The sequence below is a fragment of the Erythrolamprus reginae genome, chromosome 6 (genome assembly GCF_031021105.1).
Source record: "Erythrolamprus reginae isolate rEryReg1 chromosome 6, rEryReg1.hap1, whole genome shotgun sequence".
NCBI lineage: Eukaryota > Metazoa > Chordata > Lepidosauria > Squamata > Dipsadidae > Erythrolamprus > Erythrolamprus reginae.
In genome coordinates, this window is record NC_091955.1 from 22,862,934 (window position 1) to 22,935,022 (window position 72,089).

The window sequence follows — 72,089 nt, forward strand, 5'->3', positions numbered from 1 at the left end:
GTGCATTGTCTTGCAGTCTTATGTGCCCTGTTGATCAAATAGTCTACTTGCACCAGTCACAAATAGAGACTTCATCAAATAATTATGATTTTCTTCATAATTGGTGGACAACCCCCAAATCAATCTCTTTGCACTTCAGGACAACCATCAATGCCTAAGCTCTTGTTCTGGCATTAGAATATATCCTTAATCTTAAAACAATGTCTTCATCTCTTTTATTATTTCCAAGCAATTCCCATGTTAACTAGAGTTCTTTCAACGCTTTATGTGTACATTTATAGATGGAGTCTCAAAGTTTGAGGAAAACAATTATTTTGGAATGTATGATACTTTCTAGATATTTATGATTATTAAATCAATTTTGGCTAGTAAAACAAATATTTCATATGTTGCCTTTAGTTATTAGTAGCATTTCCACCATACTAGATTTAACTATGGTGACTAAAACAATATTTCTCCAATTCTGGTTATTTTATTTATTATTTTATTTTGTTAATCTACAGGTGCAGTTAAATAGAAGAAGTTCCACCAGCTCAATTTTCCAGACCATGACTTTATTTCCATTTAAAAAAAATATACAGAGGTTTATTTTCTTGGTTATTAAAAAGTATATATTATTTAAAAAAAGGCTTATTGTGTTATAATTATGATTTCATTGTTGTTATATTTTTATGCTGTTAAATTTAATAAATGTTAAGGCATTTTGCATGTATCCTTTTTCTTGTAGCTAATAAGAATGAACAATAAAGTAGTCGATCTTATTCCTCATGGCAACTAGCTTTAGCCTGTTCTGAGTTTCGTCAACTTCATAAAAATATTGTTGGCAGAGCTACTGTATATCTCAACAATGGTTTCTCAGCTAAATAAAAGTGTACTGTATGGCCAACTTGGGCTGATCTAAAAAAAACTAATGAAGCAGAGATGGACTACTTGACTTGATTATTTTTATATCAGATTTATATTGGGTTTCGTACATTTTGTATTGATTTTACTGGGTAAGCTGCCCTGAGTCCACTGGAAAAGGGCAGCTTAGAAATCCAAACAAACAAACAAATAAATAGATAAATAAATAAATAAATGCTTGAAAAGAAGGAAAGGAAATACACAGTGCTGTGGTCTAAAGCATCACACTAACTTTGCCACTTTGAAAAAGAATGCAATAAGATTTGTCTAGTATTATCTGTTTTTGACAAACCTATGTTGGCTTTTGATTATGACTGTCAGGCCGAAGTCTTCATGTGGAGTTAGAGAGTTCAGCCTAACACAACACAACGGGGGATGGGAGGGGTAGTGAGTAGTCAGAGGGGAAGGTTACTAGACACAACCAAAGATTTATTTATTTATTTATTTATTTATTTATTAGATTTGTATGCCGCCCCTCTCCGAAGACTCGGGGCGGCTAACAACAATGAAGACAATGCAAACAAATCTAATATTAAAAAGAAACCCCAATTTAAGAGACCAATCATACAAACAAGCGTACCATGTATAAATTCTATAAGCCTAGGGGGAAGGGAAAAAATTCAACTCCCCCGTGCCTGACGATAGAGGTGGGTTTTAAGGAGCTTGCGAAAGGCAAGGAGGGTGGGGGCAACTCTGATATCTGGGGGGAGCTGGTTCCAGAGGGTCGGGGCCACCACAGAGAAGGCTCTTCTCCTGGGTCCCGCCAAATGACATTGTTTAGTCGACGGGACCCGAAGAAGGCCAACTCTGTGGGACCTAATTGGTCGCTGGGATTCGTGCGGCAGAAGGCGGTCCAGGAGATATTCTGTCCGATGCCATGAAGGGCTTTATAGGTCATAACCAACACTTTGAATTGTGACCGGAAATTGATCGGCAACCAATGCAGACTGCGGAGTGTTGGTGTAACATGGGCATGCTTTGGGAAGCCCATGATTGCTCTCGCAGCTGCATTCTGCACGATCTGAAGTTTCCGAACACTTTTCAAAGGTAGCCCCATGTAGAGAGCATTACAGTAGTCGAACCTCGAGGTGATGAGGGCATGAGTGACTGTGAGCAAATTCCTTGGCTTGGAGAAAGATTCCTTTCTCCAAGCCAAGGCCACCGCTTGTTCTGCCTCAACTGAAGAGAAGAGGAAATTGATAAGCCCCTGCACACAGACTGGCTCTCGTGATGAACTTGTGGGTGTGGGGGATGTAAGATGAACCTTAACCTAGGTGGGATTCTGGGAAATGACACAAGTCCCAAAATCTTCATGTGGAGTTAGAGAGTTCAGCCTGACAATGACTTTGTCTGCCTCTAGGTCAGTGGTTCTCAACCTTTCTAATGCCGCGACCCCTTAATACAGCTCCTCACGTTGTGGTGACTCGCAACTATAAATCTAGCACCAATTCTCCCAACAGAGCGTTAGGCCAATTGGCAGGAAGGTCAGAGGGACACCCCCCACTGTAAACCTGATTGGTTGGATTGTAAAAATATGTTCCCAGGCGCCAGAATAGAAACTTTAGTTCCTAATACTGTACCATGGGAAATTTGTCTTTTCTCCTGGTCTTAGGCGATCCCTGTGAAACGGTCATTTGACCCCCAAAGGGGTCCTGACCCCCAAATTGAGAACGGTAGGTTCTCAGGAACAGATACACTTTTTGTTTAGCTGGACGGTGAGTGAAATAATATTTTTGCATTTTGGGACGAAGGAGCACTTTCTCTTTTGTGTTTAATTATCAGTACATTTAATAATTTAAAAAGGATTCCCAACCATCTTAAAATGTATGCAGCATTTGTTTCACAAACAAACTATTCTCCCAGGGATTCTACTGCAGTATCTTGACACCTTCATTGCCACCTTTAGATAATATAAAACTTCAGGTATTGACTTCTTGAGATATCATGAAGACAAATAGGAATCTTGTTACCTTTATTTAATAGAATGGGTTGTGTTTGGAATCATAATTAACAGTGATTTGCCCTATGTAAAAATAAAGCTTCTGAAAGCAGATTTTCATTTATATCAACCTCCAGGAAAAGAAAGGCTACATTGCAAGATTATGATGTATAATATAATATGCATGAAAGGTTTTACTATTATAGAAAAGGATTATTAAATACATTTAGGAGATTTCACCACGTACGTATTATCAGTCCTGTACCACTTGATGATTTTTCTCTATAACAGGCTTTTTGTCCTTTTACCATCTATTTCCAAATATGAAAGTGAAATAATTTTCCTTAAATTATTTATGTCTTCCCTCTGTGAGCCTGCCTTTGTACATAATATATTCGGAGCACAGCCATGAAAGACCTCCAGCTGAAGAGACTTAGAATCTAAATATACACTCAATAAACTAACAAAGGGGGTTCCCACAGCATCCAACAGATGTCTACAGGAAACCCACAGCAGGGTAGGAATGCAACAGCTCTTTCCATTCCAGGTTCCCTAGCAACTGGTATTCAGATCTGGCAAGGAATATAGAGGTATTATGATCAGTAATCATTGTCTTACCTGCAATGATTATTTTTTCTAAGCACTGGGGTGGATTAGCAATCACTATTATAGGCAAGGCAGTCAGGCATGCAAAACTATCTCGTTAACCTTGCTGTTCTGCTCAGGTCAATATGACCCGAAATGAAATTTGAAACTTGTAGGTTATTTGTCATGCGAATGTCAAACTTGTGATTAATTGACTTTTCCTCATTTGAGGGGTTCTTACTATGAGTGTGGTGGGGGGTTCATTTTGTTTTGTTTTTGCTTCTCGCTGATTGTTACAGTTCGTTACACCTGAAACAGTACAAGTGTATAGTAAATGTGAACACAAAAGCAAGGTTAAGACAATAATTGTCCTAAAATAATTCAAGGTAATTAGGCTTTAAAATGCCTGGAATTAGCAACCCCGTATAGAATACTGAGCCGTATTATGGGAAGAAGTGAATGGAGCCAATAACTGCCTTTCTGATTCTTCCAAAAAATTATGGAGTAAATAAAGCAACACCAAAATCAAGATTTAGATTTACCCATGCAAAACACTTTCCCAACATTGATTGGCTATAGTTAGTGAAACCACACCCACTCAAAGGTAGGCTGCTGCTGGTTCAGACCGGTTCAGGCGAACCAGTAGTTCCGATCATCAATGTCTGGGCCCACCCACTTGCCCCAGCGCTATGCCATAATCGCCATTTGATTCTGTATGCATGTGCAGAAGGTGTGAGCGAAGTGAACACGTGGACTCACATTTTCAGTTCGAGGTGAACCAGTTGATACATTACATGGAAACTTTTGCATCTCATTTGGAATCCAAGGACCCAGAGTATGGAGGAAGAATGGAGAGGCACGCACAGCAAGATTATTATTATTTATTAGATTTGTATGCCGCCTCTCTCCGAAGACTCGGGGCGGCTCACAAAGATGCTTGAAGTCCAGTGTGAAGTTTCCACAGTCTGTTGATTTGGGGTTCCATGTCATCTGCTGGTGTAGGTCCACTGCACATTTCATAAAGCCCAGAATCAGCGCAGCCGTCTACTGAGATTTTGGAGCACTTCATGTTTCCTTCTGCAGACAAGCTTTATGGGGATGATAATTTCAATTTTTCAGCAAGACCTGGCACCTGCCCACACTGCCAAAAGCACTAAAATCTGGTTGAGTTACCGTGGGATTAATGTGCTTGATTGGCCAGCAAACTCACCTGACCTGAACTTCATAGAGAATCTATGGGGCATTGCCAAGAGAAAGATGAAAGACATGAGATTGAACAATGCAGAAGAGCTGAAGGCTGCTATTGAAGCATCCTGGTCTTCCATAACACCTCAGCAGTGCGACAGGCCGATAGCTTCCATGCCAAGTCAAATTGAGGCAGTAATTGAACACAAAAACAAGGGGGCACAATCTGAGGTTAGTTGAGGGAAAGATCAGAAGCAACAAAATATTATTTTACTGAAAGAGTTGTAGATGCTTGGGAGAAACTTCCAGCAGACATGGTTGGTAAATCCACAGTAACTATATTTAAACATGCCTGGGAATTTTTTTACTGCCACATTGTGGGTGTGGCTTATTAGCCATGTGACCAGGTGGGAGTGGCTTGACAATCTTGTGACCGGGGGCCGCTTAAAGGTCATGTGACGCTTAAATGTGTCCAACTTGATGGGCATGGGTATGGCTAGCTGATGAGGCCAAAATAAGGCCGAAATAGATCTATCCTAGTCTCCCTTAATTTTCAAATTCAGCAAAAAAAAAAACAATGTGACACATACAGATAGAATTGTCAGCTATCAATAAAATTAATTGCCTTGGAAATGGCCCTGGGTTGGGCCGAGAAGCAAATAAGGAGCTGTGATGTTCCTTCAATACACCAGGGTGATTCAACACAAAAATATGTAACTCTTCCCTGGTGCAAAGCTGAAGGGATTGGATACTGTAGCCTAGAGGATAATTCTCTGCCTTACAAGGCAAAGGTTGCAGGTTCAAGTCCCAGTGGGTATGGCTAGCTGATGAGGCCAAAATAAGGCCGAAATAGATCTATCCTAGTCTCCCTTAATTTTCAAATTCAGCAAAAAAAAACCATGTGACATATACATATATTCCGGACCCACACATAACATTCAGAGGCAAAGATATGCAAAGCTTCATATTTAACTCAAAAAGAATAAATTATTTATTCCTGAACTATTTTGTTTTAGACCAGGCATGTCCAATCTGCAGTCCACAAGATCATACATTTTTAACATTTTATCTTATAAAACTATGTTATGTAATTTATATGTGGCCCAAGATAATTCCCGTTCACTCAATGCAGGCAAGTCAAAATGTTAAAGACATCCTTGTTTTAGAGTAAAGCTTATAACCACTTACAATATGTCATGGCAAATAAGAGTCTAATAAGCAATTTAAGCATTGATTTGGTTCCCTAAGCTCCTGCTTGGTTTGTTTGTTTGTTTGTTTGTTTGTTTGTTTGTTTAGTCAAGTATGTATTAGTAGTATACAAAGATATAACAATGTTTATATACATGATACTAGTGAGAGAGAAACATTAGGATGGGACAGAAGGCACTGGTGCACTTATGCACGCCCCTTACTGACCCCTTAGGAATCTGGAGAGGTCAAGAGTGGATAGTTTAAGGGTAAAGTTTGGGGAGTTAGGTGATGATACTACAGAATCAGGTAGTGACTCATGCATTAACTACTCAGTTACTCAAGTTGTATTTCCTCCAGTCGAGTTTGGAGTGGTTTACTTTAGGTTTGTATCTGTTCGGTGCTTGTGTGTTGTTGTGGTTGAAGCTGAAGTAGTCATTGACAGGAAGGATGTTGTAGCAGATGATTTTATGGGCTATGCTTAGGTTGTCTTTAAGGCGAGGTAATTCTAAAATAGTGCCTGGATTTACACTAACCCATATCCAACCCTAACTAATGGATGGACAAATCCATTCCAGAGATAATAAAGAGATTAAAACCATTTTTGGTTGTATTGTAACGTAATCCTGCCCATTTCTTGGATTCTGCCCTAAGGTTCAAAGCAAGTTACGTAGGAGGAGGAAAGAAGGAAGGAGGAAGGGTGTGTGTGCAAGAAAGGGTAATTAAAGAGGCAGACTGTTGTTGTTTAAGTTTTTAAAATTAAACAGGATTCTATGAATAAAGGGTAAAAATGTATAATTATGAACTCTGTATGACGTATGCAATATTGGAAGGTATGTATGTTGAATCTCTACATGTATAATTGAAGGTGGAGAAAAATAAAAAAATATTTTAAAAAAAGTTTCAAGGCAACGTTTGCCAGAGTATAATATCCAGCAATGCTTCGGAACCAGAAATTCCAATCTATTCCAAGAAAGCACGGCATACTGAGACAACTAGACCCAATAACAGTTTTTTCCCAAACGCCATCACAAATAATACTCTCCACACTGTCAATTTTTTACTAAATCTGCACTTCTATTTCTACTAGCTTTTTTCTCATCATTCCTATCACCCTTTTCCTCCCACTTAGGACGGTATGACTGTAACTTGTTGCTTGTACCCTTAAGATTTATATTAATATTGATTGTTTCTTCACTGCTTATTTGACCCCCTATGACAATCATTAAGTGTTGTACCACATGATTCTTGACAAATGTATATATTTTCTTTTATGGACACCGGGAGCCTATGCACCAAAGACAAAATCCTTGTGTGTCCAATCACACTTGGCCAATAAAGAATTCTATTCTAAAAATAATAATAATAATTAAGTCCTAGCCTCAAAGCTTCGATCCGCCGATTTGGCGCATGCGCCTGAATGCCACCGAACGCTGGCATTGATTTTTTTTTTTAGGTGAAGATGCAAAGGAACCGAAGCGGCGAGCTATTTAATGAGAGGAACTCGGGGAGAAACCGGGCAACCTGAGGAAGAAAAAAAAGAAGATATTAAAAAAAAAAGTCACTAGCTGCGTTTTGCAATAGCGATGTTTTTCCCCACCACCGCTCGCTTCATTTTCCTTCCTTGCCCCCCGCCTTTCCCCCCTCTCCCCCAGCTTCCAAAATCCGGGGGGGGGGCAGGTCGTGTGAATGGCAATGAGCGCTTTTGAGGAAGGAGCAGTGGGCCCGAGCTTCCCTCGCCGTCCCGCCAGCCGCAGCGGGGATGCGCGCCGAGTGACTCGGCAGCTTGTGCGATGCCGTCGACCGCTGCCGCCCCCTCCCGGCCCGGTGCGAAGCCCGCCAGCTCCTCCTCTCGCCGCTGCCAGGCGATGCGAAATTCCAGATGTGGACGCGAAGACCTTAAAGGACCTTTCTCTCACACACATACCCGCCCCCCTCAGCAGTCTGCCGGGGCTTCCGTGCCGCGGCGGCTGCGGCAAAACAAACCTTCCCTTCTCCCCTGCCTTGGTCTGAGCTTCTCGCGCTGCCTCTGCTGAGGAGAAATCCCACGGTCTCCTGCCGAGCCCCCCGCCCCCCACAAAGGAAACGGCCGTCCTTGCAGGGTTGTTGTTTGCTTGCGAGCTTGTTTAATCTGAGGAAGGGGGAAAGCGACTCCGCGCTGGGTGGCGGGACAAGGCTCCCTTTTTTGGACCGACGGAGAGGAAATTCCAGGCCCGGCGTCCCTTTCTCATCCTGCGGCAGCAGTCAGGAAATTTTCATGCCTGCCTTGGCTTTCGCGCGCCAGGCTTTCGCTCCCTCCGCGGACCGGGAGAGCCTCCCCGCCTTCCTCCCAAACTTCGCAAGGTAACTGAGGGCGACTCGGCAGCCAGGCTTTCTTCTCTTCCCCTCCCCCGTCCTCCCCCTCCACTCCACCTCCACCTTTCTTACCGCTCGCGCCCCGTTTTTCTTTTTACCACACGGCAAAATAGTCGCTTGTGCTTTGCTTTCAGACCCTTGCTTGAAAAATCTCTTTCCCCTCGGTCGTAAGGAGAGAGGGAGAGGGAGGGTGACGTTTCGCTCCGTCAGTTCGTCTGCTCGTTGGTCGTGGCAGACCCTTGTGTGCAGCCTCGGCTTTATTTATTTATTTATTGTCTGTCTGTCCGTCCGTCCGTCCTTCCTTCCTTCCATCCATCCATCCATCCCTCTTCCTATCTATCCATCCTTCCTTCTTTCTATCCTTCCATCCATCCATCCCTACCCACCTATCTATCTATCTATCTATCTATCTATCTATCTATCTATCTATCCATCCTATCTATCTATCTATCTATCTATCTATCTATCTATCTATCTATCTATCTATCTATCTATCTATCTATATCTTTCTATCTTTCTATCTTTCTATCTATCTATCTATCTATCCATCCATCCATCCATCCATCCATCCACCCATCTATGTATCTATCTATCTATCTATCTATCTATCTATCTTTCTATCTATATCTTTCTATCTATCTATCCATCCATCCTTGGGTCTGTTAGATAGATAAATAGATAGATAGATAGATAGATAGATAGATAGATAGATAGATAGATAGATAGATAGATAGATAGATAGATAGATAGATAGATAGATAATCTATCTATCTATCTATCTATCTATCTTTCTTTCTACTGTATCTATATCTATCTTTCTATCTTTTTATGTACCCATCCATCCTTCTATCTATCTTTCTATCTATTTATCTATCCATCCCTCCATCCAATTTCTATGCCGCCCTTCTCCTGGGACTCAGGGCGGCTCACAGCATGTAGAAATCTAACATTACATATTAAAATCCCCCTAATTTAAAAGCTAGTTACACATTCATACATCATACAGCACACATTCATTCACTGGGTGGGGCAAGGTGTTTAGATTTCAATGGCCTGGCGGCAGAGGAGGGTCTTTAAATGTTTGCAGCCAGTCGCCTCCGGTCAGGGTTACCAAAGGGGAAGAGGGGGAAAGGAAGGCGGTGTGTGTGTAGTAGCCTTCCCGCGCTCCCTCGCTCTCGCGCGCGGGCGGGCAGGCAGCCTTGGTACCGCAGTCTCGGTAGGAGACCGCGCTGCTGTCTCGCAATGATTGCGGTGCCTCCTCGGCCCGCGCCTTCCCTGCCCGGCTGCATTCATTGGTCTCCTCCCCGCAGGCTGAGCCCATCGCGGGCTCCGGATCTTCTCCGGCGAGGCGACGCCGCCGACGCCGTTGCTCCGGCTACTGGAGCCCGGTGAGTGTCCTCCGACTCCCCGCCTCCGCCGCTTATGCAACACATCATCGAAAACCACCCGGACATGGCAACGGCCCTGCTGGCTGGGGAGAAACTGAAGGAGTTGATCCTGCCCGGGCAGCAGGACGACAAGGCGGGCTCGTTGGCCACGTTCCTCGTGCAGCTAAAGCTCGAGCTGCCCTTCGACCGTGTGGTCACCATCGGCACCGTCCTCATCCCGATTGTCCTGGTCACGCTGGTCTTCACCAAGAACTTTGCCGGTAAGGGCAGCCTGGGGAAGGAGCTGGTTTCAAAGCGGGGTGGGGAGGAGAAATCCAACAGGCGTTGGGATCTAAGGACGGGAATCATCTTCACCTGTTGAAATTCTGCCTGGCAGACAGCTATTTAAAGCAGAAGGAGACCCAGAAAGAGCCTGGTGCACATACATAACCCTTCCCATCCAGTGCCAGTGGTGAGCTGGCACTGCAGCAAGAGCACTGCAAATAAAACAAGGTCCGGTTGGCTTTTCAGTAACAAGGGGTCAAGCCTTGTAGAGCAGCAGTCCGCAACCTTTCTGGTTCTATGGACTGGCAGGGGGAAAGGGAGGGTTTTGCATGCGTGGACTAGATCCTGTGCATGAGCAAATGGAACTTTGCACGCTGCTTCCAAAGTCTGGTTCCCAATAGGCCATGAACAGGTACAGGGTTGAGGACCTCTGCTGCATAACAAATAATACAGGTAGTCCTCGACTTACAACCACTACTGAGTTCAAACCTGTTGCTAAGGCAGACAGTTTTAAGTGAGTTTTTGCCCCATATTTTTAAAAATATTTTAATTTTAATTTTCTTACTTTTCACCCTTAACTCTCCCCCTCCCTTCCCTCAATTCTTTCTTATTCATAATCCCAGCCAGGTCAGAGTTCTAGACAATTTCTTCTTTATGTCTTCATCGGCCTTTCCACCCATGCAAAATAAAGTTTCCATTTTTTTCTTACCCTTTCATCTTTTTCATCCCATGAACAGTTCAGTGAGAAAATATGAGTTATTTCCATTTGTACTTGTTCAAATATATAATCATTCCATCGTTTTAGAGTCCATTTACTTCTATCCTTCCATCCATATACTATAGTCTTCGGAGAGGGACGGCATACAAATCTAATAAATTATTATTATTATTATTATTATTATTGTTGTTGTTGTTGTTGTTGTTGTTGCATGAGCAGCTTTTATCATAGTCCTTAATACTTCTTGTTCTTCTGTCTTCATTCCTTGAGTTTCTTTAATACCTCCTTCTATTATGTCCCATCCTACCCGCAATTCATTTTTAACTATTCCCCATATTACGACCTTTCTCGCTGCGTTTGTTAAATGAATGGCTGCAGTTGTTAGTAATCCGGTTGTTAAACGAATCTGGCTTTCCCATTGGTTTTGCTTGTCAGGTCACAAAAGGTAGTCACATGACCCTGGGATACTGCAACCCCGTGATAACCCTGTGATAAAGATGAAAGAATTATCAGGCATCTGAATTTTGATCAGATGACATGGGAATGCTGCATTGGTCATAAGTGTGTGGTAAATGACCATAAGTCACTTTTTTCATTTGCCTTTGAAACTTTGAAGGGTCATTATTGAGTGGTTGTAAGTCGAGCACCAACTGTATATCCAAGGGATTGAAGAGTGTTGGGGGGAAAAGAAGGCTCAAGTCCAAAGAAAGGGGTGCCTTCAGACAGGCAAATCCTGGCCCTATAGAAGAAAAGCTGTTGTGTGTTGATGGGGCCAGTTCCTTCCTTAATGCTCTTTCCCCCTTGTATGTCAGTCAGAGGGAAGAAAAGGTGGCAAAAGACAGAAGGGACACAGGTGAATGATGTTCTATTTTCTGGATGCCCTGTAAATCAGTGAGTGAGGAAAGATAGGTTCATACAACATTATATTTATCTGTTTATTTGTTTGTTTGTTTGATTGGTTGGTTGGTTGGTTTGATTTCTATCCTGCCCTTCTCCGCACATTCTGCAGATTCTATAGACCCACGATGGTGATCCTATGACACATGTGAAGGAGGTGGCATTATTTATTTATTCATTTTTTTATGCCGCCCCTCTCATTAGACTCAGGGCGGCTTACAACATGTTAGCAATAGCACTTTTTAACAGAGCCAGCCTATTGCCCCCACAATCCCGGTCCTCATTTTACCCACCTCTGAAGGATGGAAGGCTGAGTCAACCTTGAGCTGGTGATGAGATTTGAACTGCTGATCTGCAGATCTAGCAGTCAGCTTTAGTGGCCTGCAGTGCTGCACTCTACCCACTGCGCCACCTCTCTGTGGGCACGCACACTGTTGCCAGCTGCTCTTCTGATTTCTGGCGTGTACATGCATACCAGCCAAGTGGTCTTTGCAGGCACCAGAACACCAGAAAATGGCCTGAAAATGGCCTGAAAAACAGGCATGTGCATGCTGTCCAGCTCGTCTTCAGGTTTCTGGTGTTCTGACACGCACGAAGACAAGCTGGCCAATGCGCATGCGCGTGCTGGAAACCCAAAGAACAGCCGGCTGGCTCATGCATGCACAGTAGCCAGCTGGTCTTCAGGTTTCTGGTGCTGAAAAGGTTCTTCATCACTGCTATAGACCCATCCCAAGTTGTATATGAGAAGATCCTCCCTTGATTGAATTGCATCAGTCTTGAATTCAATACGGTCACAAACTTCGGCCTCCCAGCCTGTTGTGGCTCCCTGCGTTCCGCGCAACCGGTCATGGATCCAGAGGACCAGGAGATGATTTGGTCAAGGCCAGTTCATCTGGTGCACCGGGCACCTGAGTCCAATAGTGAGGAGGGCTCAGTACCAGAGAATTAAAGGGCAGCTTGTTTGTTTGTTTGTTTATTTATTATTAGTAAATACAGGGTGTGTTCCAAAAGTAATGCAATTATTTTTTTTAAGTTATTTATTGAACAGATTTGCACCAACATTTAAAATTCTTCAAAGTACTGTCCTTGGGCCTCTACAATTTTTTTCCAGCGACTCTGCCATGACCAGTATGCGCACTGGAAGGCCTCTTCGGGGGCCTCTCACAAGGTCTTTGTCACAGCTGATTGGATCTCTTCTATGGATGAAAAACACACCTGGCCACAACACACTACGAGTCCGGGAGTTCCTGGCCAAACACTAGGTGCCAACCCTTCTCCTCCCCCCATAGTCCTGACGTCGCCCCAGCAGACTTCTTTTTGTTCCCAGCTCTGAAAGGAACCCATTTTGTGTCCATAGAAGAGATTCAATCAGCCTTGACGAAGACCTTGCAAGAGCTCCCTGAAGACGCCTTCTAGGGCGTGTACCGGTCATGGCCGAGTCGCTGAAAGAAATGTGTAGAGGCCCAAGGACAGTACTTTGCAGAATTTTAAGTGTTGGTGCAAATCTGTTCAATAAATTACTTTAAATATATATAATTGCATTACTTTTGGAATGCACCCTGTAGCATAGTTTGCCAAAAGTGGTGTGTGCATCATTTCTAAGAGGACTCCGCACTGGGACACAACACAGCCCCTCAGGAACAGTAAGGGTGCCCTACTTACAAACTTGTTTTATCAAGATGAATGGCTACTTTGGTATATTAAATGCTTTGGACATGCAAAAGCCACATGTGAACATTATACACTGCTCAAAAAAAAATAAAGGAAACACTCAACGCATCCTAGATCTGAATGAATGAAACATTCTCATTGAATACTTTGTTCTGTACAAAGTTGAATTGTGCTGATAGATGTGAAATGTATTGTCAATCAGTGTTGCTTCCTAAGTGGACAGTTTGATTTCACAGAAGTTTGATTTACTTGGAGTTATATTGTGTTGTTTAAGTGTTCCCTTTATTTATTTATTTTTGAGCAGTATATTTGGATTGATGGTAAGGACTAGTCCTCGGAGAGGGGCAGCATAAAAATTTAATAAATAATAATAATAATAAATAATAATGGTTAGGGTAAAGTTGCAACTGAAAAGGCAAGTCAAGAAAATTGGGGTTAGAGCGGCCTCAGAAGCACCTGAAAATCAACATGGTGGCCATTAAAAAAGTCAAGATGGTCCTTGTAAAAAAAGGGGTGGAATTTGATTACATGGTGGCTACCATCTTAACTTTTTTGATGCTCCATGCTGGAGGTAGAGGATAGAAGGGCAAAGCAGAGGATGTGTTTAGGAAAAAGTTATGGGCCTCCACCTCTCCTTGGTAAGGTGTCTGCATAGAACTGTCTCTCTTGTCAATTCCTATCCTATTCTTATTGCTGTCTTCCAAGCCACTTCTAGTTACTGACTTTTCTTCAAGATAATAGGGGAACGGAACATATTTTATTCACCTTAAGGCTGCCTTTAGGCAGTGTTGGAATAAGAGGAAGAATAATATTTAAATGACAACCTGTACAGTTAAGAATGGCTTATGTCTGTTGCACTCAGGACTGGAGCTGAGAGGAAGTTAACTTCATAAGGAGAGACGGGCAGAAAGACACAGAGAGAGGGAGGAAGGGAGGGAGGAAGAGAGAGATTGATGAGACTTGTTAAGTCCCATGATAGAATACATGGCCAGAGTTTGGAAATGGCAGAGAAAAATGCTGTCATGAGTGTGTTACACATTATATGTGGTAGTGACATATTAGAGAGAGGAAGAAGAATTCTGCTCCTTAGAACAGCCATATTTTTGTGTACCTCTATTTTTAAATAATCTTTCAAAAATAGTTTTGTCAAAGGATCACATTAGCCATTGTCCATGGGAACAGGGGGCCAAACCCAATAAAAAATGGCTGCACATACACACCCACATTGCATAAAACATAAATTAAACATGATTAAAACTTTGGAATTTGATGACCTCAACCCCCTTTTGTACAACCTCAACCTATAGAGTCCTACAAAACAATACCACCATGGCAGTTTAAGGGGAAAGGCACCCAAGGTTATTTTATTTATTTATTAGATTTTTTAAATCTCACCTTTACTACTGTATAGGTAACTCAAGGAACAAATATCCCTTGTACTCCTTCCTTCTTCTATTTTCCCTACAGCAGCAATCCTGTGGGATGAGTTGGGCTGAAGGATTGGCCCAAGTCATCCAGATGCCTTGCGTGCTACGACTAGTTGAGAATTCACAGGAAGATGGTATCAGTATCTGACCTCTGAAGGAAGCAAATGCATGATTGCCCATGTGTTCTACATGAGCTAAAAGAAATGATGCATTATGTGCTGACAGAGTAGTCATTGAGTCTGTTGTTTATTTCATTTCTTGCTGTATTTGCAACTCATTGGTGTCTTGGATTTGGCCTGTTAGTGTTGTGGTTCAGCCTGAGGCTGCTCAGGGACCAGCTGTGTCTCTGCTGGCTCCATGCCCGGAGGAGGATGACAGCGAAGAGGAGGGGGCTGAGCAGTCAGATGGGGGAGAGGAAAGTCAGGAATGGGACGAAGGAGAACAGCATGAGAGCCGGGGGGGGGGCTCTCCCCAGCCAGTAGCTTGGAGTCATTAGGTGATGAAGCACAAGCCATCATTGACTTGCGACAGAGACGTTCAGATCAAAGAAAGGAGCAATTAAAGAAGTATTATCAGCACTGAATTAGGAACAGCTGGGCTTGGGTGTGGTCCTCCTTAGCAGGGTTTAAAGGCAGGCAAGCCCTTGAAGCCATATGGAGTGTTATCAGTTGGAGTTACGGTGACCTGATTAGTTCTCGAGGTCTCTGTTCCTGGCTTGTGGCCCAGCAGTTTGGAAGACCCGTGGGAGGTGTAGGTCTGCTATCTACAGCCTCGTCTTGGCAGCAAGAATCCTGTATTGCTGCATGGACTTTTGCCTTCGTGGATATATTTAAAGATACAGCGTTTTCCTGTTTGTAAGGACATTTTCTGTTACCTGTGTTTTTCTTGAATTTTATAAATTGCCTTTGCCTTTTACCGGTGTGTCTGGCTTCTCTTTTTGGGTTGGTCTTGGCTTCCGGAGTGACCCAGACAGAACAGTTACAATGTCAGTCTAATGCTCTTCATTCATCTTCTTTTATGTGCAAAGAACACCCATAAGGGTAAGAAGGGAATTTTATTTTTACTATATATGTATGAGCCGTTTTGGCAAGGTAGACAGCTAAAATGAGTTTTCTGTTGTGTATTTGGAGTGATGGAAACTCTACACAGGCTGCCACAAACTTAAGATCTGATTTAGCACAGTGATTTAGTTACTGTTTTCATGGAGGCTGCAGTATTTATAATTGCCCTGATGTTGAACATTTGTAAGGCTTGCTAGGAAGTGTCTTCTCGCATGGCCATAGGTATCTTTCCCCAACCTGGCTCCTTTCCAGAAGTGTGAGAACTGCAGTGCTCAGCAATCCCCAGCAAGAAAGGTCTTTGACTGGGAGTACTGATCATTCTCACACTGGGAATTCTGGAAGATGTCTGGTTTGGGAAGACTGCGTAAAGGCATTGATGGGTATTTTCAGTTTTGACTTGGCAAGAGATAAATAATTTCCCAGGTATCCTGATCCTTTTCATTTTTTTTTTTTTAAAGTTTCTTTATTGTTTTCAAAAATATTTCTCACATGTTTCATTTAGGTTTTACAGATCTTATTCCATCTCTATTACCTTTTGTATATATCTTCCATTTCTCTATATCATTTATTTAATAGTATACATTCAATTATATATATCATTGGTATAATACATCTTTAAAATAAAAAGGAAAGAGGGAAAATGTTTGCTCTTCGTTTCTATTGACATTCATAAGGTATTTGCTATTTTTTTCTATATACTGTACAGTATACTGTTACTTTGTATTGTAATATTTTTAGTTTTTCTTTTGCATCCATTTATACCATTTATACCATGATTGTTTTGATTCTTTGATTTTAGTTCCCTTAATTGAATTTGTAATTTCATCCATCTCTACACATTTATATATTTTGTCAATAATTTGTTTTTCTGATGGGATCTTTTCATTTTTCCACATTTGGGCTAGCGATATTCTAGCTGCGGTATTTATATGGATCCCAAGGAAGAGAGTTTGTTTAGAATATTGTTTTTTCCAAATTCCTAGGAGCATACCTTCTGGTGTATATTCTATTTTTTCTTTGGTGATTTCTGTGAGCCATCTATGAATTATTTTCCAAATTTTTCATTTGTAATACAGTAGTAGATCTACAGCAGTAGAAGGTACTGTTTTTATACCTTGAGCAGAAGATAAGGACTTTTATATTATCTATTGCTCCAGGCATCTGGCATAGTTTCTTTTCAAAGAGGGATAGACAAGTTTACTTGTAGTACCCTAAAGAAAAATACATATACTGTAAAGGTTATAATATAAATGAGAAGTTGAATGCTGGTATGACTCTTGCTTTTTGTTTGAAGTCACTACTGTACAGCAATCTCTACCTTAGCTGTATCTTCCATATACAATTTCCCTTGGAGATTGACGTAAATCCAGCAGAAGGATAATGTGTGAAGTCTGTTAAATAAATGAAAAGTATCTAATTCTGTCCTGACTTTCTCATGTTGAATTGGTTATATAAAAATCTTACATGACCCTGAAATGCTACGTGTTATGAATTTTAAAAAATAAAGTTTTATAAGAATGTTCTAAGTAGATGTTACATAAATTATTAATGTGTTAATTAATTATTAGTGCGTTCAGTTTTGGTCGCCACGATGCAAAAAGGATGTTGAGACTCTAGAAAGCCTACAGAAAAGAGCAACAAAGATGATCAGGGTAGTGGAGGCTAAAACATATGAAGAACAGGTGCAGGAACTGGGTATGTCTGGTTTAATGAAAAAAGACCAGGGGAGGCAGTGTTCCAATATCTCGGGTTGCCACAAAGAAGAGGGAGTCAACCTATTCTCCAAAGCACCTGAGGATAGAACAAGAAGCAATAGGTGAAAACTAAACAAGAAGATAAGTAATTTAGAACTAAGGAGAAATTTCCTGACAAAACAATTAATCAGTGGAACAGTTTGCTTCCATAAGTTGTGAATGCTCCAACATTGGAAGTTTTTAAGAAGATGTTAGATAACCATTTGTCTGAAGTGGTGTAGTAGGGTATCCTACCTAAGTAGGGGATTGGAGTAGAAGACCTTCAAGGTCTCTTCCAGCTCTGTTGTTGTTTATTTTATTTATTTATTTTTTGATTTATTTTTTGATTTATTTTTTGATTTATTTTTTGATTTATGATTTGATTTGATTTGATTTGATTTGATTTGTATGCCACTCCTCTCCGGAGACTTGGGGCGGCTAACAGCAATAACAAGACAGTGTACAATAATTATCCAATACTAAAAACAATTAAAAACCCATTAATATAAAAACTAAAGAAAATAAATCATATGAGCTTTTGAAATCTACTTAACCATGGAGTTGTTTAGATTTCTAGTGAAAGCCTTTTAGTTTAGTGACCTTACCTTATTGGGATATTTTTACTGGGCTGTGTAATAGTCAGAAGCAAGTTGTAGGGCTACTTTCTGTTGGTGTGGATAGAACATGGAATCACAGGTCTGGAAGGGACCTTAGAAGCCTTCTAGTCCAACCCTGTGCTCAATTCAGGAGATTTTATACAATCCCAGTCAAATGGTTGTACAGAAAACTCTTGAAAACTTCCAATGATGGAGCACTCACCACTCTGGGAGGCAATCTACTCCATTCATTAATTATCCTCTCTGTCAGAAAAATTCTCCTTATTTCTAGATTCAATCTCTCTTTAACAATTTTCCACCCCCTATTTCTTGTCCTGTCCCTGATGCTTGGAATAATAAATTAATCCCCTTTTCTCTGTGACATATCCTCGAGTATTGGAAGAGAGTTATCATGCTCCCCTCCCTGCTGGTCTAATTGCTGTTACTATTATTTCAAAAAACAAACATTCATTTCCATGTTATGTTCTTGAATTTTTTTTTTTATTTGGGTGAATTTCTAAGGGGGTTCTATAGGTTAATGTAATCAGTTCACATCTGATCTAACAAAATTTGGATAGAAAAAGAACATTATCTATGGAAATTAGGGGGGGGCACAGTAACTAAAACAGCGCTTAGTCAGAAGACTGTTAAGAGATCTACAACTCGGCAGTTCAAAACCCAAGAATAAAAACCAATATCCCAAAAGAATGATTTCCCAACGATCTGTCCCATCTCCTGCTCACCTAGCAATCAATCAATCAATCAATCAATCAATCAATCAGGATAGAGCTGGAAGGGACCTTGGAGGTCTTCTAGTCCAACTCCTGGTCAGGCAGAAGACCCTATACCTATGGTGGCGAACCTGACATGCGTGGCAGACGTGGCACGCACAGCCCTCTGTGTGGCATGTACGCTGTCATCCCAACACAGACAAAATGCTGCCAGACATGTACTAAAAGAAGAGGTGGACAGAACAGGGTTTTATCAGTGGATGCAGTTTTGTTTTGGGCCTCCCACTTAAGCTGATAGATAGCCAGAGGCCTGTTTGTGAATGGTCCTTCTACAGTATTTCAAAAAAAACCAATCCTCAGCCTTTTGCTTTTTCCACCCCCAATTCCTTCTGGCAGTTGTCATTTGCTTGTCTTCTTTCAAAAATTACACAGATACAGAGGTAAATAACCTGTGAGTTGATGAGACCTAATTGCAAAGAATGTGTGTGAGAGAGAATGTGTGTGAGAGAGAAAGAGAGAGAGACTGTGTGAGTGTGAGTGTGTGCGTGAGTGTGTGTGTGAGAGAGAGAGACTCAGCTTGCTTCCCTTCTCCCAAGTTTGCAGTTGCTCTAAAAAATTCAGTTTGTCCTCCAATTTCCTAAGTAAATCCTTCTAAGAAGAGATCGCTGGCTTTGCGGAATGGGGTGGGGGGTTAGAAAGAGAGGGAGGGAAATAGAGAGAGAGAAACAGAGAGATAGAGGGAGGGAAAGATAGAGGGGGAAAGTAAGAGGGAGGTAAAGAGAGAAATATTACAAAAGTTTTTCTTGTTTATTATTGCTAAGCATAATATTTCAAAAGCAGAAAAAGAAATGAAGTGCCATTATCATGTTTTTCTTAGAACAATTAGCTTAGCTCTGCCTTGTTTATCATTATTTTATGTAGTAAAACCTCATTAAATTGCCGTGTTGGCTCTTTGTGATAAACAAGTGGGTTTTGGGTTGCAGTTTGGGCACCCAGTCTGTAAAAGGTTTGCCATCATTGCCCTATAACACATCAGACAGTTTGAAAGCATGCAAATGTAAGTAGATAAATAGGTACCACTTATGAAGCTTCCCCTGGGCAACAGTGGTGTCCCCAACTAATCCTTTCAACCTGCACGTGCCTTGGTTTTCGACACAATTATAGTGATATAGAAATTATAAAAGCATTTTACTTTTATGTTAGCAGCTAAAGTGTAGTTATCCCATATTTATTGCTAAAGAACAACTGTTGTAATCACACTACGCGATCTGCATTACTGTGAGCTATAGATACATTTTTATATAAACCTCTTGACAGGGGATGTGATTAAATTTTGTACGATGTCCAAATTTAGATCATAGGCTAAACAATCACAGTTTTTACCAAAGTTTTATTGTAGGGCTAGACATTTGCATGATATTTGAACTTAGATTGGATGGATAGGTGTCATTAATTTACTGAAGTTGTGAGTCTGAAGTAACTGCACAATGAAACTGTTCATTTATAGCATTCCAGTGGTCCTTCTCTCTCTCCTTCACCTTCTTTCTTTCTTTCTTCCTTCCTTCCTTTTTTCTTTCTTTTTCTTTCTTTTTCTTTCTTTCTTCTTCTTCTTCTTCTTCTTCTTCTTCTTCTTCTTCTTCTCTTTCTTTCTTTTTTCTCTCTCTGTCTCTTCTATTTCTTTCTCATTTTAATCACTTGCATGCAGGCAACTGAAGTGAAATCTAGGCTGCAAGCTGTTTAAAAAGGTGTCAGCCAGCCTGCCACACAAAGGTCATTGAAATAGAGGCCCAGATGGTGATTGACTGACTGTCTACAAAATACTATAATTTGAACTCAGTGGCTCAGATGTGGCTTATTCATTTGTTTCTATAGTGCCAAATCAGTGAAGAATCATGACAGGACAGAAATATACTGCTTCTGTTGCCCTGAGGGTCACGCTAGGCTTAACAACAGATGTTGAAAGCTACATTCAAAACATGCCAGGGCAGGGTCCAGTTTTGAAATTGGCGATTCCAGTGTTGTTATGGATGGAAATGGATGCCTGAACTCTCTTACAGTGACTGAAATCACCAATGTGCCCGATAAATCTGTCCCAACCGCCTACCAAGCAAACCTCTCCAGTTTTTGCTCTGTCTGTTTGAGAGGAACCTTGGGAGCCATGAAGTTTTTGTAAGCCCATTCTTTGCAAAGATAGCAGAGAAAATATTTGGCTGAAGAAAAAAAATTGAGTTACAAATTCAGAACCGTTTCTCCAGACAGCCATTAAAATAAGTTCAATATTATATGAATTTATTTTAGAATATGCGTCCTAACTGATTAAGTGGGGCTTCTAGCTTTTTAAGATTGCATTATTCAAACAGCTTAAGCAGAAATACTTCTGCTAGAGACATTACTACTCTATTCCCTTCATCAAGCTTAAGAAGACAATCTTGCTTACAAATTGCCTTCTGGATGGACAGGTGCATAGCTACAAAGGTTCTTATTTACACCTTTTCTATAAGAACATGGTGCTTATAGGAGCTTAAATTATCTAGCAATATCATTGGGAACGGATAGCATTATTCTTGATGGGCTTCTGAGGTGGGCATATTTAGGGCTGAAGTCAGTGTCAGATAAACAAGAAGAAAACAATCCCAACTTACATCAATGCTAACTAAACCCTCATGATATTTCAACTTCTGGATAATAAGTATTAATGGGGGAAGAGCAACTAATGAATACAGTGTTTGAGTTGGTGAAAAATATATTCTTTGTTTCTGTCTAACAGTAAAGTCCACAGAAACCCATTGGACAGGTTAATTTCTTACATCCTATTTACAATACTGCCATGAATTTAAAAAAACCCTTTAACTAAGAACAGCTTGTTGAGAAAACCTGGATGTATAGATGCTGCTGCCTTGGCAACATTATGGAAATAGTTTAACATTGTTTTCATGTAATTGGTTTTGTTTTTTTCATTTCAAGGATCAAGTTGTTTGTGTTTTTGAGATCAGCCAAAGTTGTCATCAGAGTTGGGTGGCAGGATAAAAAAGGATAAAAAAACCCATGATAAAAATAATAAATAATGCTAAGATTTATTAGACAACAAACAGGCCACCAGCAGGTTGATTGATTGATTCAATCAATCATTGAATCTATAACCTATCTTCTTTCATAAGCACTCAAAAGAATTTACAACAATTGAATCAGAACCTGTAAAGCCTTCTAATAAAACTAGTAAAATATTCAAATTAAAGACAAAATCCTTGAAATCAGTGAATAGTTTAAAGATTGGTAGAAAAATTAGGGTTTTATTCCATTATTCTTTAAATACTGGAATGATTGAATGAAAATTCCCAATATCTCATGGAGCTGACATTTAATTTCTCAATTAGCTAATTGTAATATTCTGTTTTATTGGTGAATTATTTTGCAGAAGGGCTATAGGCAGAATTGTGTAAGAGCTGATAGACTGGTTGGTTTTTTGGGGGAGGGGTTGTGTCAGATATAATGTGCCCTTTTTTGTTCATAGGTTTTTTAAAAAAACAAGGAAAAGGCACAAAACAGAAGCACAATCCAGAACAATTTAAGCATCCTAAAGCCCTCCAACTTTTGATTAGAGTGCATCTTACAAGTCGCCTTTATCTTTCATTAGACTTAATAGTTATTTCAGTCACTTGTGGACAAACTCAATTGGGAATTAGGGAAAATGCTTTTCTGGCACATCTGGAACTTGAATATGTTGGCAACATGCTTTAGAGAAATATTTTTTTTTTTTACTTTGAAGCAGAGAAAACCCAACTAAGTCAGCCTTTCAAGAATTAGGACGTATTAAAGTATCAACAAAAAGTTTAGAGTTCTGAAACAACTTTGATAACTTTTTTTAAAAAATACTCTCCAAATCAAGGGGACTGGTGTAGAATCATGGGGTAGAAAAGGCATACAGAGACCACAACTGCCTATTGTCAGGAGTTGTTAAAGTTCTCAGTTGAAATCTCAAGCGAGCACTTTGCCATACTTTTATCATTTTTCCTTGGAAAAAAAGAAAATAGTTGCATGAGACTGTTACAACCTCACACTTTAGCTTCTTACTTCCATTTCTATCCAATTTTGAATGTACTTGTTGGGCTCATTACGGTAAATTATTCATCATGCTTTAAAGCAAGGTCTCATTTCCTAGCAGCTGCATCATCCAAGTGAAAGGATTGTTATTTCTGCTACTGGTAAGTAATTTTGGAATTACAGCAATCAAAGAAACAGAAGGATAGATATTAAAACAAAACCACTTACATAATGTTAAGTTGTAGTCTTGTGTTTGACATCCAGAAAAGATTGCATTAGCATGCCACTTTTTTAATATAGACCATTTTCCCCAAATGTGTTCTAGTTTTGTCTTTTTTTACAAGCGGGACAAACTAAATATACAGTACTGTACTTACAGGATCAATCTGCATGTTTTGCCTTATATTTTCCTATTGCATATTCAGATAGTCCTCGAAATACAACCGTTCATTTAATGACTGTTCAAAGTTACAACAGCACTGAAGAAAGTGACTTATGACCATTTTTCACAGTTATGACCCTTGCAGCATCCCCCTGATCATGTGATCAAAAATCAGACACTTCACAACTAGTTCATATTGAACTAGTTGATGTTTCTCAAGGTGATGCAATCGCCTTTTGCAACCTTCTGACAAGCAAAGTCAATAAGCCAGATTCACTTACCAGCCAAGTTATTAACTTAACAACTGCAATGATTCTCTTAACAACTGTGGCAATAAAAGTCATAAAATGGAACAAAACTGATTTAACAAATGCCTCATTTAACAACAGAAATGTTGGGCACCATTGTGGTTGTAAGTCAAGGACTACCTATATTTAAAATAGCCTAACTGCATCAAAGAAAGCTCACAAATGCTGTGTTTTTGTATCTCTTAGTTTCCTAATTCAGCCCTCTTTCAATTCTCATGAACAAAATAGTGCGGCAACCAGTAGTGATATGTCTGATCAGTCAACTTTATTGGTTTTCTTTTATAAGTAGTCCTTGATTAACAATTGCCTTGTTCGGTGACTGTTCAAAACATAGATAGGTAGGTAGGTAGGTAGGTAGGTAGGTAGATAGATAGATAGATAGATAGATAGATAGATAGATAGATAGATAGATGATAGGTAGATAGATAGATAGATAGATAGATGATAGGTAGGTAGATAGATAGATAGATAGATAGATAGATAGATAGATAGATAGATAGATAGATGATAGGTAGGTAGGTAGGTAGGTAGGTAGATAGATAGATAGATAGATAGATAGATAGATAGATAGATAGATAGATGGTAGGTAGGTAGGTAGGTAGGTAGATAGATAGATAGATAGATAGATAGATAGATAGATAGATAGATAGATAGATGATAGGTAGGTAGGTAGATAGATAGATAGATAGATAGATAGATAGATAGATAGATAGATAGATGATAGGTAGGTAGGTAGGTAGGTAGATAGATAGATAGATAGATAGATAGATAGATAGATAGATAGATAGATAGATAGATGGTAGGTAGGTAGGTAGGCAGGCAGGCAGGCAGACAGACAGATAGATAGGCAGGCCAATGAGGGGTAGGCAAAGTTGGCTCTTCTATAAGTTGTGGACTTCAACTCCCAGAATTTCTTAGTCAATCGTGCTAGCTCAGGAATTCTGGGAGTTGAAGTCCCTATGTCATACAAGAGCCAACTTTGCCTATCCTTGGGCCAACTGGTTGATTTATTTTTGCAGATTCATTGTTTATCAGCCATCTGTACTATACTGCTATTGGTTCCTTTTCAACATTCATTTAAGTGAGCTGTAGTAGTAACCTATCCCTATTTGTAAAATATCTTCAAATACCATGCAATGTTCCTTCTCAGTCTTGGTTGAGATGATTTGCTGTTTGAACAAGGGGAAGGTTGTTGTTAATGGTGCAGAATCAATTTAGTCTGAAATGATGAAAGAAGTGAAAGGATAGTGACATGATCAGAGTGAGCTGATGCCACACCAAATGAAAGCGATAGCTTTGATGTGCTAAAATTAGATTGTGGGTCTATGCAACTGCTGGCTTGCTTGTTTGTTCCAAAAAAAGGATAGAAACCATAGCCAACCTACTTGGCCCAGAAAGAAAAATTCAGGAAGATTATATTTATGGTTCTTAAATCCTGTGTTTATTTTTCATAAGGAATAAATCAGAAAAGGTCAAAACATTCTCATTCAAATTTAAAGCACTGATTTTAAAAAACCTCAAGTTCATATTGTTTCCAGTTTAGTACTCCCGATTTTGAGGTTTGAAACGTCTGTTTTGAATTATTGAACTTGAAAAATTCCAAGAGTGATCAAAAGAGATTATTTCATTCTAAAACAACTGTCTCTCATTCAAAACAAGACATTTTGAATTCAATCCATGGTAGTTTGCTCTCAAAACATTTTCCACAACATAATTTAAATTTTCTGTAATCATGTCTCTTTGGGCAATAACAGCATTGACAGAACTATGGCAAAACTACTTCAGTTTAGTGCACATTCTTAACACAAATACAAATGCAAAGAAACACACATATGTTTTTCCATACCTGAAAGATAGGTCTTTCAGCTTCTTTTACTTGAAGTTTAAGCTCTGAAACTGAACGACAAATATTAACTAATATTTTAAAAATCTTTAAAGCAGTTTATTCTGGAAGAACATAACTATAGGAAGTTTTCCTGGTTAAATCCAAAATTCTGCTGCCTTACCTAGCTTTTGAACATACCTAAGTACTGGTAGTACTTAACTTACAACCACAGTTGGGAACAGAATTTCCATCTCTAAGCGATTCAGTCATTGAGTGAGCCATGCTCAATGTTATGACTTTTTGCCCATGGTCATTAAGTGAATCTGACTTTTGCCATTGATTTTACCTAATGGAAGCCCTCTGGGAAAGTCCAGATAGTGAGCCTGTGCTGTTGCAACCATTTTAAGTATATACCAGATGCCAAACACTTGAATTTTGATCATGTGAATATGAGGATGCTTGAAAGTAAGATTAAATGCTGATTGATAAAAGACAAATATTTAAGAAGCATAATGTGGTCAGATAATCTTCATGGTTGGAATAAAATAATAGGATATCATTTTTAAAGGAACAAAAACCAACACAAAGAAAGAATTGTCTTATGTTTAAAAAGCTACATGTGTAAAAAAATTAAATATGAATTTGGTGCTCCTGGGTTAAAATAAAAATTTAAAAAATTAAATACCAGCAGCACTGTTGGTGTTGTCTAATATAGATTGCCCTGCAAAACAAAAGGTGAGGGAAAGTTGAAGATAGTCAAATATACAGTATACAGTGGTACCTCATGATACGAACTTAATTGGTTCCAGGAGGAGGTTCGTAAGGTGAAAAGTTCGTAAGACGAAACAATGTTTCCCATAGGAATCAATGTAAAAGCAAATAATGCATGCAAATCCTTCAGGAAAATCCCAAACTTTAGAAGGGAGGCGAACAGAGGGCAGGGAGGAGCAGCTAAAGGGGGTGGGTGGAAGAAGCAAGGCTAGGTTAAAGGGTGAGTGGGTAGGAAGAAAGGCAAGGGGGGGCGCCCCTCCCTTTTCTTTCTTCAAAAGACACCCTTTCAGTGCCTGTGCAAGCACGCTGTTCTCCTACATTTTTAAATGCAAACTCTTTCCTCCTCCAAGCCGCCCCTCCCTTTTCTTTCTTCAAAAGACACCCTTTCAGTGCCTGTGCAAGCACGCTGTTCTCCTACTTTTTTAAATGCAAACTCTTTCCCCCTCCAAGCCGCCCCTCCCTTTTCTTTCTTCAAAAGACACCCTTTAAGTGCCTGTGCAAGCACGCTGTTCTCCTACATTTTTAAATACAAAATCTTTCCTCCTCCAAGCCGCCCCTCCCTTTTCTTTCTTCAAAAGACACCCTTTCAGTGCCTGTGCAAGCACGCTGTTCTCCTACTTTTTTAAATGCAAACTCTTTCCCCCTCCAAGCTGCCCCTCCCTTTTCTTTCTTCAAAAAAAGGGGGGGAAGAAGCCCCTTCATCCCAGCAGTAGCGGCTTGGGTTCGTAAGGTGAAAATAGGTCGGAAGAAGAAGCAAAAAAAATCTTAAAACACCGGGTTCGTATCTCAAAAAGTTCGTTAGAAGAGGTGTTCATAAGATGAGGTACCACTGTACTTCAAAAAAGCAGGTTACAGTAACTTACAATTATTTCTCACACCAATCATAAATATAATTGAATGAAGCTAATAAAAAGAGGAATACAAATTTAGTGAAAGTTTCTTAAAAAACAAGATAGAGGATTATTTTGATGGACTGATAGACAGCTATGAAAAATGTATATGTTAGGGAAGATAAATCAAATGTGCAATATTCCTGACATGATGATAGTATGTGAGAAGAAAGTTTTGGAATTTTATTTGATCACAAATGAAATCTAAATTCAACAATATGCCATAACTACAAAAAAAAACCCCTATAAATTGTGTCCTTTTAGGAATATTTGAAGAAATATATTCATTACACAGAAAAAAAACAGAGAAGCCACTAGTGCTGTTGCAAGTAATAGGGTTAGAAATAATTCTAAAAGCCATGTTCCTCATACATTCTCATCTTGATCTTATTTCCAATCTGATTAAGTTGGGAAGAGATAATGCAGGGGTGTGTGTGTCAGGATTCTGCCCTGTCTCTTAATCACAGAATAGGTCTCTGTGTGAGATCAAACACTAATCTCACTGTATAAAAGCAGTTAGAAACATAGAAACATAGAAGTCTGACAGCAGAAAAAGACCTCATGGTCCATCTAGTCTGCCCTTATACTATTTTCTTTATTTTATCTTAGGATGGATATATGTTTATCCCAGGCATGTTTAAATTCAGTTACTGTGGATTTATCTACAACGTCTGCTGGAAGTTTGTTCCAAGGATCTACTACTCTTTCAGTAAAATAATATTTTCTCATGTTGCTTTTGATCTTTCCCCCAACTAACTTCAGATTGTGTCCCCTTGTTCTTGTGTTCACTTTCCTTTTAAAAACACTTCCCTCCTGGACCTTATTTAACCCTTTAACATATTTAAATGTTTCGATCATGTCCCCCCTTTTCCTTCTGTCCTCCAGACTATACAGATTGAGTTCATTAAGTCTTTCCTGATACGTTTTATGCTTAAGACCTTCCACCATTATTGTAGCCCGTCTTTGGACCCGTTCAATTTGATCAACATCTTTGTAGGTGAGGTCTCCAGAACTTAACACAGTATTCCAAATGTGGTCTCACCAGCACTCTATATAGCGGGATCAGAGTTAAACTGAGGAATCTGCTCAGCAGTAGAAGAGGTGATGAAATCTTTTCATGCTCAAGCAGAGGCTGGGCAGCTATTTCTCAGTAGTGCTTTAATTTGAGTTTATGTATTGAACATAAAGGATTGCACAGCAGGCACTAAATTCTATGATACTGGAGCCTCTGGTATAAAGTGTTTTTATAAATACACAAGTTTCATAGCATTAACTTTGTAGTGGATTCCTCTTCCCAAGGAAGACCTGAGTGAGACTTTCTTTGGCCTGAAGGACCTTATTCCTTCTCCTTCCCTTGATGTCAAAAGGGATTATGGCCAACGATGTTATGAAGCCACCAGAGTGGATAGGACCAATGTTTTGAAACTCAAAGGTTTGTTTTTGTTGTTCTTGTGAAGTTGAAATTTGTGAGGTAGAGTGTTTCTTAAACCCCCTAAAGAAGAAAAGGAAAAAAGCAGCCAAATTTGGCGAGATTTGGATTTCACAGCTACTACAGGCGTCTTAGGGTCTTGCTAGTCTTGGAGAATTTATTTCAAAAGCCTTCAAATCTCCCAAGCTTTAAAAAAAATGTCTGAAATATTCAGCCTTATACAATCTGGAGGTCTCTCTGAGCTGCAAAAGTGGTATTGGATATGGAGGGGAGGTTCCAAGGAGGCAGTAGGTTTGACTGCTTGTTGTGTCTTAATTCTGTTGGATTTTGCAGGGCCTACTTTTTATGATGTGAGAATTATCTGTCTTTGTGCTCTACAGATCTCAATCTTCCCCTCCCCTTGGCTACAGCCAAAGAAGAATGACTAATTCCCACCTGTCCGGGGTTATCCCAGATATTATAATAAACACATTTCCAAAACGTTATTCGATCTGCTTCTCTTTTAGGTTATTGAATTCTGAATAGAAATTACCAGTTTTTCTGATGTAAAATGAATTAATGTGTGAACCCAGAAGTTCGGCAAAAGTTCGGAGTCGGCGTTCGGGTTCAGGAGGACGCTGAGAAGCCCCGCCGCCCAGCTGTTAGCTTTTTAAAAGAGCCACGGAGCTGTTGGGCTGGTCGAGAGGCTGGAAAGGAGGTGGGGAATCCAAATAGGGAATTCCATGGGCAGAGCTTTGACGTCACAAAGACGTCCTTCCTGGCCGGCCGAGTTTGTGACGTCAAAGCTCCAGCCATGGACAGCCGCGACAGCTCCGCGGCTCTTTTAAAAAGCTAACAGCCGGGCGGTGGGGCTTCTCAGCATCCTCCTGAACCCGAACGCTGACCCCAAACTTTTGCCGAATTTCCAGGTTCGGCGTTCGGGAGAACGCCGAGGAGCCCCCTGGCTGTTTCAAAAGGCGACAGCCGGGCAGCGGGGCTTCTCAGTGGCCACCCGAACCTGAACTTTTGCCGAACTTCCGGGTTCAGCGTTCGGGCGACGGGTTCGTAAGGTGGAAAATGTTCGGAAGAAGAGGCAAAAAATTTCCTAACCCCAGGTTCGTATCTCGGATTGTTCGTATGGCGAGGGGTTCGTATCACAAGGTACCATTGTATATAGGTAGGCATATTGCAGCCAATAAAGTACATAGAATTTCTAATGGAATCATGAAACTCAAGTGCACCTGAAAGGAAGCAAATCTTTTATTTATTAATAAGTACTACTTGTGTGAATGGAAAGATGGAATAGTTTTCAGAATGTGTGGATTTCATTAATCAGTGAGGAGGCAAGAGAATGGAGAAAGCAGACTGAGAGAACTGCCCAAATCCTCCCCATAACAATGCATGGAATTAGGAAATTCGCATGCCAGATTCCAAAACTGTTCAGAAGATCTGTGGATTCTTTTATCTTTAGTTTCCTTTAATTAACAGCAATAGTAATCCCAGTTAAGGCTAAGAATATTACAAAAACACTGTTGTGCTTTTATTGGATTCTTTATGGCAACCTGCAGACTGTATAGCTTCCATTACCCCATCTGAAGCTTAGGCAAAATTAACACCTACAATCTTGGTGGCTAGGGTAACTTGAAAGGAGAAAAACAAGTGATTTAAATTAAAAATGTCAAATGGGCCTGATTCCTCCCTATTACAAAATTCACTGTCTTCAGTGGCAGGATTTTTTCACAGGCATAGACCCCAGTCAGGAAAAAAAATATCTCCACCTCCTGCCCCCCCCCCCCCCCCAATAGTAAGAGCATCTCATTCCATCTCAGGGCTCTAATGTACTATGGGATAGGTATGTTGAAAGAAGAAATGTGTGGGTAGTTTAGTTTAGTTTCTACAACAAAAATAAATGCCATCTTCAGTGTACACTATAACTATAAAAACAAAACACAAACACACATCCTTCACATTCTGTACAATTGAAATGAAAACCTGATATTGCATTAACATTGCTCTATGCAGCAGAATTCAATAAGTTACTGCTTTGGGATAGAAGCTGTTTTTCAGCCTATTTGTCCTTGTTTTATTATCCTGTACCATCTGCCAGATGGTAATAGTTTTTAAAAAAGGGTGCCCAGGATGAAATGGATCTTTAGGAATGTTTGAACTTTCTTAAGGCAGTGGGAGCTATAAAGCTCTTCCAAGGAGGGGATAGGACAATCAATGATCCTCTGGGCAATGACATTAACCCTCTGGAATGCTGTCCTATCTGCCATTATCGGAGACCGCCTCCTGCTGCACGAATCCCAGCGGCCGATTAGGCCCCACAGAGTTGCCCTTCTCCGGGTCCTGTCGACCAAACAATGTTGGCTGGCAGGACCCAGGGGAAGAGCCTTCTCTGTGGTGACCCCGGCCCTCTGGAATCAACTCCCTCCAGAGATTCGAACAGCCCCCACCCTCCTCGCCTTCCGTAAAATGCTGAAGACCCACTTTTGTCGCCAGGCGTGGGGATAATTACCACCTTTCCCCCCCTTTTTAGTATGTTTTTGGCCTTACTGTATGATAGATTAGGTTGAAGGTGTATGATTGCATAGTTAGGGATTTTATTATGTTATTAATGCTTTCTTAAATTGATTTAATTTTTACCATTGGATTTGTAATGTATTGTATTACTGTTATGCTGTGAGCCACCCCGAGTCTTTGGAGAGGGGCGGCTTACAAATCTAATAAACATACAAACATACATACATACTATGCAATTGGCAAACCATACACAGGTGCAGTAAGTTAAAATACTCTCTATGGTGTAGCGGTGGAAGGTCAGAAGCAGTTTTTCATTGAGACCTGAGCAGTCTCAGGTAGTATAATCTCTGCTGGGCCCTTTTGACCAGTGCTTAGTGCTTAACCATTGTTAATTATGTTTATGCCTGGGGTGTCGAACTCGCATTGTCATGGTGACATCATGTGACATATTGGGACTTTTTCCTTCTTTGCTAAACCAGGTGGAGAGGAGGCCAACACATGACTTATCTGGCTTGCGAGTCGCAAGTTCGACACCCCTGGTTTATGCCATCAGGGTATGATTATTAAAGTCCTTCACTTTATCTACTTATTTAATAACAACCATGTAAGAGGATCTACTGATATATAAGTCATGAGCTCACTTTTTTTTTCAGTGACGTTTTGTAGCAGACTAATGCAAACATGATTTAAACTGTATTAACCAACTTTTAATTTATTTTTCAGAAAGAAGAGGATCTGGGAATGTTTAAAAAAAATATTTTCAGTGACAAAGGAATAGCTACTTTTCATTAAATAAATAATAATAATTCATCTGCTGGGTTGTATTCTTATTTTTGTGAACTCCATTTGGCTAAGATTGCTGGGATTGTGATTGCAATAACCATGTGATATATTACAATCATCATCTAACAGGAACATTCCTGCATGACTACTAGAGATGGATGATAAACCACAGAGCATTATTGTTGGGAGCAATGGGGGAAAACATGAGTTCTCTTATTTGCACGAAGAACCTTTATGTTCGTGCTCATGTCTTCTACTGCAAAGATCAAATCCATGACCAAGTTCAGTATTATTGCTAGTGTATATGTTTAAGCCCAGTAAATACATGCTTACTCTGGATTTTTGCCATTTAAATTCTATTTCTTTTTTTAAAAAATCAACTTAATCTCTCAGTGAGACTTCATGACTATGCTAGCATAGTTTTATTTTCAGTATGTTGTCATTTCATTCCAAGATTTTGTTCAATCAGGGAATTTCCTTGATTCTCATCCAAGCATTAATCAGGAGAAACCCAGTTTAGCTTCATAAAAAAATAAAATTGGCCAAGGCAGCCTCAGTTCTGCCAGCTGCTGCAACATAAGCCATAAAAACTGTAAAAGTCTTGGAGTAGATCCTGTTTCAGGCAACATGAAATCAATTCAATTTTTCCTTAATGGTAAAAAAAAGCCCTATGCCCAACTTAATTATTTATAAATAAATCATAATTGATTCTTGCTTTTCCTGGTGTGCTTGTAAACTTTATCCCAAAGGTGTAATCATATTAAATATAATATTTTATTTACAATTAAAAAACAGGTATCATTTACACATTAAACATAATCAGAAGGAAGAAAGAAAAGACAACATCCATATGTAAATATTAGTTAAAAGCTACAAAGAGAAAGAGAGTGCAAAAGAGAAAATAAAAGTGTAACAATAATTCACAAGCAACAGTACCCATGCAAGAGAACTTGGTAACCATTTTAAGAATTCTAAGACAACTAGAGTGGGATCAATACAGGGGCATCTCTTTGGGAGTAGGGTATCAAAAATCAAACAAACTATGGTGACTCTGTCGTCAAATTCCCATCCCTGTGTGACTCAACCACCATCTTGACTTCTTTGACTCTTTCTGCAGACACCCCTGACTGTACAAATGCACAGAAGTACGGTGTTTTCCCCAAAATAAGACATTGTCTCATTTTTTTTTTGAACCCGGAAATAAGCGTTTGGCCTTAAGGCCATGCATTCAAAAGCTCGATTGGGCTTATTATCAGGGGATGTCTTATTTTGGGGAAAACAGGGGATAAACAGCACGAACAGAGAGCATGGTTTTACCGAAAGGCGGGGAGGAAAAATATATTGGGTCAGTGAATTAAAAATAAGGAAGGGGACTATTCTGAATAATAGAAATCATCATGCTATATGTTTTTAAATTCACCTATTTGTGGTTTTATTTGCATCAAATGTAATTTAGGTTAGTAAAAATGCATACAGTTTGTTCATGCATGAATAAAAATCCAGATGGTTCACAATTTTCTGCCCACTACTTTGATAAGTTCATGTTCTATTAATAGTTGGGAATTATTAAGATCAGTGTGGTATTTTGTGGTATCTGTGTGCAGAGAGTGAGGACCTTAATCTCAGAAAACAACTGGAGGAGGAGAGAAGTGAGAGTAGGAGCAACCAATAATTAAATGAGATGTTGTTTCAGTTGTGTGTGCTTTGGTTTTCAGATAAATTTAGTACTCAATCCAGGGAACTAGGGGATGGTGCCAAAATTTAGTAAAAATAGTAAGGTTTGAAAATGGATTTAAATCTTATTATTGTACACAGAACCTGTAAAAGTTTTGAATTTCTAACTTTTTAATTTAAATATTGTATAGATACTTATTAGCACAATGTCCTTGCTGCATTCACAAAGCATGGACAGGTTGACGACACCCATAGACTTCATTTGGCTTCATTTGGCTTCATTTTATATCCAAATTGCACCAACAAAATGTGATATATTGCCCAGGTAAATTTTATTGGAGCAGAGGATAATTTATTTTATTTTTGAGCAAGTGTCAGGCATGGAAGTTGATTTTTTTTGGCAGAGGTTTGCCACCACTGTAACTCATTAACATTTGTAATTGAAATTTGCTTTTTAAAATTAAAATGCCCCTTAGAATGCAGGTAAGTGAGTTGTTCCATACCAATAATAATGAATGGTTGAAAGCTGAAGCTCTTTATTTGTTGGTTTTTTTAAAAATAGCCTGCTTTTCACTATTTAACCGAAATTCTAAAGAGATTTGCTGTACAGTTAGAATTTGACACCTAACAGATGTGCCAGATGTTTTTATTTGATTAGGTTTAGTGCTGTTTCAGTCTATCAAGTTTTGCTTTTCTTGTTTAATTTTTATCATGGCAACCTATATCCCCATCAAAAAGGGCAAACTTGCATCATGACAATATGCCATTTTCATAATTGTGGCAAAAGTTTTAAAGTATGTGGACAACTGCTAAGTAAGAATCTACTCTTCATTTTAATCAAGCTTAATAGTAGGGACCATAAAATTAATGAGTCGATTTAGTAATGCCTACCATATCCACATGGAATTTAAGAAATTTACTCTGTGCTATATTAAATCTGACTTTAGCATAGCAACAGCACTTAGATTTATATACCGCTTCACAGTACTTTACAGCCTTCTCTAAGCAGTTTACAGAATCAGCCTATTGCCCCCAACAATCTGGGTCCTTATTTTACTCACCTCAGAAGGATGGAAGGCTGAGTCAACCTTGAGCCTGATTAGATTCGATCTGCCAAACTGCTGCAGTAGATCAGCAGAAGTAACCAGCAGTACTGTACTCTAACCACTGCACCACCATGGCTCTTAACCCAATTGATGGGATATTGAATACAAGTGAATTACTATAAGGTATAAGATGAGTTTCTGTAGATTGCATTCATTTACCTACAATAATGATTGCTAAGACTTAGTGCTGAATGATAAACTTGAAGATGATCCTTAAATCTATTACTTAGACCAGTGGTTCACAACCTGGGGGTCAGGCCCCCTTTGGGGGTCGAATGACTGTTTCACAGGGGTCGCCTAAGACCATGAGAAAAGACCAATTTCCCATGGTGCTAGGAACTAAAGCTTCTATCCTGGCGCCTTAGAACATATTTTTTACAATCCGACCAATCAGGCGTTTACAGTGGGGGTGTCCCTCTGACCTTCCTGCCAATCAGCTTAAAGCTCTGTTAGGAGAATTGGTACTAGACTTATGGTTGGGAGTCACCACAACATGAGGAACTGTATTAAAGGGTTGCGGCATTAGAAAGGTTAAGAACCACTGACTTAGATTATGCAGAATTTACGGTATATTTTCAGGGAGCAATGGATATGTGTGAGTCATTAAGTCCCAAAAAGTATTTGGTGGTAGACTTTCTGGAAATCATAGAACGTATTTATAATGCTTTTGACTGTATTTTTATAAAAGTAGAGTTTTATAAGATGTCATTTTATTGATTTTCATAAGATGCCATTTCACGGGTGTGTTATCAATACTGTATATAAACAATAAGCAGTCTTACTGTGCAGTTCTAAAGATTACTAATGGTAGTGTTATTATTTGAAGTTTCTTTTCAAGACACTAAAAATTTAATTACATAAGGAGTATCCTTTAACTGAAAACATACTCAACCAAAGAGGTATCTGGCCCCCAATTATGCCACTGTTCATACTTTGATAGTAATTTTTTTAATAGAAAAATTAAAAGAAAATATTTGCAAAATTGTAACTAGCAACATTTGGATGGAAAACATTCATTTAGTAGCATATTGTAGACATGTAATTTGGGGCAAATTAAATTTCAGTCTCCTGAGTCCATTTTTATTATTTCCATACTAAGCAGTAATTTTGCAAGGTCTCAACATTGCCTTTATTATGACAGGGTTTTGATTAAACCCTGCAATATCCCTTTCATTATAATAATGGGCATTGATTATGAGGACATATTTTCAACTGTACCTTTGAAGTCCACAATATTTCATCTTTCTCTATTGAACGGAAGCAGTTTAATGGTCTGCAAAACATTCTGAATTCAATTACTTTTCAATTTAAAATGCCCTATTTTGTTAGCTGCTCCAATCGTTTGGAGAGCATTTTAAGCTTCTAACAGTTCAGTGCTGAGCTTAAAACACTTCCAAAATGATCAAAACAGACCATACTGAATAGGAAATAATGTTCTCACACTCAAAGCAGGGAGCTGCTTTGAGTTTACAACCCACCCCATTTGCAATTATCAATCTACATTGAAGAAACAATGTGTATTCAATTATTTTGGGTGTATCTTTGACAGTGATGGCGAACCTTTTTTTCCCGGGTACCGAAAGAGCATGGGCAGGTGCTATCACGCATGTGCGAGTGCCCACACTCATAATTCAATGCCTGGGGAAGACAAAAACAGCTTCCACCAACCCCCCAGAGGCCCTCTGGAGGCCGGAAATGGCCTGTTTCCCAACTTCTGGTGGGCACAGTAGGTTCATGTTTCGCCCCCTCCAGGCTCAAAATGCTTCCCTAGAGCCGGGGGAGGGTAAAAACACCCTTCCCATCCCTCCAGAGGCTCTCTGGAAGCCAAAAATGCCCTCCCAGAGCCTCTGTGTGAGCCAAAAATTAGCTGGCTGGCACACACATGCACGTTGGAGCTGAGGTAGGGCAACAGCTCGTGTGCCAGCAGATATGGCTCTGTGTGCCACCTTTGGCACCCGTGCCATAGGTTTACCATCACTGATCTATGAGATGGGAAAGCTGAGACTGTAGATCTCAGAGAAGAAGTGGTTCCATAAGGCAAGTTTCACTATAGAGAAGACATTCGTCCTATGTCCCACTAGATGACAACATTTAAGACTTAGGAAATGTTTACATCCAGGAACTCCTAGTGATAATCATAGTTACCGGATTTTCTGTTGAGATGACCCGCTTCATTTCTTTGCCCGCATTTACCAGAAATTTAACCAAAGCTTGCAATTTCAAGAGAATTCTGGTCACTATCGTTATGGGATGAAAGGTTCAAAGTTTAAAACATTTATTTTTATTTTATTATTATTTATTTATTTATTGGATTTGTATGCCGCCCCTCTCCGTAGACTCGGGGCGGCTAACAACAATGATAAAAACAACATGTAACAATCCAATCTAATACTAAAATAACTAAAAAAAAATTTATTATAAAAACCAAACATACATACAGACACACCATGCGTAAATTGTAAAGGCCTAGGAGGAAAGAATATCTCAGTTCCCCCATGCCTGACAGCAGAGGTGGGTTTTAAGAAGTTTACGAAAGGCAAGGAGGGTGGGGGCAATTCTAATATCTGGGGGGAGTTGGTTCCAAAGGGCCGGGGCCACCACAGAGAAGGCTCTTCCCCTGGGTCCCGCCAAACAACATTGTTTAGTTGATGGGACCCGGAGAAGGCCCACTCTGTGGGACCTAACTGGTCGCTGGGATTCGTGCAGCAGAAGGCGGTCCCTGAGATAATCTGGTCCGGTGCCATGAAGGGCTTTATAGGTCATAACCAACACTTTTATCCTATAACTACCATTATCTCCTTGCATTAAAATATTAAAAAAAACCACACTGAGGCTGTTGAACCTACGCAACTGCAATTTTTGCACTTTTTAAATATACTGTTATGAAGCCAAAGTTTCTCAAGAGCTCAGCAGAAAATATAACACATTCACAGCTGATCCTTTCCACATTTCGGTGGTGTGAAGAAAAAAAGAAAAAAACCCTCCACCAATTCACTTTTAGATTGCTTCCCATCTCTTAAAAAGAAATGACAAATCAGACTTTTTAAAAGGATAGATGTTCTTTTCAATGTTCATTATGCAGAGAAGATTTGAGAGTCTTATGCAAAATACTTGTTTCATAGGATAAGCCCCAGTGGCACTATTCTGTTGATTTGCTGTCCAAATTTGATTGATTAGTATGAAAAAAATCTCCAAAACCATCTTTCCAAATGTAATTGGTCATTCTCACTCTAGGTGTGGCTGTATAGATTTTTCTGTATTGACCTCATGCTTTGGGGGTGGGGGTAATTTTAAGACAACAGGGTTGTTTAATGTCATGCTGAATATAATATAAACAAAAACTGATATACAGTAGCTTACGAACATATTTATTTTGCAGAGCTCCTTTTGTACGTTAAATGCACAGCAGTGACTTTTCTCTCTGTTATACAGAGGAGCCCATATACTGTTACACACCACACAACTTCACCCGGGACCAAGCCTTGTACGCCAGAGGATACTGTTGGACAGAACTAAGAGATGCATTGCCAGGGGTAAATGCGAGCCACTGGCCTTCCTTGTTTGAGCATAAATTTCTTCCATATGCTTTGCTGGCTTTTGCTGGCATTATGTACATTCCAGCCCTTGGCTGGGAATTCTTGGCTTCCACCAGACTGACTTCCGAACTTAACTTTTTGCTCCAGGAGATAGATAACTGCTATCACCGAGCAGCTGAAGGCCGGGCACCAAAAATTGAAAAACAAATACAGTCGAAAGGCCCAGGGATAACAGAACGCGAAAGAAGAGAAATCATTGAGAATGCAGAGAAGGAAAAAAGCCCTGAGCAAAACCTATTTGAAAAATACCTGGAACGCAGAGGGCGTAGCAATTTCTTAGCCAAACTTTACTTGGCAAGGCACCTCTTCATCATATTTTTAAGCATCATTCCCATCACCTACTTGTCCACCTATTACGCTACACAGAAGCAAAATGAATTTACATGCGCCCTGGGAGAACCTCCCGAGAAAACCAGCAATTCCAAATTGCTCATACGGGTGAATTGCAAGCTGCCTTCCGTTCAGCTGCAACGCATAATTGCTGGAGTGGACATTGTACTCCTTTGTTTCATGAACTTGATCATCCTCATCAATTTGATCCACCTTTTCATTTTCCGCAAGTCCAACTTCATATTTGACAAGCTGAACAAGGTTGGCATAAAGACCAAGAAGCAGTGGCAGAAATCTCAGTTCTGTGATATTAATATCCTGGCTATGTTTTGCAATGAGAATCGTGATCACATCAAGTCTCTAAACCGCTTGGATTTCATTACCAACGAAAGCGATCTGATGTATGACAATGTCGTGCGCCAGTTGCTTGCAGCTCTAGCCCAGTCTAATCATGATATTACCCCAACTGTGCGTGATTCTGGAATACAAACAATAGACCCCAGCATTAACCCGACAGACCTTGACCCTAATGAGCCGCTAATCATCAAGCGTCCTCGGAAGAAAATTAAGTGGATCTCGAGTTCCAATCCCCTTCCCCAGCCATTCAAGGAGCAGCTAGCTACCCTGAAGATCGAGAACAGCAAACCCGAGAAGCCAAAGCCGGTGCGTCGGAAGACAGCAGCTGATAGTCTGATCGCACCTTTGCTGGAGATCAACTCAAAACCCATCCAACCATCTGCCGTTCACAAAACTGAACCTAGTACTCTGTCCAGCACAGGTAATGAAAAGAAGCACACGCGTCACTTTTCCTTAGATGTCCATCCATATATATTGAGTAATAAGAAACCCAAGCAAGAAATCCCATCCAGTAACTCTATGGCAATATCCAAAAGGCAAGAGAGTGGATTTTTAAACCAGGAAGACAAAGGCATCGTTTGTGTCACTTCTCTCAAAGGTATGGAGATATTTTTAGCTACTTTTTCAATTGCCCTTGCAGCTAATATAATTGCTCCTTATTTTGGAATGTTTGAAACGTGGTTAGGCTGATTGGGATTCCTTTTTTGAGATCTTGCATGAGAGCTGTAGCGTCTGTCAAGCAATGGTCGGCTCGGCTCTTGGTAGGTGAAGACTCTGCGGGCAAAGCGAGCCCCTCCAGGGAGGGCAGTGGGGAGCAGCTACTTATCCTTCCTCCCTGGCCATTGTATGGCCAGACTTGCTGGAGGATATTAATAATCATAATAATGAAAAAATAAAAGGAGGTAGTAGAGAAGATGAGAATAATACTAATACTTACTTATGTCTAGGTATGCTTACTGGGTGAACATACTACTTAGATATAAGAAAGTACTGTCAGGATTAAGTGTCAGCAGAATGAATCAGAAAAACTCCCTGTGTCTACCATGTTTCCCCAAAAATAAGACCCTGTCTTATTATGTCTTATTTTGGATAGTTGTTTTGGCATGTAATGCCTTGCAACAGAAGCCCTGGGAGAGGAATTGAGTGTACTGAGAAGAACATCATAGGAAACTGGGACCAAGAAGAAAATTGACCTCTAGCTTCTAATGATCTTGTTTATTTGTTTATTTGTTTGTTTGTTTGTTCGTTCGTTTGTTCGTTTGTTCGTTTGTTCGTTTATTCATTTATTCATTTATTCATTTATTCATTTACTTATTTACTTATTTATTTATTGGATTTGTATGTCGCCCCTCTCCGTAGACTCGGGGCGGCTAACAACAATGATAAAAACAACATGTAACAATCCAATCTAATACTAAAATAACTAAAAAAAACCTTATTATAAAAACCAAACATACATACAGACATACCATGCGTAAATTGTAAAGGCCTAGGAGGAAAGAATATCTCAGTTCCCCCATGCCTGACAGCAGAGGTGGGTTTTAAGAAGTTTACAAAAGGCAAGGAGGATGGGGGCAATTCTAATATCTGGGGGGAGTTGGTTCCAAAGGGCCGGGGCCACCACATATAAATCCAATACTAAAACAACTAAAAAACCCTTATTGTAAAACCAAACCTCCTTACAAACAAACATAACATGCATAAATTGTAAAGGCCTAGGGGGAAAGAATATCTCAGTTCCCCCACGCCTGATGGCAGAGGTGGGTTTTAAGGAGCTTACGAAAGGCAAGGAGGGTGGGGGCAATTCTAATCTCCGGGGGGAGTTGGTTCCAGAGGGCCGCCACAGAGAAGGCTTTTCCCCTGGGCCCCGCCAAACGACATTGTTTTGTTGACGGGACCCGGAGAAGGCCCACTCTATGGGACCTAACCGGTCGCTGGGATTCATGCGGCAGAAGGCAGTCTCATAGATACCCTGGTCCAGTGCCATGAAGGGCTTTATAGGTGATGACCAAGGGCTTTATAGATGATGATCTAATTTTCCAATAGCTTGAATTATCATTCCTTGTGATATTTCCTCCCTCTGTAGGATTTCAAAAAATCCACACTCAAATATAGTGACACTATATTCAATACTCATATGAAATTTAAGAATCATCCATGACTTTCCTTAAACATCTTCTGAAGAGAGTACTGTAAATACTTAAAGCAATTGTACTCTGTAAAGTAATATAATTTTGAAGCTTCCCTGAAGTTTTCTCCTCATAGTTGAATCATAGAAAGTTAAGTAACCTCATTAGCTTCAATGAATCTACTTCGGTAAGTAATGTATGCTGCCTTCTTATCTTAAAGTTTTATTTTCTGTACTTACTTTTTAAAAGAATGCTGCATCATCTTTCTTAACAGTTTAACTGTGATAGTTTCATATCATTGAATATGATATCAGAAATTCTCATGGATTAAATATTTGTTCTTCTGGGTATTTTTTAAATGTAGTCCAGCATTCACAGTTTCACTACTTCTTTAAAAAATGCAATGTTTTCTAAAGATTCTTGAATCGCGTTATAAACTTTAACATGATCACTCAAATGGAAGTAATTTTTTCCGAAAAGCTACATTTTGCTGTAGTCTTTTAGAATACAACTGCATTCACAAAAAACAAATCCATTAAATTTTCCAGAAGTTATCCCCTGACTATAAGTAGGGAACAAACTTATTTGTGAAGGTCAGGAAAGATGTGGTAGGGCTTTTATAAAGGACAAGTTGGCCAAGGTGATCATAAGTATGTATTTATGTTAAATATGCATGGAATTCTGTAATTATTATTATTATTATTATTTATTAGATTTGTATGCTGCCCCTCTCCGCAGACTCGGGGCGGTTCACAGCAATGATAAAAACAATATACAGTAACAAATCTAATATTAAAGTTTAAAATAACAATTTTACATTAAAAAGCCGAAAAACCCCAGTATATAAAAAAGCATACATACAAACATATCATACATACAGCTACATAGACAAGGGGGGATGTCTCAATTCCCCCATGCCTGACGGCAGAGGTGGGTTTTAAGAAGTTTACAAAAGGCAAGGAGGGTGGGGGCAGTCCTGATCTCTGGGGGGAGCTGATTCCAGAGGGTCGGGGCCGCCACAGAGAAGGCTCTTCCCCTGGGTCCCGCCAGACGACATTGTTTAGTCGACAGGACCCGGAGAAATCCAACTCTGTGGGACCTAACTGGCCGCTGGGATTCGTGTGGCAGAAGGCGGTCCCAGAGATATCCTGGTCCGATGCCATGAAGGGCTTTATAGGTCATAACCAACACTTTGAATTGTGACCGGAAACTGATCGGCAACCAATGCAGACTGCGGAGTGTTGGAGTAACATGGGCATATCTAGAGAAGCCCATGATTGCTCTCACAGCTGCATTCTGCACGATCTGAAGTTTCCGAACACTCTTCAAAGGTAGCCCCAGGTAGAGAGCGTTACAGTAGTTGAACCTGGAGGTGATGAGGGCATGAGTGACTGTGAGCAGTGACTCGCGGTCCAAATAGGACCGCAACTAGTGTACCAGGCGAACCAGGGCAAACGCCCCCCTCGTCACAGCTGAAAGATGTTTCTCTAATGTGAGCTGTGGATCGAGGAGGACGCCCAAGTTGCGGACCCTCTCTGAGGGGGTCAGTAATTCCCCCCCCCAGGGTGATAGATGGACAGATAGAATTGTCCTTGGGAGGCAAAACCCACAGTCACTCCATCTTATCAGGGTTGAGTTTGAGTCTGTTGACACCCATCCAGACCCCAACAGCCTCCAGACACCAGCGCATCACTTCCACTGCTTCGTTGACTGGACAATTGTAATGAAGCTGCAATTTAAGCATATGTACTAGTAAATAGTAATTCCCCCCAGCAGATCTAAAGAGAGTATATTTCCTGAACCTCGTATTTGAGGTGTGCAGGTGAATGGAATTGATTCTTCATTGATGTTTATAGAAATTTCTTCCCAATACAAATATGTGGAAGAATTCCACCTTTAGAGGAAGAATTTTCTTTAGTGTTCCTTTTTTTTCCTTTCCATGTATCGTGATCCTGATGAAGATCATGAAAAGAGTTCACCAGAACCAGTCCAGGACTCATTTTTGTCCTTCATGGTTTTATTTCCCTCATATTGGACACTCAGATCCTCCTGGGTAGCTCTCAAGCAGGAAATCTAGCTATTTAGCATATGCTTTCAGTGGACATAAAAGAAAAGATGCATTTGACAAGAATGACGAGGTACAACACTTAATGATTGTCATAGGACAGTGATGGCAAACCTGTGGCATGGGTGCCACAGGTGGCTCATGGAGACATATCTACTGGCACATGAGCTTTTGCCCCATCTCGGCTCCAATGTGCATGTGTGTGCTGGACAGCTGATTTTTGGCTCACACAGAGGCTCTGGGAGGGCATTTTTGGCTTCCAGGGTGCCTCTGGGGGGGTGGGGAAGGGCATTTTTACTCTCCCCTAGCTCCAGGGAAGTATCCGAGTCTTCGGAGAGGGGCAGAATACAAATCTAATAAATTAAATTGAATTGAATTTGGAGCCTGAGGAGGATGAAACATGAGCCTACTGGGCCCGCCAGAAGTTGGGAAACAGGCTGTTTCCGGCCTCCAGAGGGCCTCCGGGGGACAGGGCAGGCTGTTTTTGCTCTCTCCAGGCATTGAATTATGGATGTGGGCACTCGTGCATGCGAAATAGCGCATGCATGCTCTTTTGGCACCTGAGGGAAAAAAGCTTTGCCATCATTGTCATAGGGTATAAAGCAATCAGGAAACAATCAATATTACAGTAATATAAATTAATAATAATAATTTATAATAATTTATTAGATTTGTATGCCGCCCCTCTCTGAAGACTCGGGGTGGCTCACAACAACAATAAAAACAATATTATAATGGCACAAATCTAATATTAAAAAACTAAAAACACTATCATAATTAAAAACCAAACTGCACATACATACCAAACATAAATTATAATAAGCCTGGGGGAGAGATGTCTCAAATCCCCCATGCCTGGCAGTTTAGGGGGGTCTTAAGTAGTTTACGGAAGACATGGAGGGTGGGAGCAGTTCTAATCTCCGGGGAGGAGTTGATTCCAGAGGGCCGGGGCTGCCACAGAGAAGGCTCTTCCCCTGGGGCCCGCCAGACGACATTGTTTAGTTGACGGGACCCGGAGAAGGCCAACTGTGTGGGACCTTATTGGCCGCTGGGATTCGTGCGGTAACAGGCGGTTTGTAAGGATACAAGCAAGAAGTTACAATCATACAGTCATAAGCGGGAGGAGATGGGTGATAGGAACAAAGAGAAGACTAATAGTTATATCAATGCAGCCTTAGTGAGTAGCTTGACAATGTTTTTCTTCTCTTTCAGATTCTTCCCTTCCTGGAAAAGAGTCCCTTTATTCCCATGAGGTCTGCAGGACAGTGCCTGCGACAGGGGTTTTCCTGACCTGCACCCATAACCATATAGCAACTTCTGGTGCTGCAACGAAAGTCTCTCTGCCCCAGACTAATAAGGTAGTAGAGGCAGGGCCTGCCTTGAATTGTCACCCTGTGCGTCCTCTCCTGCACATCAATTCACTGTATGAAGATCATGAAGAAGAGGGCTCAACCCTTATAGGTGATTCTTTAGACAACAGAATTCACTCTCCAACAGAAAGCGGAGAAATCATTTCTATGCCTTCCACAAAACAAATCATGCTGGCAACCTTTGATGAACCCTTGGCCATAGTGAATTCTGCAGAATGTTGATGCACAACCCAGAACTGCTGTCAGTCACGGCTCGAACCTGATGTTCCACCTACAGCAGGATGAACTATATTCTCCCACAAACTACTGCATGAGCTTGGAGTGCTGAAATATAGACCACCAGGTTTGCAATACTCCAGATCGGTTATTCAGGGTAGTGTCTTGGCTAATGTCAATAGCTTGCAAAATATGACGACAATAATAATAAACCAAATCAGATTATTCTATGCTTGGAAACACAATGCAATAAAGCACAAGAAACATTAGCTGTAGCTTCAAGAAATTCACTTTGGATTACTGCAACGATCCAAAATATTTGAAGTGCTTCAACGCATGTCACACCTGTGTTTCTTAAAGCACATACAGCCTTGAAATTCCAGCTCTATGTAAAGTAGCAAGAGATGTAAATGTGTAGGATATTTATTCTTCCACTTAAAAAAAAAAGCAGGTGTAAAATTGTGATTTGTCTCTCTAAGGTTTTTTCTTAAGGATAATTTTTTTAAAATGATGAAATTGTGCTTCACGGGTATCCATAGCTCCCTCCCATCCCTGACATTAGCCTAAAGATGAAATAAAGAGCTAGATCTTAATCGTTACTATTTTTATGTGCCAAGAGATGATGAAAATTAAGAGCTTATTTTTTTAACGCCTATTTTATTGTGAATGAGGGTTTTTGAATCAGAATAACTCTTTTCAGAGTGTGGGAAGAGGGTAGCCTATTGCTGCATATTTTTGTTAATTGAGTGAGGTTTGTAAAACCAGGTTAAAAACTTTCTATGATAAAACTTTACAGATGTGGAGAGGATTGAAACAGTGCTGCTAAAATATTACAAATCAGTGAATCTGCAGTGATACACAGTTTTAGATGAAGGCTATTTAAATCCTTTTTAGGACTTGCCTACACTACAGCGTAACACAAGTCAAATACACACTTTTGACGCATCTAGCATGTGATGATTTATTCCAATGGTTGCTTCTTGGAATGTTGATAAGGGGAAAAAAACATGCAAAAACACAATGGAGTACAAACCAAAGCATTTTTCCTAAGAGAATTAATGCAATCATTGAAGTGACTTTTCAGAAGTTCTTTCAAATATTTTTTCTCTTTACTTGGCTGTCCCCCAAAACAATGTAAAGATAAAATATTATGGAAGGCGCGAAGTTGGATTCATGTTTCTGCCACTGTGGCTAGTGAGCTCCATCCAAGAACATTTGAAGAAATTTCTCCTTCCACTTGAGAAATTTTCTCCATGGTAGAAGTTCAAGTAACTAAATGCGTAAGTTCTAGGTAGGTTTTTCATGATACATAACTTGAACTGGATAATGAAGAGTTTATTTTTAGAATAATTTTTTAAAAAGTCTTCCTATATGAATTTTAATAGAAGTCTATTAATTTCGGTTCTTACCCTGAAGAGTCAGAGGTTGAGAGGAAGTATAAGATTACTTTGGGTATAAATTCTAATCAATTTTTGACATTATTAACTAGGGTTCTAATTTATAATTGCTATGGTTCCACATAGATTAAGTTCCTCCTGGAATTAGGTAATTAAATGAACCACTCAAATTCGCTAGTTTGAGTTGACAGTAACTTCTAGATTTACAAACTGATCACCATATCAAGAAGAGCTGCCAGTTTAATGGAGCCTGCTCCAACATATTTGAAATGTATGCCCAGTCAACGAAGCGGTGGAAGTGATGTGCCGGTGCCTGGAGGCTGTTGGGGCCTGGATGGGTGTCAACAGACTCAAACTCAACCCGGATAAGACGGAGTGGCTGTGGGTTTTGCCTCCCAAGGACAACTCCATCTGTCCGTCCATTACCCTGGGGGGGGAATTATTGACCCCCTCAGAGAGGGTCCGCAACTTGGGCGTCCTCCTCGATCCACAGCTCACATTAGAACAACATCTCTCAGCTGTGGCGAGGGGGGCGTTTGCCCAGGTTCGCCTGGTGCACCAGTTGCGGCCCTATCTGGACCGGGACTCATTGCTCACAGTCACTCATGCCCTCATCACCTCGAGGTTCGACTACTGTAATGCTCTCTACATGGGGCTACCTTTGAAAAGTGTTCGGAAACTTCAGATCGTGCAGAATGCAGCTGCGAGAGCAGTCATGGGCTTACCCAGGTATGCCCATGTTTCTCCATCACTCCGCAGTCTGCATTGGCTGCCGATCAGTTTCCGGTCACAATTCAAAGTGTTGGTTATGACCTTTAAAGCCCTTCATGGCACTGGACCAGAATATCTCCGAGACCGCCTCCTGCCGCACGAATCCCAGCGACCAATTAGGTCCCACAGAGTGGGCCTTCTCCGGGTCCCGTCAACTAAGCAATGTCGGTTGGCGGGCCCCAGGGGAAGAGCCTTCTCTGTGGCGGCACCGGCCCTCTGGAACCAACTCCCCCCCGGAGATTAGAACTGCCCCTACTCTTCCTGCCTTCCGTAAACTTCTTAAAACCCACCTTTGCCGTCAGGCATGGGGGAATTGAAACATCTCCCCCTGGGCACGTTTAATTTATATATGGTATGCTTGTGTGTGTGTCTGTTAGTATATGGGGTTTTTTAAATCTTTAAAATTTTAAATTGTTTGATTACTTATGATTTGTTTCTACATGTTGTGAGCCGCCCCGAGTCTTCGGAGAGGGGCGGCATACAAATCCAAGTAATAAATAAATAATAAATAAATAAATTAAATGTTTGAAAATGCATCCATTGTTGTTTGAAATGCTGTTTGCAAATAACTACCATTACTATAATCTTCCAATCTCCTAGCACAGTGGGTGGTGAACGCTTTTTCCCTCAGGTGCCCAAAAAGCATGCACACCCATAATTCAATGCTTGGGGAGGGCGAAAACAGCTTCCCCCACCCCCGGAGGCACTCTGGAGGCTGGAAATGGCTTGTTTTCCAACTTATAGTGGGCCTACTAGGCTCTTGTTTTGCCCTCCCCAGGCTCCAAAGGCCGAGGGAGGGTAAAAATGCCCTCCCCCACCCCCTGGAGGCTCTCTGGAAGCCAAAAACGCCCTCCCAGAGCGTCTGTGCGAGCCAAAACTCAGCTGGCTGGCACATACATGCATGTTGGAGCTGAGCTAGGGAAACAGCTCATGTGCCAGCTGATATAGCTCCATGTGCCACTTGTGGCACCCGTGCCATAGGTTCGCCATCACTGTCCTAGCAGCTTAGCATCCTTTAAAAAGCCATTTCTTTGCTTTTCTTCCCATCTTTCTAAACTAATGGGATCTTCATTGCCTTCAAACTTGCTGAAGGGAATGAACCACTTAGCAATCAAAATGATGTACTGTATCTCAAAAGAGGAAGAAAAGATTAGCAGCCTAAAGCTAATCCCTGCTGATATTCTCAACTACAGGTAAAACAAAAGTGGGCTTTAAATAGAAGGCCTCCTAAATAACCTGTATTGGTTTTTGACTTGGACTTTTCACAAGTCAGTCAATACATCTTAAGGGGGGAGGGACTGGTGCCGATACAAACCAAGATTTTATTTGTTTGTTTGTTTGTTTGTGTATTTATGTATTTATGTATTTATGTATTTATGTATTTATGTATTTATGTATTTATGTATTTATGTATTTATGTATTTATGTATTTATGTATTTATGTATTTATGTATTTATGTATTGATTTGATTTGATTTGATTTGATTTGATTTGATTTGATTTGATTTGATTTGATTTGATTTGATTTGATTTGATTTGATTTGATTTGATTTGTATGCCGCTTCTCTCCGTAGACTCGGGGCGGCTCACAACACAATAAAACAGTTCATGACAAATCTAATAATTTACAATTTAAAATATTTTTTAAAAAACCATTATTAAGCAGACATACATACAAACATACCATACATAAATTGTATAGGCCCGGGGGAAATATCTCAATTCCCCCATGCCTGACGACAAAGGTGGGTTTTGAGGAGTTTACGAAAGGCAAGGAGGGTAGAGGCAGTTCTAATCTCTGGGGGGAGCTGGTTCCAGAGAGTCGGGGCCGCCACAGGGAAGGCTCTTCCCCTGGGGCCCGCCAACTGACATTGTTTAGTTGACGGGACCCGGAAAAGGCCCACTCTGTGGGACCTAATCGGTCGCTGGGATTCGTGCAGCAGAATGATGGTGGTTGCATAACACAATTTAAATCCAACTCCTCTTGAACACAAATTGATATTGCACATATATACAGGGGCAAGACTTCATTCCTGCTTTTGCAACCGCCATTTAAACTTTTTTTAAACACCCCCCTCCCATTCCAAGCAAAAATGGAAGAAAAGACAATCCAGCTCAACTATTGATACGTAACTACCACAGTGGCAAAATTTTGGGTTTTATTTCCATATGACTCTATTCTTTCTTTCCCCCCCAATGTAAGTACTACAGGTCAGCTTCCGATCACGCAGTTTCCAGTAAGCACATGCCTGTGTTAAACTGTCAGGTGGTGAAGTCTAATGTAGCAGACCACTTTATGACTCCCTGAGCTTTAAACATAGCTTTAAACATGAAAGCTAAAACCACAAACTTGTACACCGTCAAAACTGAGTTTTAACAGCGTATCTGTTAAAAGATGAAGCAACATACCTGCCAGCACTTTGCTATTCCAGACCGTACATTAAAGTGATAATAAGAATGTAGTAAGCATTGTTGTTTTCATACAGTGTTTGCCTTGCTTGGCCGAAAGTGCATCCTTATGGCATATTTCTTTCTGTAATTTTGATGTGATGTTCATAAGAATAGCTCTAGTGTGGTTTTCAAAAAGCATATTGGAAAAAACTAGCACGCAATAACCATTCTTTACCAGTTTTCAGCAAAAGAGAAGTTTTTAATACTACTGAAGTCATATGGAAGGAAATATAATATTTCTGTTTGATGGTTATGGAACAATGCTGCATAAATTTATAGGTTTAGACTCTTGGTTGTCAGTTTATTTTACCTCAGACATAAATATGATACAGTATTTATTGAAAATAGCACTGAAAGCAAATAAATATTCTCAATACAATTCATGTTGCCTGTTCTGTATTCAAAATGCTTGCTAGATTTTATAAATAATATTTATAACGGTACTTCAGAGGTGGGTTTCAGCAGGTTCCGACCAGTTCTGGAGAATTGGTAGCAGAAACGTTAAGTAGTTCAGAGAACTGGTAGCGGAAACATTAAGTAGTTCAGAGAATCCGTAAATGCCACATCTGACTGGACCTACTCCTATCTATTCTCTGCCTTCTGAGTCCCAGCTGATCGGGAGGAAATGGGGATTTTGCAGTAACCTTCCACTCGAGTGGGGAGGGGATGCAGATTTTACAGTACCACACTAGGTATGAGGGCTTTCCAACCCCCCCCTTCGCTAAAGAGGTGGCGGCATGGCCAGTGTGTGGTGCATCCGGCCTGTGAATTTGACAGCTCTGCTCCAGAGTTTAAATTCTAGGGCTTTTCCCCCCCTTCAAAAAGACCTTGACTATACATCAGAATGGTCAAACAAGTGGCAACTTCAAATCTCAATCAACAAATGCTCAGCCTTACCTTAATCAGAACACAAAATACAAACTAGATGGTCACGACCTTTCTGATAATCCTCACTCGGTAAAGGACCTTGGAGTATGCATCTTTAATGATCTAAGTCAAGGGTCCCCAAACCTTTTACACAGGGGGCCAGTTCACTGTCCCTCGGACTGTTGGAGGGCCAGATTATAAAAAAAACCTGTGGACAGATTCCTATACATACTGCACATGCCTTATTTCTCTCTCTCTCACTCACTCTCTCTCTCTCTCTCGCTCTCGCTCTCTCTCTTGCTTTCTTTCTGTCTCTTGCTCTTTCTTTCTCATTCTCTCTCTTGCTATCTCTCTTCCTCCCTCCCTCCCTTTCTCTCTCCCTCTCTTTCTCCCCCTCCCTCCCTCCCTTCCCTCCCTCCTTCCTTCCTTTCCACTTCTTTCCCTCGCTCTTTTTCCCTTTTCTTTCTTTCTCTCCACTTCTCTCTCTCTCTTTTCCCTCTTTCACTCTCCCTCTTTTCTCCCCGCAGAGGACTCACCCGACAAGCCTCCACCCTCCGACCCTGGACTCCCATTCAATCCCCATTCAGAAAATGGGAGCTAGCAACTCAAAGAGGAGGAGGAGGCGGGTGTGTGTGTGTATGTGTGTGTGTTGTGCCCAGCTCGGCTTTTGGCAAGCCTTACTTTACTTTGGGTGAGATAAGATTGAAGGGGACGTTCTCACTGCTTTTCCAGTGCGGCCTTGGAAAAGATCCGCGGGCCAGATAAATGGCCTTACTGGGCCGCATGTGGCCTGCGGGCCGTAGTTTGGGGACCGCTGATCTAAGTGCTAGAGCCCACTGCAACAACATTGCTAAGAAAGCATTAGGGGTGGTTAACATAATAATAATAATAATTATTATTATTATTATTATTATTATTATTATTATTATTATTAATTAGATTTGTATGCCGCCCCTCTCCGCCCCTCTCTGGAGACTTGGAGCAGCTCACAACACAAAATACTGATACTGCGTAGCTCCTTCTCTGGTAAAATTGTACTTCTAATTAGAGCTTATGATGAAACATTTGCCAGACCAATTTTCAAATACAGCTCATCCGTCTGAAATCCACACAACATATCGGACATTAATACATTTCAGCATGTCCAGAGATATTTCATGAGGCAAGCATTGCACTCAGAGTTGAGTTGCTACTGGTGCGGTAGGCGACTGCGCCCCAGTAGCAGACGCCAGATTGCCAATTTGTGTGTGGCCGCTCCGGTACCAGGCCTTTAAGCACCACCATCTTTTTTCTTTAATTTTTGGAAATTTTTGTTTCCTGCGCAGAAACAAAATCTTGCCAGGGGACACTCGCGCCTTTGGGGTTTCAGTAACATTTTGCTTCCATGAATGCAATGCAATGCGCAGAGGCAAAAAAATTGCCAAAATTTCGCTCACACGCACATCCCCTCGCAAGTTTTTGGAGCATTATTTCTTCCTGTGCATGTGTGGAAGCAAAATCACACTAGGGGTGCAGTTGTGCCTGCATAGCGCACACACGTACAAGACTCATGCTGCATGCGCAGCGCACCGGTCGCAGCAGATAAGAGGAATCCACCCCTAACCCCATTCCTTCATTTGCAACAGAATACTTTACGCCTCTAGACTTGAAATTTTGGTACTAGAAAACTTAGAACTATGCGGCCTTCTATCTGACTTAAGTGTAGCACACAAAATTATGTGCTGAAATGTCCTACCTGTCAATGACTACTTCAGCTTCAACGGCAACAAAACACGATCTCGCAATAGATATGAACTTAATGTAAACCACTCCAGACTTGATTGCAAAAAAATCAACTTCAGCACACAGAGTAGTCAATGCCTGGGGAATTCTGGGAGTTGAAGTTCAGATATCTTCAAGTTGCCAAGGTTGGGAAACACTGCCACTGAAAGAGTAGTAGATCCTTGGAACAAACTTCCAGCAAACGTGGTTGGTAAATCCACAGTAACTGAATTTAAACATGCCTGGGATAAACATATATCCATTGTAAGGTAAAATACAGGAAATAGTATAAGGGCAGACTAGATGGACCATGAGGTCTTTTTCTGCTGTCAGTCTTCTATGTTTCTATGTTTCTAAGTTGCCAAGGTTGGGAAACACTGCTTTACGTGACTCTGTAGTTTCTTCCCCAAACCCCCCAAATTTTAACCTTAAACTGTGTACCATTGACCTCCCAAGAGGCCTGTAAATGGTGTGCATTGGTATCATGTACTCCAAACCATGCGTGCACTTTTATATATGCACATTAATGTTTAGAACTATGCGGCCTTCTATCTGACTTAACTGTAGCACACAAAATTATATGCTAAAATGTCCTACCTGTCAATGACTACTTCAGCTTCAACAGCAACAAAACACGATCTCGCAATAGATATGAACTTAATACATATGCACATTAATGTTTATACTTTATTTGTATTTATATACACCAGTGATGGTGAACGTATGGCACAGGTCCCACAGGTGTCACACTGAGCGGTATCTGCTGGCACGCGAGCCATTGCCCTAGCTTAGCTCCAACGTGTATGTGTGTGCCGTCCAACTGATTTTTTGGTCGCATAGAGGCTCTGGGAGGGCATTTTTTGCTTCCAGAGAGCCTCCAGGAGGATGGCGAAGGACAATTTTACCCTCCCCTGGCTCCAGAGAAGTCTTCGGAGTTGAGGAGAGCAATACATGAGCCTACTGGGCCTACCAGAAGTTGGGAAACAATCCACTTCTGGCTTCCAGAGGGCCTCTGGGAGGCGGGGAAATAATAATAATAATAATTTATTAGATTTGTATACCGCCCCATAGAAAGTTGTTTTCACCCTCCCCAGTCATTGAATTATGGGTGTGGGCACTCGCGCATGTGTGGTAATATGTACGCATACTCTTGGCACCCAAGGAAAAAAAGGTTTGCCATCTCTGATGTTGTGGTTGGCTCTGGCCCAGCTCCTGCCCCAGGGAATGGGGAGGTGGATGCAGGGGAAAATTCAACATGTCACAGGCCTGTGTTATTGCCGACCGAATCAGTTCAGAGTTTAGTTTCCTCGGACGAAGAAGAAGGTGGGAGTGACTCGGCAGAGGAGGGCTTGGCACACAGCCCAGGCAGTCAATCTCCCTTATCTTCCTTTGATTCGGATGATGACGTTTTGGACCCACCCAAGCGCAGAATTATGCGTAGAAGAGACCAAGTAAGAACATATTACAGGAAATAAGAGAGGCCACCTGTGTTTGGGTGGGGCTCCAGTAATTAGGGCTGCTGCTATAAATAGCAGCATGTGGGTTTGGCAGTTGTGGAAGAATATCTGATCGGAGTTCGTCAGGAATCTTGTGTTGCTGGACTTTGTTGCTTTTTCACACCTTTGAAACCAAAGCAGAGCAAGGTGTGTGTGTGTGTGTCTCTCACTTCGTTGGAAGAAGAAGGGGTGTGAAGTTTCTTCACAGCTGCTAGCTAAGTACTTAATGACTGCTTAAGGGAAATTGTACAGACTAGCCGGTTGTTTTGGGAAGAGTGCTCTTTGCAATACAAAAAGAGTGCTTTGTTTATTTTGAATTTTGTGATAAAGAACATTGTTTTGAATTTTCAAACATTTGTGTGTCTGAAATTTGTACCCTTGAATTTTTGGGAGGCTCCTATCAGAGAGCCCAGCAGAACATCTGATATACAGGCTTGACAAAATAAAATAAAAAAATAAGTAAATAAACTTTCATCTTCAGGATCTAGCCTTCTAAAAAGCAGTCAGGATTTATCTCCTCTAGGAGATCCTCACTGTCTGATTTGTGTGACAGCTGCCCAAAATTTCAATAATGTTCACCACAACAATCAGTTTTATTGCAATAACTAAGAAATGAGTTAACTGGTATTGAACTTCTATTAAATTCAACCAATCACATTAGACAAGCTGTTCCTGGCTCCCTCTAGTGGCTAAACTGATATTTTTTTAACAGGGAACATTTAAAAATAAACCATTACTCCCTAGTTTACCTAACTTGGGAATATAAAATCTAATTGTCATAGAACGCTCTTATCTATTTTTAGTTCTTGACTGTTTCCAATGCTCACCAGAAGGAAAGCATCAGCAACTACGCATCACTTTCTTCACAATTTTAGAATAATTTCAGCTTAAATATAGATGTTTCTATATTTGTTCTAGCCTTAAAATGTGTAAGTATGTTTGATCTTAGAAAAAATAATGTTTAGATAAGTCATACTTGGTATTTCTACTCCTGTGTCTTCTAAATCTTAATATACAGTGCTATGTTAACTTAAATGGGATCAAAATGCCTCCCACTCTGATGGCTTTATTGTCCCTTACTGACCTTTTAGGAATCAGGAGAGGTCAACAGTAGATAGTTTTGGGGGTTAGGTTAACATGTTGATGTTTCCCCTGCATCCACCTCCACCTGCCCCAAGGAATGTGGAGGTGGATGTGGGGGAGACATCCACATGCCGCAGGCCTGTTTTGCTCCCAGTAGAATCTGCCGACGAAGTCTCCTCTGACCAAGGAAGCGTGAGTGACCGGGAAGAGGAGAGTTTGGCAGACAGCCCAGGAGGCGATCAGTCATCTGTATCATCCCTGGATTCTGAACAAGAATTAATGACACATCCATGCATGCGTAGAGTGATGCATAGGAGACAACAACTGAAGGATTATTACAAGAGAAAATGAGGCCACCTGTGGTTGGGTGGGGCTGCTGTAATTAGTGCTACAGATAAAAGTGCAGCCTGGTGTTTTAGCCTCGTGGCAGTTTATCTGATTCATTGTTTCGTCAAGATCATAGTTTTTGCTGTTCAGGATTGTGTGTGTGGACTCTCTGGACTTTAGAATTGGACTCCATTTCCCAGTTATTGGGTGAGCAATTGGACTGCATTTAACCTGTGCCTTGTGTGTACCAGAAAATCCCTTTGACGTTTAAAAAGGGATCTGTTTCTGTTTTTCTGTTTAGAAAAACTTTTGGGGTTTCCTTTTATCGTGTGGTTGTCTTCCTGGACTAATTACCCTGTAATTACGGGCGGTTGAGACACGCCGGCAGAACAGTTCTTAAGTAGAAAAGTTGGTAAGAAGTAGCAATTTTTCCCATAGGAATCAATGTACAGTGTTCCCTCGATTTTCACGGATCTGAACTTCACAAAATGTCTATAACATGGTTTTTTTTAAAATACTCTGTGGTTTTTTTGTACACCAAGGGTTTTCTGGTGCTGCTCGATGTACAATACTGTGTGTTTTAACTCTCCTCCTCCCCCCTTCCACCTCAGCCATCCTGCTTCTTTAAATAAAAGCTCCGTTTCCGCCCCAGCCTTCCGATCCCACCCCTTTAATTCTCGGAGCATTGGTACACTCCAATTGAAGCCGAGCCTTACTGCTGCCCGCCTCCACCGCAGCGAATGCAGCAAAGCCCCCTGCTTGCCACCCCGTTGCCACCTGTGGGTTCTGGGGGTAAGTAAAACCAGTAATGGAGGAGGGAGGGGGAGGGAGGAAGGAAGGAAGAAAAGAAAGGGAGCATCTCTACTTCGCGGAAATTTGACTTTCGCGGGCGGTCTTGGAACGTATCCCCCGTGAAAGTCAAGGGAACACTGTAAATGCAAATAATGTGTGTGATTGGGGAAACCACAAGGAGGGTGGAGGCCCTGTTTCCTCCCAGGAGATTCCTAGAGAGTTCAAGTTTCAAGTTTAATCAGATTTGTATGCCGCCCCTCTCCGCAGACTCGGGGCGGCTCACAGCAATAACAACACAATGTAAAAACAAATATAATCTAATATTTAAGTTAATTTAAAAAACACCGCAAATTAAACCAATCATACATACTAGCATACCATGCATAAATTTTATAAGCCTCGGGGGAGGGAACATGTCAATTCCCCCATGCCTGACGACAAAGGTGGGTTTTAAGGAGCTTACGAAAGGCTAGGAGGGTGGGGGCAACTCTGATATCTGGGGGGAGTTGGTTCCAAAGGGTCGGGGCCGCCACAGAGAAGGCTCTTCCCCTGGGTCCCGCCAAATGACATTGTTTAGTTGACGGGACCTGGAGAAGGCCAACTCTGTGGGACCTAATCGGTCGCTGGGATTCGTGCGGCAGAAGGCGGTCCCGGAGATATTATGGTCCAGTGCCATGAAGGGCTTTATAGGTCATAACCAACACTTTGAATTGTGACCGGAAACTGATCGGCAACCAATGCAGACTGCGGAGTGTTGGTGTGACATGGGCATATTTAGGAAAGCCCATGATGGCTCTCGCAGCTGCATTCTGCACGATCTGAAGCTTCCGAACACTTTTCAAAGGTAGCCCCATGTAGAGAGCATTACAGTAGTCGAGCCTCGAGGTGATGAGGGCATGAATGACTGTGAGCAGTGACTCCCGGTCCAAATAGGGCCGCAACTGGTGCACCAGGCGAACTTGGGCAAACGCCCCCCTCGCCACAGCTGAAAGATGTTTCTCTAATGTGAGCTGTGGATCGAGGAGGATGCCCAAGTTGTGAACCCTCTCTGAGGGGGTTAGTGACTCCCCCCCCAGGCTGATGGATGGACAGATGGAATTGTCCTTGGGAGGCAAAACCCACAGCCACTCCGTCTTATCCGGGTTGAGCTTGAGTCTGTTGACACCCATCCAGACCCCAACAGCCTCCAGGCACTGGCACATTACTTCCACTGCTTCGCTGACTGGATAAGGGGTGGAGATGTAAAGCTGGGTATCATCTGCATACTGATGATACCTCACCCCATGTCCTTGGATGATCTCACCCAGCGGTTTCATGTAGATATTAAATAGTAGGGGGGAGAGGACCGACCCCTGAGGCACCCCACAAGGGAGTAACCTAGAGGTCGACCTCTGACCCCCCACTAACACCGACTGCGACCGACCAGAGAGGTAGGAAGAGAACCACTTAAGGACAGTGCCTCCCACTCCCAACCCCTCCAGCCGGCGCAGAAGGATACCATGGTCGATGGTATTGAAAGCCACTGAGAGGTCAAGAAGCACCAGAACAGAGGATAAACCCCTGTCCCGGGCCCGCCAGAGATCATCCATCAGCGCGACCAAAGCAGTTTCCGTGCTGCAGCCGGGCCTGAATCCTGAAGCTGGAGCGCCACCACCTTCTCAACAACCTTCCCCATAAAGGGAAGGTTGGAGACTGGTCGATAGTTATTGAGAATGGCTGGGTCCAGGGGAGGCTTCTTGAGGAGGGGGTGCACAAGTGCCTCCTTGTAGGGATCCGGGAAGGACCCCCTCCCCAAAGAAGCGTTGACAATCTCCTGGACCCAGCTCCGTGTCACCTCCCTGCTGGCCGAAACCAGCCAGGAGGGACACGGATCCAGTAAACAGGTGGCGGAACTCACAGCTCCAATGGCCTTGTCCACTTCATCAGGTGTCACCAGATCAAACTCTTCCCAGACAGGTGGACAAGTACGTGCCCCAGTCACCTCGACTGACTCATTGTCAGTCGACTCTGTATTCCAATTAGAGTCGAGGTCCACTCGGATCCGAGCGATTTTATCAGCGAAAAACGTGTTAAAATCCTCGGCACTACTCTGCAAGGGCTCCCCAACTCCCCCCTGATTAAGAAGGGAGCGGGTCACCCTAAACAGAGCGGCCGGGCGGGATTCCGCTGATGCAATCAAGGCGGAATGATACGCGCATCTTGCCGCCTTGAGCGCCACTTTGTAAGTCTTAACATGTGCTCTTAAAGTGTTCGATCGGATTCGGACTTACTCTTCCTCCATCGCTTCTCTAGACGTCTCTTCTGGCGTTTCAACTCCCGGAGCTCCTCGTTGAACCATGGAGCTCTACGGGGTCTAGTGTCGCGGAGAGGTCGCAACGGCGCAATTCGGTCAAGAGCCTCCACTGCAGCCTTGTTCCAGGCCTCAGCCAGAGACTCTGCCGAACTGTGTACGAGTGTATCTGGAATAACCCCAAGCGCCTTCTGAAAGCCCTCTGGATTCATCAGGCGTGTGGGGCGGAACAGCTTAATCGGTTCCGCCTCCCTGCGGGGAAGGATTGGAGCCAGGAAGTCAAGCTGCAGTAGAAAATGGTCCGGCCATGGCAAAGGCAACACTTCTAAGCCCCTTAGTCTCAGACCATTACTCAGTTGCTCAGAGAGGAATACCATGTCGGGTGCATGCCCCCCCTCGTGAGTCGGACCCTTTACTACTTGGGTCAGGTCCATGGCTGTCATGGTGGCCATGAACTCCTGTGCCAGTCCAGAGGTTTCACCGAGCGACAGCAGGTTAAAGTCCCCCAAAACAATAAGTCTGGGGAACCCCACCGCCAACCCGGCTACCTCCTCGAGTAGCACAGGCAGGGCTTGTGACACGCAGCTGGGAGGCAGGTATGTGAGAAACAGGCCCACCTGGATCCCTAAGTCCAACTTCACCAGGAGGGACTCGCAACCCGCAATCTCTGGAGCAACGAGTCTACGCAAGCCAAGGCTCTCCCTGGCTATAATAGCCACTCCTCCCCCCCTTCCCTGGGGTCGAGGCTGATGCCATATCTGAAACCCGGCTGGGCAAATTTCAGAGAGAGGGACTCCTCCCTCTGGGCCCAGCCAGGTTTCAGTAACACATGCCAGGTCGGCTTCCTCATCCAGGATCAGATCCCAGATGAGGAGAGCTTTATTTACCACCGACCTGGCATTGAGTAGCAGCAGCTTGAGCCCAGGGCCAGAATTACACTCATCACCAGCACCCAGGATTGGGTTCACAGAGCCGGAACAAGGGATCGTTATTAAGCAACGATCTCTCGTTCCCCTGGAACAGCTAGCTCTGTGGCCCCCGCCATATCTGCCTCTCCCCAGCAAGACCAGAATATTCCGACCCTCTACCACCTCAGATATCGGTGCCCCCTCCCCTCCTGCCTCTCTAGTGTCAGGTAGGCTAATCAAATCATTCATATCATTTCCATTTATTTCATCCATACCAGAGTCCCACTCAGCCCACCCATAACAATCATTCATTTCATACATATCATCATGCCCACCCCAATAATTCATTAGTTTTAAAAACCCCTTCTAATAAATTAACTAAAATATTAATTATTAAAAATTCCATATAAATTCAATTAAATCAATATAAAAATCAATACACTAAAATAGGATACCAATTAACACTAAGTTATTCTCAAGATCTTAATAGAATGACATATAATTATTAAAAAATCGTTAAAGTTATAAAGTGCTAAAGTTATAGAGTGCAAAAAATATAGGAAATAATTAAGGTGATATTCCATCAGGCCCGGATCCCTACAAGGAGGCACTTGTGCACCCCCTCCTCAAGAAGCCTTCCCTGGACCCAGCCATTCTCAATAACTATCGACCAGTCTCCAACCTTCCCTTTATGGGGAAGGTTGTTGAGAAGGTGGTGGCGCTCCAGCTCCAACGGTCCTTGGAAGAAGCCGATTATCTAGGTCCTCAGCAGTCAGGATTCAGGCCCGGCTACAGCACGGAAACTGCTTTGGTCGCGCTGATGGATGATCTCTGGCGGGCCCGGGACAGGGGTTTATCCTCTGTCCTGGTGCTTCTTGACCTCTCAGTGGCTTTCAATACCATCGACCATGGTATCCTTCTGCGCCGGCTGGAGGGGTTGGGAGTGGGAGGCACTGTCCTTAAGTGATTCTCTTCCTACCTCTCTGGTCGGTCGCAGTCGGTGTTAGTGGGGGGTCAGAGGTTGACCTCTAGGTTACTCCCTTGTGGGGTGCCTCAGGGGTCGGTCCTCTCCCCCCTACTATTTAATATCGGAGGCTCAGGTTTGTAAGTGGAAATTGGTTCTTGAGAAGAGGCAAAAAAAAATCTTGAACACCCGGTTCTTATCTAGAAAAATTCGTAAGTAGAGGCGTTCTTAGGTAGAGGTACCACTGTGTATTGACTTCAACTCCCAGAATTCTTCAGTCACCACAGCTGACTGGGGAATTCTGGAGTTGAAGTCCATACATCTTCAAGTTGCCAAGCTTGAAAAACAGTGTCTTACCCAACAGCAAAACAAGCATGATATCTCCCAAGTAATAACAAAAGGCAGCAAAATTAATGAGAAAATAAGACAGTTTCATCTAACCTTGCTTTTTATAAACAAATATGAATTTTATAATACTCCATCAAAATAGTTTTATTTTAATTATGCCACTTGAATGTAGTTTCCCTTGAATCTTTAAGTAGCATGTCAGCTTTTTAAATGTTAAATTATCAGCTATGACTACTGTTCTGTCTGGGTGCCCCCAGACTTCAACACCAACTGGAAAAAGCAGCCAGACACGCTGGTAAAAGCAAAAACACTTTATAGCTTGAAAAATAAACACAGAGAAAAACCTGTTCTTCCCAACAGGCAGGCTATGAGACTTCACAGCAGAGTCCTGATGGCCAGACAATACAGCAGACTTCTTGCTGGCACACCCACCACTGTAGAGAATAAGACCCACACCTTTTCCCCCCAAGGTTTCAGTATTCAAAGTCACAAACCAGAATTCCAAGACGCCAAAGATCACAGCCAGGTCCCAGGACTCCCAAAGATAATACTCCACAAGCCAGGAAGGGTGGGTCTGCCTTTTCAGCCTTTCCAGAGAGCACCACACCCAAACCCAGCTGTTGCCTCTTTAGTGCTGAAAGTACCTGGCTAATTGGCCCCTTCGTTGTGTTGCTCTTCTCTGCCGCAGATCGATTATTGCTTGTGCATTTTCCTCTAAGGAATCCAGGCTGCTTGCTGGGGAGAGCTCCCTCTCGGGGGACTCTGGCTGTCCTCCCTCTTCCTCAGCCTGAGATTCCTCCTCCCCGTCTGCCTGAACCTCCTGTTCCTCATCCTCCCCCTCTGAGCAGGAAGCCGGCAGAGGATCAGCCGTTCCCTGAGGGGCCTCAGACGGAATCACAACAGACTACAGATCAAGAAGTATTTAATAAAGGATGCCAGATGGGGCTGCATAAATTGCAATTGAATTTAGTGCCCTATCAAGCTTTGTTTAGTAATAGCTTCTGCAAATAGCTACTTTTAATTAGTTCTCATATGTTGATTTATGATGGTTTGATTTGTTTATGTAAAACAAAGAAACATACAACTCTTGAGGCACATTGATGAGAGTGGTTTAGCACAGATGACTAGTTTTAAGAATAATTTTATGGTTCAGGAATAGCTTTAATGAAATGCAGGTGGCTAATTTCACAACCTTAGTGTTTCCACAGGCATAAATATTAGTTAAGTAACAATCAGGTGAAAAAGAGTATTTTTAAAAAGAAAAATATTAAAGTCAGTTGGGCTAAATATATTGTTATAAATATACAAGGGTCGCCCAGGAAGTAATGCACCACATTATTTTTTCTTCAACAATTATTTATTGAACAGAATGGAACTTACACACAAAAAAGAATGATGTTTCTTCTACACTCCCTATTTTTCCATGTAATGTCCGTCCCGTTCTATGGCCTTCTCCAGCAAGACACAAGGGCATGTATGCCCCGTCTGTACCACTCCTTGTTCTGGTCACGAAGCCATTTCTGCACTGGGCAAATCACCTCTAATGGCCCCACCCTCTGTGCCCAGCGACTAACCGTACTTCTGTCGACTGCAGATTGTCCATAAACTGTACCCAAATGTTTGTGAATGTTCCCAACAGTTTCTTTCTCCGCAGTGAGAAATTTAATGATGACACACAGCTTGTAATGTACATCACTTACAGATGTCACTTCAAAACACTGCTGCAGCTACGCTGTCTGAGAAAAATTATTAATAATAATAATAATAATAATAATAATAATAATTTATTAGATTTGTATGCTACCCTTCTCTGAGAACTCAGAGCGGCTCACAATAAGTAAAAACATCAAATACAAATCCAATATTAAAACAGTTTTTAAAAAACCCTATTAAAAAACAATTATACAACCCAAACACACCATATATAAAGTCAAGACATCTAAGGATATATCAATTCCTCCATGCCTGGCGACATAGATGGGTTTTCAAAAGTTTATGAAAGGCAAGGAGGGTGGGGGCAGCCCTAATTTCTGGGGGGAACTGATTCCAGAGGGCCAGGGCCGGCACAGAGAAGGCTCTTCCCCTGGGTCCCACCAGATGGCATTGTGTTGGAGAAGGCCAACTCTGTGGGACCTAATTGGTCGCTGGGATTCGTGCGGCAGCAGGCGGTCCTGGAAGTATTCTGGTCCAATGCCATGTAGGGCTTGCTGGGAAGCCAAGGTCAAAGGGTGCTGGTCAGAGGTGAGTTTCTCCTGGTTCAGACTGATTCTAAAAAAATGGTAGTAACTTGGCAGACTAGGTCACTACAACCAGCAGCGACCCAAGCCTGCCATGGCCCCGATCCAGTTCTCCTGGCAGCACCATAGGCAGCGCCATCTTGTTTTTAGCTTCTGTACATGTGCAGAAAACTTTTTTAAGTACTGCACATATGCCCCGCAGCGAACTGGCACTGGGAAAAACCAGAACCTACCCCTGGTGGGGGTGCATGGGTGAGGCTACATATTCTATGTATAAGACGCACCCAAATTTTCACCCTCATTTAGGGGGGGTGGGGAAAGTGTGTCTTATACTCTGAAAAATACAGTACTCAATAAGGATTGCACCCCCTGTGTAGGAAGTATTTTTTTAGCTGTAAAAATCAATAAAACTTTCTCTCTATTATGCCACTTGATCAAGCTCTCATCAAGTCCAGTAAGACTGAGAGTCCTTAAAAGCCAGCAGCAAATGGAAGAATTGGGTTTAGAAATGTTCTGTCGGGCTCTCTGGTAGACTTCTCCCAAAAATTCACAGGTACAAATTTCAGACACACACACGTTTGAAAATTCAAAACAATGTTCTTTATAATGAAAAGTCACTTAAACTAAGCCCTCTTTTGGTATAGCAAAGAGCACTTGTCTCCCAACAAACTGGTAATTTCTACAAGTCCCTTATCAGTTCTGAGATACTTAGCTTGCAGCTGTGAGGCAATTCACAGTCCTTCTTCTTTCACAAAGTGAAACACACTTTGCTCTGGTTTAGTTTCAAAGCGGGGAAAATCAGCACGCAAAAGGTCAAAGTCAGTAAAGCAGTCACGAAACACAACGGTCAGATAATCCTCCACAATGGCCAAACCCACAGGCTGCTATTTATAGCAGCCTCACTAATTACCACAGCCCCACCCAACCACAGGTGGCCTCATTTTCTTTGATAATAATCTCTCAGTTGTTGTTGCCTATGCATCGCTCTCCGCTTGCGTGGCTGTATCATTAACTCTTGTTCTGAATCCAAGGAGGAGCTAGATAATTGATCTCCTTCTGAGCTGTCTACCACACTCTCCTCCTCCCTGTCACTCATGTCTTCTTGGTCAGAGGAGCCTTCATCAGCAGATGCCACCGGGGGCAAAACAGGCCTGCAGCATGTGGATGTCTCCCCCACATCCACAGTCCTTGGGGCAGGAGCTGGGCCAGAGCTAACCCCAACAAGAAAGGAAAGAGTGGTTGAATTACATGATAATACACTGCAATGGCACATAGTAAGGTAGAAAAGCAAAATATGGTAATCCATTTTTGGTTAATTTAATGAACATTAATCATAATCATTTGCAGTGGTGAGTACCAGATTAGAAGCTCAAAAATTATTCTAACAGGCTTTCTCTCTCTTTCTTCTTTCCACTTTATTTAGACATTTCTCTCAATATTTTACAATACCAAAACAATATTTTCTACTGTATCATGCCATTTAAATTGTAAACTTGCAATCATGGATTTGCCTTATTACTAACAATAATATTGTCTGAAAATGGGAGAGGTTCAATTAATAAAGTATCTCAAGGATTAAAACAATGTTGATTAAGAATTTGAAAGAGAGAAATGTTAAAGATTAAAATATTTAAGATTACAAATATTTAGGAAAATATCAGATTATGGCTTCAGCAAACCTCAATATTTTATTGGAAAGTACATTAACAACAAAGGGACAATAATTATGCAACAGAACTACTACAGAATGATTATTATTATTAATAATAATAATAATAATAATAATAATAATAATAATTTATTAGATTTGTATGCCGCCCCTCTCCAAAGACTCAGGGTGGCTCACAACATAACAGCCATACAATATAAATACAAATCTAATATTAATTAAAAAAAACTAATTTAAAATACATTGTTAAAAACTTAACTGCTACACAATCATACACACTCCGTCTAACTGAACATAAACATAATAGAAGTCAAGAAAAAAGAAGGGGGGGAGATTAATCCCCCCACGCCTGGCGGCAGAGGTGAGTTTTCAACATTTTGGGGAACGCAAGGTGGGTGGTGGCAGTTCGAATCTCTGGAGGGAGTTGATTCCAGAGGTCTGGGGCCACCACAGAGAAGGCTCTTCCCCTGGGTCCTGCCAGATGGTATTGTTTGGTCGATGGGACCCGGAAAAGGCCAACTCTGTGGGACCTAATTGGCAGTTGGGATTAGTGCAGCAGAAGGTGATCTCGTAGGTGCTCTGGTCCGAAGCCATTACCAACACTTTAATTTAATTTAATTTAATGATCTGGGAATGTTGCAAGATTGATCAATAATTTTTCCTCAAATTTGAATTCCAGATGTTAAAAATGGTGTTGAATGAAAGCTGCATGTTTAATATGGGAGTCTTATAAATGATTGCTCTCATTTTCTATTGTTATTTATTGGAATATTAGAAAAACCTTATCTACATCACTATTTCTTATTCTATTTCCTCTCCAATTTACTATTTTGTTACCGCATTGCCGAATGCTCCTCTTAATGACTTTATGCCGATCCTGGATATGAGTATATATAACTTCAATAATAAAATCATTTTTGAAAGTTAATCTCAAGTGACACTTCAAAGCATTTTACACAGAGTTGTAATTTAATTGTCATTTAATTCATTTCAAGCTATTTTCTTCCATTTCTCAGCATGTAGCAAATATGAATGCCAGAAAGAAATACTGATATCAAGAAAGAAATACTGATGTCACTCAGTAAAAGATCTTGGAATACTAATATCAAATGACCTAAGTGCTAAAGCCCACTGCAACAATATTGCCAAAAAGGCTTCTAGAGTTGTTAACCTGATCCTACGCAGCTTCTGCTCCGGCAATCTCACACTACTCACCAGAGCCTACAAAACTTTTGCCAGACCAATCCTTGAATACAGTTCATCTGTCTGGAACCCATACCACATCTCGGACATCAACACCCTTGAAAATGTCCAAAGATACTTCACCAGAAGAGCCCTTCACTCCTCCACTCGAAACAGAATGCCCTACGAAAGCAGACTATCAATCCTAGGTCTAGAAAGCTTAGCACTACGACGCCTAACACACGATCTAAGTATTGCCCACAAAATCATATGCTGCAACGCCCTGCCTGTCAATGACTACTTCAGCTTCAACCGCAACAACACAAGAGCATGCAACAAATTCAAACTTAATATTAATCGCTCCAAGCTTGACTGTAAAAAATATGACTTTAGCAATCGAGTTGTCGTAGCGTGGAACTCATTACCGGACTCAGTAGTGTTAACCCCTAACCTCCAACATTTCTCCCTTAGACTATCCACGATTGACCTCTCCAGGTTCCTAAGAGGTCAGTAAGGGGCATACATAAGTGCACTAGCCTGCCTTTCGTCCCCTGTCCAATTGTCTCTCCTTTATCTCATATATCCTATATATTTTCTTCCTTTCATATACCTTCTGCTCTACTTTTATATCTTTTCTTTATAGATAGTACTTCATGTCTATCCTCTTCAATATGTATTGTGTATTGGACTAAATAAATAAATTAAATAAAATAAGAAGAGAATATTTAGCAAATGTACTGATAAGTGAAAGATTTGTTTTTAAGAAAGAGGAATAACTTGTCAGGGCTACCTCAAAAGGTGTAGTGTTGTGGTAAGGGAAAAATGTTGCTGATTAAGCAAACAGTCCCTCTTTCTTTTGGATAGGCTGAACACAATCTGGTTATTCTGGCAGAGTGAAATCTGATGCCTTGTGGTTAATTACTATAATCAAATTATTCTGAGGAGAAAAAAAGACAATTGTTGGGCAGCAGAGCTCTTTAGAGAAATAAAATCCAGATGAACAAAGTGAGTAAATGCACCATTACCAAAGATCTGGTACTACCTAGCAGTAAAAAGTTATTTTTTTCCCCTCAGCATATTTTAGCTGTCCACACGATCATATGCCTCAATGTCCTGTCTGTCAAAGACTACTTCAGCTTCAACCACAACAACATAAGAGCACACAACAGAATCAAGCTTAATATTAACCACTCCAAACCTGACTGTAAAAAATACGATTTTAGTAATCGAGTTGTCGAAGCGTGGAACTTATTACCGGACTCCCTAGTATCATCCCCTAATCCCCAACACTTTACCCTTAGATTATCCACGGTTGACCTCTCCAGATTCCTAAGAGGTCATTAAGGGGCGTACATAAGCGCACTAGAGTGCCTTCCATCCCCTGTCCTATAGTCTCTCCTATACTGTATCTCCTATATCTTCTATCCCTATATCCTTTCTGCTATTCTCTCATAGATGCATTTTAGACCTATATTTTCTCTTCTATTCTTTCTCTAATACATTTCACTCAAGTGTATCCTCTATAACCTTCATTGTGTATTATTGTGTATTGGACAAAATGAATAAAAAAATAAAATAAAATAAAATAAAATAAAATAAAATAAAATAAAATAAAATAAAATAAAATAAAATAAAATAAAATAAAATAAAATAAAATAAAATAAAATAAAATAAAATAAAATAAAATAAAATAAAATAAAATAAAATAAAATAAAATAAAATAAAATAAAATAAAATAAAATAAAATAAAATAAAATAAAATAAAATAAAATAAAATAAAATAAAATAAAATAAAATAAAATAAAATAAAATAAAATAAAATAAAATAAAATAAAATAAAATAAAATAAAATAAAATAAAATAAAATAAAATAAAATAAAATAAAATAAAATAAAATAAAATAAAATAAAATAAAATAAAATAAAATAAAATAAAATAAAATAAAATAAAATAAAATAAAATAAAATAAAATAAAATAAAATAAAATATAAAATAAAATAATAAAATAAAATAAAATAAAATAAAATAAAATAAAATAAAATAAAATAAAATAAAATAAAATAAAATAAAATAAAATAAAATAAAATAAAATAAAATAAAATAAAATAAAATAAAATAAAATAAAATAAAATAAAATAATAAAATAAAATAAAATAAAATAAAATAAAATAAAATAAAATAAAATAAATAAAAATCAATTTTTACAGCTTGGTCGCAATATTAAAAAGGCGGAATATTATATTTCTTCAAAGGAGGAATGGAGAAACATGCCCTTGGAGATAGAGACAGCGTCCACGCCTTTCTTAGTAGCCCTTAGAAGAGTCTACGGAGAGGAGCGGCATACAAATCTAATAAATAAACAAACAAATAAATAAATATTTTTTGCCTATTAAGAAAGACTGGGCCAAACAAAACAAAAGACCTTCAGCTCTAGGATGATGATTATTATTTATGATTATTTATTAGATTTGTATGTCTCCCTCTCTGAAGATTTGGGGCGGCTCACAGAATAGATAAAAATATAAGCATGTAGCACAAATCTAATAATTTAAAATACAACTAAAAATCCTAATGCAATAAACAATCATACATTACATTTATTGGTCAGAGGGGCAAGGTCTAATTGCCCCAAGCCTGGCGACATAGTTGGGTCTTGAGGTTCTTGCGGAAAATGAAGAGGGTGGGGGCAGTACGAATCTCTGGGGGCAGCTGATTCCAGAGCATGGGTGCCCCCACAAAGAAGGCTCTTCCCCTAGCCCCTGCCAAACGACATTGTTTGGTTGATGGGACCTGGAGAAGGCTGACTCTGTGGGACCATACTGGCCGCAGGGATGTATGTGGCAGAAGGCGGTCCCATGAGTAATCTGGTCCGATGCCATGATACAATTAAGACATGATGCTCCAGGATATAATAGGATTAACCCAGAAACAGAAAATTTTGCTTCCTGCCTATGCACAGAAGCAAAAACATGCTGGGGACCCTCCCCCCCCTGACACACACACACACACACACACACAAGAGAAGTGAAGCTCCATGCACAGCACACCAGTAGCAGCAGAAATGGGAATTTACGGGTCCTTTATCAGTCCGGTAGCAATCCACTACTGGATTAACCCAGTAGGAGCAGAGCTCACTATATTGCACAATCTCCTAAGGACATTGCATCACCTGCAGAAACTTCAACCAAACTTCTCAGACAACTAGAGAGCCAGCTGTGACCCCTGCATAGCCTCACGAGAATCTGACAACAGCCAATAGAATACATGTTCTTGCACAGGAAGAGGAAGCTCAAGTTCAAAGCTCAAGAGAAAGTATAAAACCCCTTTACTCTCAACTTCAGGTGTTCAGTTGCACCAGGGAACCACGTGCTTGGTAGTTCTGCTTCCTCATTAAGCCATCTTTCCAATCAGCCTCCACATTTTCAGTGTCTTTCTCCTGGCTTGGATATTTCTTCCAACAGGTCTGAACACAATTTCAAAGTCTGAAAATAATTACAGTTTTAACTATTAGGTTAATTACATGTTCTGTCGAGCTCTCTGGTAGAATCCTCCCGAAAATTCACAGATTCAAATTTCAGACACACACACGTTTGAAAATTCAAAACAATGTTCTTTATACCGAAAATTCAAATAAACTAAGCACTCTTTTTGTATAGCAAAGAGCACTCCTCTCCAAACAAACTGGTAATTTGTACAAGTCCCTTATCAGTTCTGTGATACTTAGCTTGCAGCTGTGAGGCAATTCACAGTCCTTCTTCTTTCACAAAGTGAAACACACTTTGCTCTGGTTTAGTTTCAAAGCGGGGGAAAATCAGCACACAAAGGTCAAAGTCAGCAAGGCAGGCACGAAACACAACGATCAGATAATCCTCCACAATGGCCAAACCCACAGGCTGCTATTTATAGCAGCCTCACTAATTACCACAGCCCCACCCAACCACAGGTGGCCTCATTTTCTTTGATAATAATCTCTCAGTTGTTGCTGCCTACGCATCGCTCTCCGCATGCGTGGCTGTATCATTAACTCTGTTCCGAATCCAACTGAGCTGTCTGCCACACTCTCCTCCTCCCTGTCACTCATGTCTTCTTGGTCAGAGGAGCCTTCATCAGCAGATTCCACCGGGAGCAAAAGAGGCCTGCGGCATGTGGATGTCTCCCCCACATCCACAGTCCTGGGCCAGAGCTAACCACAACAATTACATATGACATAAACTCTGCAATTCCACCTCTTTTTAAAAATTGGACTATTGAATCATTTTCTCTAGCAACCAATTGGAATGAAAATGTGAAATACAGCGAGTCAGCAGACACAACTGTGTGTAAAAATGGAAATGTTCTTTTTCTTCAACTTTTTCTTCAACTTTTTCTTCAACTGGAAAAAAAAATCTTGCAATCAGAAAGAAGGAAAAATTTCTCCCTAAGGACCTTTGGGCATCAGGAAGTGCTTTAATGTATAGTCTCCATCTGAAGCCTGAAAGAATAATCAAAACTGGACGATTTGTATGGTTGCAAATAGCAAGTTACATGTTTGAACTCCAGCTTATATTTACCCCAGCTGTTGATCTGCTCAACATTTCTGTTCAGAAGCAAAGTCTACAAACCACATGGAACTGGCAAAACCCAAGACTGGATTATTTCCATTTATTTATTTTTTATTTATTTTTCATTTGTCCAATACATAAATACATAGGAAGAAAATAGATATGTGATAATATAAAAGAGGGTGAAAGTGAACTTAGAGGAGAGGATATATGAAAGGAAGAGAATATATAAGATAGGTGAAAGAAAGGAAAGACAATTGGACAGGGGATGAAAGGCACACCAGTGCACTTATGTATGCCCCTTACTGGCCTCTTAGGAACCTGGAGAGGTCAATCGTGGAGAGTCTAAGGGAGAAGTGTTGGGGGTTAGGGGTTGACACAATTCAGTCCGGTAATGAGTTCCACGCTTCGATAACTCGATTGTTGAAATCATATTTTTTACAGTCAAGTTTGGAGCGATTCATATTAAGTTTGAATCTGTTGTGTGCTCTTGTGTTGTTGCGGTTGAAGCTGAAGTAGTCATTGACTGGTAAGACATTGCAGCATATAATCTTGTGGGCAATACTCAAATCGTGTTTTAGGCGACGTAGTTCTAGGCTTTCTAGGTATAGGATTGTTAGTCTATTTTCGTAGGATATTCTGCTTCGAGTGGAGGAGTGAAGGGCTCTTCTGGTGAAATATCTTTGGACATTTTCAAGGGTGTTGATGTCTGAGATGTGGTATGGGTTCCAGACAGATGAGCAGTAGTTCCAAGAGCTATTTTATTGAAATGAATTTTAAATATATATTTTGTCCCATGGTTTTAACACAAAAGGCAAAAAAAAAATGTTTTGCTAGCTCCAAACACTGATGTCAATATTCAGGGTGTTTTCTTGCATGAAATTAGAATTACCCTTTTCCAGTAGCATCCTTTAGACCAGTGATTTTCAACCTTTTTTGAGCCGCGGCACATTTTTTACATTTACAAAACCCTGGGGCACATTGAGCAGGGGGAGGGGGGGCTAAAAAAAGTTTGGACAAAAAAATTATCTCTCTCTCTTCCTCCCTTTCGCTCTATTTCTCTCTCCCTCCCTCTTTCTCTCCCTTCCTTCTTTCTCTCTCCATCCCTCTTTCTTTCTCTTCCTTCCTCTCTTTTTTGCTCTCTTTCTCCCTCCCTCTCTATATGTCTTTCTCTCTCTCTCCTTCCCTCCCTCTCTTTCTCTTTCTCTACTGCTTTCTTTCTCTCTCTCTCTCTCTCTCTTTCTTTCTCTCTCTCTTGTTCTCTTTCTTTCTCTCTCTCTTTCTCTCTCTTGCTTTCTTTCTCTCTCTTGCTTTCTTTCTCTCTCTCTCTTGCTTTCTTTCTCTCTCTGAGCTTCGCGGCACACCCGACCATGTCTCACGGCACACTAGTGTGCCGCGGCGCACTGGTTGAAAAACACTGCTTTAGACAGACATATTGAAAGTAAATACTCTTGTTGCTGTTTCATTATTAGTTCTAGCTGAATAACAACATACGTTTTCAATAAGACACAGTCAAAGAGTCAGAGAAAAATTCCCTTTTCTGGGTCAAAAGGTTTCTAGACATGATTGCTTCTTCTATTGTAGGCAATTTGGCATCTCATCTGTGCAAACTGCCATCTGAAGCCATTGGTGGGTTTTGAGATAGATAAGAAAAATAACATTGCAATGCATCAGTAGTAAGAATCTTTCATGCCCCCCACTCACTCCCAATATGACTGGTGTATTTTGAGATACCTGAAAAGAAATCCTGACATCTTTCCACCAAGCAAAACTTTTGCCAGACCCATCCTAGACTACTGCTCATCTGTCTGGAACCCATGCCACATCTCAGACATCAACACCCTTGAAAATGTCCAAAGATATTTCACCAGAAGAGCCCTTCACTCCTCCACTCGAAGCAGAATATCCTACGAAAATAGACTAACAATCCTGGGCCTAGAAAGCCTAGAACTACGGTGCCTAAAACACGATTTGAGTATTGCCCACAAGATCATATGCTGCAACGTCCTACCGGTCAATGACTACTTCAGCTTCAACCGCAACAACACAAGAGCACACAACAGATTCAAACTTAATACGAACCGCTCCAAACTTGACTGTAAAAAATATGATTTCAACAATCGAGTTATCGAAGCGTGGAACTCATTGCCAGACTCAATTGTGTCAACCCCTAACCCCCAACATTTCTCCCTTAGACTCTCCACGACTGACCTCTCCAGGTTCCTAAGAGGCCAGTAAGGGGCGTACATAAGTGCACTGGTGTGCCTTTCATCCCCTGTCCAATTGTCTTTCCTTTCTCTCACTTATCATATATATTTTCTTTCTTTCATATATCCTCTCCTCTAAGTTCACTTTACCCTTATATATATTACTACATGTCTATTTTTCTTCCTATGTATTTGTGTATTGGACAAATGAATAAATAAAATAAATAAATAAATAAAGCAGTTCACTATTGTCCAAAGCCCTGGAGCTGCGGAAAGTCTCCCCACCCCATCAGAGTGAAATATTTTGCAGAATATTAAAATAGAAAAAAATCTTAGCAAAGGAGAAAGCAGTCCCAGGCTTCCTGCCGTTAGGAATGCAGAAT

General features: G+C 40.9%; 2 protein-coding genes across 3 annotated transcripts in view; both read left to right on the forward strand.

Moving 5' to 3' along the window:
- MOV10L1 (Mov10 like RNA helicase 1) overlaps positions 1-774 on the forward strand; it is a 65,217-nt gene extending 64,443 nt beyond the window's left edge. For both annotated transcript variants that reach the window (XM_070755382.1, XM_070755383.1), the window contains one exon: positions 504-774. In XM_070755382.1, the coding sequence (XP_070611483.1) occupies positions 504-513 (10 nt within the window). In that variant the 3' untranslated portion in view covers positions 514-774. The remainder of the gene's footprint in view (positions 1-503) is intronic.
- An 8,718-nt stretch (positions 775-9,492) lies between these two features.
- Positions 9,493-44,745, forward strand: PANX2 (pannexin 2). The gene is made up of 3 exons (XM_070754728.1): positions 9,493-9,803; positions 37,785-39,233; positions 44,042-44,745. Exons 1-3 carry the CDS (start codon positions 9,578-9,580, stop codon positions 44,419-44,421), a joined length of 2,055 nt encoding a protein of 684 aa, XP_070610829.1. The 5' UTR covers positions 9,493-9,577; the 3' UTR covers positions 44,422-44,745.
- Positions 44,746-72,089: the final 27,344 nt, after the last annotated feature.

Excerpts from the sequence above, each read along its gene's own strand:
- PANX2 (XM_070754728.1), top strand. The coding sequence starts at position 9,578 with ATGCAACACATCATCGAAAACCACCCGGACATGGCAACGGCCCTGCTG. Across the intron at positions 9,804-37,784 it reads CTTCACCAAGAACTTTGCCG|AGGAGCCCATATACTGTTAC; the intron begins GTAAGGGCAGCC and ends TCTGTTATACAG. Across the intron at positions 39,234-44,041 it reads TTGTGTCACTTCTCTCAAAG|ATTCTTCCCTTCCTGGAAAA; the intron begins GTATGGAGATAT and ends CTTCTCTTTCAG.